Genomic DNA, 72,089 nt, shown 5'->3' on the forward strand with positions numbered 1-72,089 from the left:
AGGTAACTCATCAGATGGATAAAAATAAAATGCTATGAATACGAGTTGACGTGACCGGGTACTTGTACATCCCAACAAATGAGAGTTATTGACAGCTAGTTCAAAGTCACTAACAACTAATACAGAAACATTCAGAGTTCACTTTTCAACTATTTCCCCCAAAATTATCGTGAATTAAAAAAAAGACCTTACCTGTATATGGAACTTCTCTGCAATATTAATAAGATGGTCTGGGCTAACCATCATAACCATTTCTTTGTATATACTAACAGTCATAGTGTAGCTGTTCCACCCTGATCCGTTTTTCGTGGGAGTCCTTAAATGAAAATATGTATTACCACCAAAACTGTTGATTGAAACAATTTTACTTGCCCCAAAAGTTCCTCTGACTCTTAAAACTGCTGTTCCATTGGTGATGGTTGTCGAAACCTGAATTGTTGTTGGTTGATTGTTTTATTTTTAAATGGTTGAGATAACTGACTTTTAAAGCTGTATTTAAATTGGTTTGGGAACATAATCTTTTTTTGTTAGAGTGATTACAAACATTTTCATTGGTGCACTATTATGAATATTTTGGTGGTTACTTCCTTTCAGGTTCTTAACTATTCAAATCTGACTTACATTGGTTGATATCTCTACCAGACAGAGCACTAGTAATATGATTTGATGCATCACACTCGAACCGTTTTGCTGTTGATTTTTTTCATACAAGTAAGAATGCTATTTAAAAAACAAAATGTTGTGTGTTTATAGTAGCTGAGATGATTTCCAATAATTCATACACACCGATGAATATTTAACCCTACCAATTTATCATTAATAAAATACTGTTAACACATACATCGGTTGATTAAACAAGATCTCATCATACGTCATATATTATATATGTATATAGCTCCAATACATCACAAATAGTAACTTCAAAACCATTAGAAATTCAAATAGCTAGTCTATTTAACTGTAGGAATTTTAAACAATTACAAATATTTCTTGTGAAATGCAATCTATTACTAAGTACCAAAAACAATGCCATAATGATGAGTCCAGATGCAGCAGAATTCCAATCATTTTCAATCTTAGGTTACAGAAATTGCGCTCAGGATGGGGGACTTTATACTCACAAGCCATTTAATATTGATAATTGTGTGGAAAAAAATATATGAAAACAACACGTTTAATAATTCTATGCGTCCGAAGCGGCTTTCTTGATTTACCTTCCATCAGGAACGCTCGAAGCCAAACATTTGAAATCCGAAGATGTATATATACCGAAACCGTTGAAGAGCTATATGACAAAAATACCTAAATTAATAGCCGAATTCATCTAAAGTCAACTGGGAACAACCCCACAATTTCGGATCTGGATGGAGGGGAAAGCTTAACTGTTGAATCACCGTCTCAAAATAGAGATCCTCACATTTAATGGATCTCAGATTCTACAACTTGCATGCATCATGATAACTTACCCGGTAAGTGTTTTCTCAGTAGATAAATTAAAAAAATTATCTGAATGATACATTTCATTCTTAAATTATAGCCAAAGCTTTATATTGTTCACAATTGTATCATTTGTTGATAATTATATGATAATAACTCTACGATATAGAGAAAAGAAATTGGATAACATCAGCCTTTAAACCAAGAAAAGAAATAAACTATTTAAAATCCTCTTGAAAAAAAAATCCCTTTCAATTATAATGAAATGGTTTTTGTCTTTTTCTAGAATACCCTGCTGCCATGAGGGCTTCTTCATTCTCAGCCAAAAAAGCAGGTTCAAGTTTAAGACTACCTATTGATGCAGAATTTCTTTTACAAATCTCATTGCTCCGTCATACAATGTTGGTTTGTTTTCATAATTCATGCCTGTGAGGATTAACATTTTTCTTCTTTTGAAATTTTCATATCGCATAGGGGGTCTAATAATAGACAAAATATTAAAATATGTGCTTCCTTGACTATATCATAAAACTTTATATGCAAAATTAAAGGGTTTATACATAAACATTACTTTGAATATGAAGCATTTTAGCACCTTATTTATTGACAGTTATGTGTAAACTTGAAGGCAACTATCAATAAGATTAACCATTGTGACTCGTGGTATAAAATACATTTCAGTTATATACATTTGAAATATTCATTCTTAAAAAATATGCTTTTTGGCACTCTACTAGACTAGAAAAATGACTTGTCATAAAGGGCCAGGCGACCTTAGTCTTAAAAGAAAACTGAAGAACGCTTCAAAACAAAAGAGGGCTTCTTCTATAGTGATGCTGAATATTGCGTACACATATCATTTTAGCCTGTCAAAGCAATTTTGAGTTATCCAATGACGTAGAAAGTGGTAATGGACAGACAGACAGACAGACGGATTCAATATGAAATAAATTTGAGGGGCAATATAATCTGAAAAGTAAATATCCACATTGCATAAAATTTAATGAAATCAGAAAAAACCAATGACACATGAAAAATATTATTTTTACAGCGGAACTAAGGAAAATATATAAAACCAAAATGGATGCGTGATTTTCTTGCTGTGTTGAAGACCCATTGGTGGCCTAAGGCTGTTTTATGGTTGTTGGTCGGCTTGTTGTCATTTTGAGGCATTCCCCATTTCTATTCTCAATTTTATATTGTAAAAAAAATTTTTATTTTAAGTTTTGGTAATTTCTGAAATAGTCTAAGATCAATTGAACCTATCTTGAGGGATAATTTATGGACTATAAAAATCCTTAATGCATAATTCTTGTCATATATATATAAGTCTGAAAATTAAATCCAACAGTGTTAGAATTAGATTTAAATGCTGACAAATTGTTGTCCCTCTAGGGGATTCGAACTCACACCTTTGATACACTGCAGCACCAATCGATTAGCCTCATTTCCAGCGCTCTATATAGATATAGGAAGATGTGGTGTGAGTGCCAATGAGACAACTCTCCATACAAATAACAATTTAAAAAGTAAACCATTATAGGTTAAAGTACGGCCTTCAACACGGAGCCTTAGCTCTAGACCACTAGACCACATCCGCTATATGAAACTATATAGCTTCAATAGTCGTAGTGTTACCTTGTCACGTAAGGCGAATCTAGATATAGACATAAGACAAGTGTTTTAAGCGTGTGAAGATGTTATTTTATTTTTTATACACAATGTATTTTTATTTGTCAGCAATCTAACTCAGCAAATTTTTATATATATATCTACAGTTTAAACATGTTTGTGCAATGAAGATATAAACACAAGTTCCAAAAACATGTGACAACCATTTTATTTTCTTAAATATCTGCTCTTCTTTGAGTGGTAGTCTTTTTTGTTTGAAGCTTAATTATAATTAACCCGTAATTTAAATGAAATAAATCCTAAATGGCTCATCTTATTTAAAGTATATCAGATGTTTTAAAATTTTGTTTTCTTTAGGATCCACTGACTTTTGACATATTATATTGATATGATATAAGGATCTTACGTTGTATTTACGTCTACAAGAGCCCTTTCATGCTCCATAGGAGTACTTGCTCTAAACTGCACTGTAGGTGTACCTGCTGCATAATATCTTTGTTGTTCATTACGTAAGTCCTGTAAATAAAAAAATATACAAATGCTCTAAGAAATCTTTCTTCCAAAAATCATGTTCAAAGTACAGTAATGGAAAGGAAACCACACACAAGAGAAGGTTTAATTATATTGAAATTTAAAGTTAAGATAAAGCATACCTCATCTTCTCTTGGTACTGGTGTCACATCTCTTGGTATTGGTGATAAATCTCTTGGTACTGGTGATAAATCTCTTGGTTCTGGTGACAAATCTCTTTGTAATGGCAAAGTAATATTGGTATCATCCTACAAGTTCGAAAAATACATAACTTTCCAAATGCTACGAAAAGAAATGGTTAAATGGCTGATTTATTCTTCCCAAATACCTAATGTTTGCATACCTGCCAACATTTCAAAATGCCCATGGGGGTTTTATGTGCGAGAAAGCTCTCATAATCATACAAAACCCTTCAAGGGACCTTCAAATTTATTTTGATGTTGTTTTTTGACTTCTTTATAATTTAATCCCCAAGGGTGACTGGGGTATAGAAATATGGTCACTTGGTCTTCTCCCGACCGGCAGTAAAACGCTTGCCGAAGTGGGGCGTCCGTTTGGCTGTGCGGGATGTATCAAGTTCGCAGTCACGACCCTCCTTTTCCGGTGGCAGTCTAAATTTCTCCGACCATCATCCCAGATGGCCTCTATTGTATCAATCCTACCTATTGTATATATTGTAAACTTGTTCTCGTCCTGAATATGCATGAAATATTTGCCACTGGACGTTAAGCAACCAACAATCAATCAATCAATTTATAATTTAACAAACCAAATGTAATGGCAAATTGATTGTTTTGTTTTAAATTGTAGACAAAATTGTCTTTTCAAAATTTCCATTTTGGAGCCTTCATGGGGGAAATCCCCCACAAATAGTGACATTTGGCAGGTATGTGTTTGCCAGATTACTTTAACAATGGCATTGTCTTCATTTTGGAATAGACTAAGAGGAAAGCTTATTAACCAAACTCTATGTAGGGGCGTAACTATAAAAAGGAAGATGTGGTGTAATTGCCAATGAGACAACTCTTAACAAGACACAAAATTAACAACTATAGATCACCGTCCAGCCTTCAGCAATGAGCAAAGCCCATATGGCATAGTCAGCAAAATGACAAATGTAAAACAATTCAAACGAGAACACTTACTGCCTAATAATGTACAAATAAATGAACAATAAACAAATTATGTAACACAGCAACAAACGACAACCACTGAATTACAGGCTCCTGACTTAGGACAGTCACATACATACATAATGTGGCGGGGTAAAACATGTAAGCGGGATCCCAACCCTTCCCGAACCTGTTTTAAAAAGGATTCAACGTTAATTTGCAGAGCAGAGCATGACACAAAAAAATAGAAGAAAAGTCTTGCATTATTTCTTGCAGTTCCTGCTCCTCCCCTTCCACATCTACCTCCTCTTGATCTTTCATTCTGAAAAAGAAACCAAATCTGCATTCATTTACTGTATAAAAATTATTACTAGTTGATGTTGGAATGATGGTCCTGTATTACAGTCCTGAAATCGGTAAGCAACATATTGGACCTTTATCTGAAGTTGCGTAACATATATTACGTGGCTGTGATTTGTAATTACTGAGAAAAGTGTAACAAAAATATTTATTTCTAACAAATTGATTGACAGATGGACATAGGTATTAAAACCAGTATACCTCCTCTCCTTCTGACTGGGGGTATAATAAATTTAAGAGAAATATGTTGTTTTGATCGGTAAAAAAAGTATTGTTTATCACAATGAACAAAACTTAAAGAGGACATGCCCACATCCAACTCATCACTGTTAAGCTGGTGGCCAAGTATGAAATCATTCCAATCATTTTTTTGTGCGAAGAAACATACAATTTAATTTTTTTATCTTCTAAGCATATCATAATTTATCCCATGTAAACCACGTTGTTTATGTACCCCTAGTCTGGTTATAAACATGTTTTCGATAATTCCGTCAAGGAATTCATCAGCTATTTTTGTTTTTCATAATACTTGTGTTTACATCAAATAATCACTTCCTGTAATTTCACTGATTATAAAAAAAAATTGTTTCGTTTATATTAATTGATTGCGGGTCCGTGCTAAATATGTATGCAGCATGCTAGCTGTTCTGTATTGTTTTTTTTTGGTTATATTAAGTTTTTTTATTGTAACTTCATGACTTTGTCCTACATCAGTTTTCTCTCATCTTTATTTCTTTGATTTAATAATAAAGAACTACAAGGTATACATTAATTCATATTTATTGTTTGCTCAATGTAAAACACACGTAAGCAGTGCAGTGTTTAAGAAAGACTTCCAAAGAGTTCTACGTCGAGGAAACAGCTATCACATATTCTGTTTTTTTTTGTGCCTGCATATCGGATTTCGTTAATCATGGTGTTTGAATCTCATGGATTCTTCATCAAGCAAAATATTCAATTATTTAGAGAGAGACGAGTCCGCTATGTGTTGATGCTACCGTTTGTGATTATTTTAATTCAATCCGATATTATTTCTGAATATTTGCTCTTCATACAGTATTTCTGATAATTTTACAGTCGAACTTGCCATAGAAATAAGAACTATAAACCCAATTAATTTAATTATCTGTATAGAAATTTCAGTTGTTGGTACATCTTTTAGTCCTATAGTAGAATTTGTATTGTTACGGGGATGAAAATGATCAACATCTGTCTGCCTAGACGTCAACATTTCTCAATCATGTGAAAAGAATAAAATCTAAATTGTTTGTTGTTTTAATTGCTATTTCCAAATTGATTGATCACATAATGTACACCATCTTAAACAAATGGAATGATGGTTAAAATGTTTCTCTAGTTTAATTTGGAGTTATTCTTCTATAAAACCCGACCAATTTGTTTATTTTCTACAAAAATAATAGTACAAGTTTAATCGTGTAGTTGGAATGAGTTGATGACATACCACACATATTTTTGTAAATACGATGGGAGAAAATCACTTGACACTTGTTTTGTTGCGTTAAATTTGGTTTTATAGAACTGGGGTTCTTTAACCGTTCTAAAGAAAGTTTGAGCACAAGTTGGTTCAGTCTGGGGTTATTTACTGCTGCTTTAGTGTCTTGATATACTTATCTAAGGTAAAATTAAATAAATCAAGAATTCAAAATTGATAGTTAAAGCTGGAAGTGTATTAGTAAAAAAAAAAAATAAGCTAAATATTTTGATAGGTCATGGAGCTACTTTTCGAGATATTTGATTATAAAATATGGCGGGAAAGGGATGACTCTGACTTTAACCGTATCTTTGCATTGGTATTATTTGGGTCTCAAATCAAAAGAATCTGCCTAAATTTTGTCCTTTTATGAGCTTTTAAGTCTTATGTTAAAAGATAAAAAGGTGTTATGGGGCAAAATATTTTACCTTGTATCGTATGGAAAAACACCAAAGAGTCCGAACTTTTAACACTTAATCCAAAACCTCACCTAAGTACATCCTTGAGTCTAACTCCCATAAAGTTACATTATAATCGTCATTCCATCCATTAATCTTTGTGCACGCTTTAAAATTATCCAACCAAATCTTCCTTTATTTCACCTGTAAATGGATCTGGCATAATGACCGGCTTCTTAATCCCAGCGGGTTCTGCGTAGCCAAAGCTTACTATTCTAAATATTGCATAAAAGTTACAAAAAACTACTGTGTTACTGTAACTTTAGTCAATGTCAAATTATATTGTCGAATTAAATATAGTTCGGAGGCAGCACACAAATTGTTTATGCCAACGTCTCTTCAAACTGTTTAGAGTGGAGGCCGTCATGCAAAAATTATTGCACACCACATTTCTTTAACCAGATCTTCGTTTTCTTATACTAACTTTTGAAATTGAATTATGCCACGATATGGTGTAACACCCCTGTATTAACCAGATTGTTTCCGTGAATTTTCAAGTTTTATGTCTGCATTAAGCAAAGTTAGGTCTTTATCTAATTTGGCCTCATCTGCCTATAATTCCTAATCTGATGCACTACGTGTTTCACGTCCACTTATTTTATTACTCCTTGGATTTAATAGAACTCCAATTCATTGAGTTATAAAAATAATAACTGATTCAACTTTTGTCTTTGAATTTATTCTGGTCTTGTTTCTGTGTTTTCTCCTTTTATTCTAAGTGATGAATTTCAATCCTTTTGAAAAAGAACCAATAAATTCGGAAGTTATGTATAATACAAAATTGTTTGCATACATGTAGCAAAAACATGATTTTCAATAAAAAAAAGCTATTTGGTTTGGATTTTACTGATTGTTGAAGGTTGTCCAGTGTCATCAGTTGCCTCTTACATCATTTATTCTCTGGTGGAGAGTTGTCAAAAAAAGCAGTATATCACGTCTTTCTATTATAATATTAGAAGTTTTGAGGGTTATTTATATAGGTTCACCTAAATAAATTGGTTATATACACACAAAACTATTTTTCACGTGCACCTTATGGTGCCTCATGCATGGAGAGTGAAGTCATATAGCACGTGACCTATGCCATTATTAATTTGCAATGGAGTAGTGTGGTCGATTCTATATAGACTAAACTCAATATCATTTCATATTCATATTCATTCATGATTAACTTTATACACAATATTCATATTAACTGGACTATCAATATCATTCCACAATGAGTAGTCGAAAGCGGCCAGCGCGGCACGATCCAAATGATCCAATGCATTGGACCAAAGAACAGTATATTACACACTTGAAAAGTATGGGAATTACAGTAAAATCTACTTGGAGATTAGACATGATTCGACAACTATATTTTGTCATTAAAAAGGACGTTGCAAATTCAACAGAAAGTGGTCCAAATGGTTCTACGGAATCAAATACTAGGAATATTGATGAAGTGACAGTTAATGTCGATGACCAACCTAACGTGGACACTGACCAACCAGTAAACAAAAACAGTACAATGTCACGTACAGCAGAAATGTTAAAGGATTCGACCTCCGCGCTAAAGTCGGCAAATGAAGCTATGTCGGCTATGTCATCTATGGTTGTAGGACTTCTAGCCAATAAAGATGCTTCATCAAGCAGTAGTCTGCCGAATCTAAAGTCAAACTATGACTTTGCCTCGGCATATCAAGCCACATACGGACACATTACCCCAATCTCTTATGTAAATGCTGAACAAACCTTCCACAGACAAATTGACACCTCGAAAGGGATTGTATTTGCAGAGGACTTCAAAAATGGACTACGTGTCTACTTCTTTGAGAAAGCAAATTCTAAAAGGTAAGGATGTTAACCTTTCTCTATTACTGTATCCAAACTAGAGGCTCTTTAGCGGAGTCTCAATGTCTAAGGTACAATGATGACAGGTCAAACACTTTTTCCAGGTGCTTGTGAAATTGCCAGTTTGCCTCGTCGATCGCTCGCGCAACATCATTCCAACTACCTGTCTTGTCTGATGGTGTTACGGGAAAATAGTTCAGGCATGTAGTTCTGATGGCCGATATCTTTTCTGGATTGATCTGTTCTTGTTGCTGGATTTACCTCTGACATTTTTTTGGTACACATCTTGCAGTGAACAAATTTCTCTAAACAAGTCAACAACAAACTTTCTTCTGTCACTACCTGCTTTTAGTTTGGACTTGTGTATTATATTATCTGGAATTCCTTGGTCTGTTGTATTGGAATAGTACATATGTTTAAATTTAAAGCGGATGGCGTAGTTGTTAAAATAGTGCCTAAAGAGAGTTGACAAAATTTGGCATCTGCAACTAAAGGTTTGGCTGGTTTTTCTTTGTTCAATTCTATTTCTGACAGTACAAGTCTTGTAGTGTTGTTGTCAAGGCTGATGAGGTCATTAATTGAGTCGCATAAGGTTGTTGGCGCTATGCTGATAAAGGATGTAGAAAATGGAGCGGACGGAACAAATGCAGTGAAATTGTCTAGATCTGTATTGTTTATTCTGAGTGATGGTTCCTGACTTGTTGGAGGCATTGGAGAAGCTGTTTCAGTGAAACATGTCAAAGGTACATCTTCGGTATTTGTAGCTGGAATTTTGCTGACGTCTGGCAAGGTACTTATTGAAGATGGATGCACAGTTTGTTGTTGTGACTTAACTTCACTGGTACATGCAGAAAGTTGTATTGGTTTGACAGACTGCCATCCAAGCAATATAGTGTGCATATCTTTTACTGTGTTCTCTATGGATAATAATCTACATGAGTCTATCTGCTGTTTTACTATACTGTCCAGCTCTGGGAATGTGAGACTTAAACGGTTCTCTTGATGTTGGTATACTGAAGATTTGCTTGGTGACTGCTTGGCAGGTGACAAGTGATCCTGTGAAGAAGAAGTTGGAAGTGTGATCTGACTGCTTGGCAGGTGACAAGTGATCTGGTGAAGAAGACGTTGAAGCGTATTCCAAGGGTTTGTCAGGTGACAAGTGATCTCGGGAAGAAGTTGATGAGAGATCTGGTGATGAAAATCCTGATGATTTAGGATGTACTTCTGATGGCTGAATGTTGATAGTAGCAATATCTGACTTTGGTGATACGGGTGGAATGTCAATATGTTTGATTGCTGATCTGCTCAATGTGATAACTTTAGTCTGGGTGGCTATAGATCTTTTCATCTGGATGAAGTCATTTACTATACTTTGTGTTTCAACATTTAAATTGTAACTTGATCGTGGAGCTGGTGGGGTCAAAATGCTACTTGCTTTCGGTGGCGAAATTGATGCTATGCATTTGTGCTTTAATGCAGCTTTGGAAGGTTTAGTTGAACTGACAATAGGCTGTACTGCTTCACTTTCTGTAACTGCAATCAAAAAATTAAACAAAAATGTCATATTTGTTTACTTTTTATACTTTTGTATATATATGAAGTGGGCCAATGTTTTTTTTTTCATTAACATTAATCTAACCCTTATATTATGCTTCATAAATATTTGGTTTCAAAATCCATTACAATTATTGAGCATTTTATAAATCTGTTTTTTTTATTATACACTGACTTCCACAATCGTGACAAATTTGTCTATTTTAGTCTAAATAATGTTTACTGTGTGACATTCATTCTTCTTTTGTTCACCATGTTTAACTAAATTTTTACAAAGTTGTAAACATTGCCACATTGCCCATTCTTCAAATGTTTAAAATTTTGATTTAAACCGCTCATTTGGCAAACAATGAACATGTGTACCCTTGTGTACTGTAAATCTATAAATTATTAGGATTTTTTTATTATTGCGAAAAATGTGACAGGTTTATATTGGCAGTAATTTTAACTCACATTTTGATTTTTTTTAAGAAAAAGAAATTCACAAATTGTCCCTCCAAAGTGAGGAAGTCGCAGTGAAACCATTTTTGACATTGCAGAATCGCATTGGCATGAACATACACTTAAATTTAACTTTTTACATCTTTGAGAAACTTTCAGGTATTAAACAATGATTCTTTTCACCATATATGTTGGATTAACTAAAGGAATAAGTAGATTTTGACAAATGATAGAATCATTAATTGTTAATAATCAAGATCAGATTCATGCAAAACCAAATATTGAAAATAACCAAAATCTGCAGAATGAACATCTGAATATTGAGAATATTCAAAATCCACAGATTGAACAACCGAATATAAGGAATAATCTAAAACCACAGAATGAACAAAATTTGAGGCGAAGCTGTAGGAAAATGTATGTTCCTGAGTGATATGGTTATGACGTTTGAGGTTTTTAGGTCATTTGTAGGATTTCAATATATACTTTTAGTTTCATGGCAAATTTTTGTTTCGTAATTCTTGTATTAAGACATGTGCAATGTAAGTGTAAAAGTGCTGCAACTATTTTATGATGCATGATTTTTTTCAAAACATTGGATGCTTTATTTTAGTTACAATTTACAATTAATTCCACACATACTTTTCTTTAAATTTAAGGCTAAGGGAGGTATAGATCTTGCTTAAGACATTTAACTGAATACTGGCCTTATTTCGCGTAAAAAGTCTTATTTAAATTTATTACAGGTTAGGTGTACATACCTGCATCCCAAAGCATGAATAATCATGTGAGGATTTGTTGTCCTTTCCACATGCTTCTTAATCATGGCATTGTTAAGTCCAAAAGACTCTTCTGTATCCTATAGTCAGACCTCCAGATCATTTGATTGGCCAAGTTTTTTGGTGAATGCAGCATTGAGTGGAATATTGAAATTAATATATTGTTCAACGACAGCGAAGTGTCTGAAGTTCATCATACACAACAGATTCGATCTGATGTACAGTAGTTGTCGTTTGTTTATTTAATTTATACGTGTTTCTCGTTTTTTATATAGATTAGACCGTTTGGTTTCCTGTTTGAATGATTTTACACTAGTAATTTTGTAGGCCTTTATAGCTTTTTGTTCGGTGTGAGCCAAGGCTCCGTGTTGAAGGCCGTGCATTGACCTATAATGGTTTACTTTTATAAATTGTTATTTGGATGGAGAGTCGTCTCATTGGCACTCGCACCACATCTTCCAGTATCTATTTAGAACTTTACGACAAACCCAGAAGCACGACAGATCTCTCTCATAACATCAGTTGACCTGTCCTTAGCAATGTCTATATCGGAAAAGTACAACACACATACACACTGTCTGCCGTCTCTTCGACCACGACCACTGTAATTTCCTGCGATTATTGCTTCAAACTACGAGGGCACCCCAATATACAATGTTTTCAACATCAAGTATGTCGACGCCAATAGCAAAAGTCACAGTGGCAAATACCAGACGTAAGTTACTGTCCTGTTTTGGGAATTCAGACAGCATCTGCTCTTTATTTAATTATGATCCGAGACCACAATTGTCGTCTCTTGATTTTCGTTGTTCACAAATATAGTCCCTAGTGTTGACAGTGGGTTACTTGCCATTAACTTATATACCCCTTCCAAAAAGGGGGGGGGAGGGTGAAATTATACTGTAATTTTTTTTTAAAGAAAAGTAGTGATTTGGTCCAGCTGAAAAAGGTAAAAAATTAGCACTTCGGAAGCTGTCAAAAGATTTCAAGACGTCCTAAACATAAAATTGTCCATATTTTGAGTTTTCTATAATTTTGATATAATTTGTCCCAAATTGCCAAAAGTAGTACAACACACTGTAAAAGTTTCTTTGAGAAAGCGCAGGTGGGATTTTTTTTTATTTTCATTCTGTTTTAAAAGAAATAATTGTGGTCTCGGACCTTCTGTCATGGAGCGATGGGACATTGCAATCAGTCTGCTATCAAAATTAAGAGTATCATCAATGTTGATATAAATTGGCCCATGCCGCTATATTTCTGCAATTAATTATTGTTTTCTTTGCATTTTCCTTGTTTTCTAGTAAGTCTGATAGGATCATATGAAGTTCATCTGTTTGTTTTCTTGATTTGTTTCCCACATAAGTAAGATATTTCCTTTCAGGCAATATACATAGCTTGTGTCTCTGATTGGATCATACCAAGGTGTTTAATTATCCTTCTTTTCATTTCTTTGGTTGCAGTGGCTGTCATCGCTATAAAAACTGTATTGTCAGGAACAATAGAACGGAGGTGTGCAAGGTTTCCTTATTCTGGTCTGAAATCATCACTCCTGAAAAAATATATACTAACACCATGAATATTTGTTATGCCAAAATTGAAACTTAAATATATATGTATCATACATTGTACTATGTTAAACAGTGCTTAATCATGTAACCAAATATGTCAGCGGTTTTATACCAACTCAAGCTGTTTTTCTTTAAATTTAAAGGCATATTTCATGTCTATTGTTTTGAATGCATTAACGACATCCATTGCGTTTGTTTATAAATTGCGGACGGAAATTGATTTGGTAGATTTGCGCAGACTCACAATCTGATCGTCGCCGATTGGCTCTCTCTCGCAGAGATCCACTGAAGCGAGCAATGATCACAAAGAGGTTATGCTCTCGCGTGGAAGAAAATTGGCCACCGAGAGGAATTGAATTATTCGAGTTTAACCAAAATAATTCAGTCGTTGTATTCCGCTGATCAACGATGGCTACATTAACTTATGAACGCCTTCTTCGATAAAGTCCATCAACCGGAAATTTTACTTCGCTTTGAAATGTGGGAGTTGAAAACAATTTGGCGGAAAATTAAGGAGCTATCGATGTTTGTATTTATATGTAAATATGTTAAATGGATCATTGTAATCGTTGTTGAGCTTGATGAAGATAAATATCCTGCTATCCACACCATTACAGAAAAATGCCCAACCACGACAAAGAAGATGGCATTACATGCACTCACATCGTTTAAATCAGGGTGCACCCCCAGCGGAAAGAAAAACAAAATTTCGACTCCAAGTAAGGGGGTCAGAAATAGCCAAGACCAAAAGTGAAGGAAAGTAGAGACACAACACTTTACTCAAATGTTCATGAATAATTCTATAAAAATAAATGAATATGTATATAGAAATATATTTGTTTTCATCTTGATCTTAACAACAAAGGAAAAGAGGCGAAACTTGAAAAACGAAATAAAAGAAGTTAATGCAGTAAAACTACAGTAAGACTGTTATGAAATAGATGAAGAACAAATTCGCAATGTTGTTGACTTGAGAGTTGATGATGTTTTAATTTGTAACCAATGTGTTAAAATTTCAAAGGCCGTATTGACGTGTGAAACTAAGTTGAAGAACTTATTGAACAATATTAAGAAAAGTGCTTCACCACAATTCATCGAATTCGCTAATAACTTACAAACAGTTGTTGAACTTGATGAAGATGAATATCCTGCCATCCACACCATTACAGAAAAATGCCCAACCACGACAAAGAAGATAACATTACATGCACTCACATCGTTTAAATCATGGTGCACCCCCAGGGGAAAGAGAAACAGAATTTCGACTCCAAGTAAGGCGTTAGAAATAGCCAAGAGCATTGTGAAGGTAAGTAGAGACACAAAACTTTACTTAAATGTTCATGAATAATTCTATAAAAATAAATGAATATGTATATAGAAATACTCACCGTATGAAAAATTGCACATGTACCCTTTATTTGTTTTAGAAAAATACTGCTCATTTGAATACAAACTCATAAGTATTTCATTATAGTTCACACTTGCATTAATACTGTTGTGTATTTACATTTGTAAGATTATGTAAAAGTATATATTTTCTTTAGAATTGTGTTACATGTAGTAACAAAAAATCCATTCCAAATCATCTATAACATATACGTACATGTAACTTCCAAACAATATTTATCGTATATATTTGATGATCTGTATATGGTTGTTCCTTTATCGTTTTAATTTTCAGACCATTTAATCTATTCTTATCTTTGATATGTTGTCTATTATTTTTTCTGTTCACGAAACCCAGACCTACATACATGTACACTAAAACCCTTGATTTTATATTAAAAAAATGCACAATTTTTGGAATGTGTACATAGACAATAAATCCATTTTATAAAAATGAACTTTTGAAATTCTTTTCAATAGGTCTTCTTTGTTTTTGTAGGTTTAAATAGGTTTCAAGACTAGTTAGCGAAACTCACTCTTACAAGGTCTTGATAAACTTGTGATGAAACAAAACAAAACAGCATTAAATCACCTGCTTCAAATATACAAGGTAAAGAAGGATTTGGCAACCACTATGAAAAAGGCACTTGACGATGAAGCAGAACAAATATATAGATTGCAAAGATCAGTAATCAACATTTCATAATTCACCTGAAGGTCAGCAAAAGAGTACAAGCCAAACAACAATGGATATCTTAAGTGCTTTGATTGGAAATAGTAAAATGGACAAATTAGCGAAGACCCAAAGAATGGTGACCAATATGGGTGTAATACTTCTCAGTAGAAACTGGCAGATGAACACCTTACAAACAATTAATAGTGTCATGATGTACAGAGGACATGTAAGAGCAAGGGTAAGTACAATACATTTAGTATACATGTAGATGTGTATCTACATTTATTATATCAGAGGTAACCTTACAATCTTGTTGTTAACTTCTAAGGTTCATGTACATGTATTGTGTTTGAGGTATTTAGTATTCACTCACAGGAGTAACTGCATGCACAATTTAAGAGTAAATGTATGAAAGTATAGGGGTACAGAAATCTAGCACTATTCAGGTACACAGAAGATGTATATTTCATGTCTCCAAATGACAACAACACAGATAAAAAACTTCATATCAAGGACTGGTGTGCAGTGGTGGAGGCCTATAACAAGATGGGGATTTATAAAAGCGAAGATGACAAAGGCCACTTGCCAGGAATCTGGTAATAAAGAGTGACGAAAGATGGGAGAAGATAGAGAAAGTTCTTGGTAAAATGGCAGAAGATGGTGAAATTGCTCTTGACATTAGGTTTAAGAGCAAAACCAAAATGCATTAATTTTTCAGGACCGGATTTTGGTCAGCGGGTTGCTGATGATTTCAGTAAGTCAGTGCACATAACATAAAAATATTATGACAGACATTGTTGTTAATGATGATTAAGTAAAACATTTATTTCAGGTATGTTGCTAATGATGATTAAGTAAAACATTTATTTCAGTTATGTTGCTAATGATGATTAAGTAAAACATTTATTTCAGGTATGTTGCTAATGATGATTAAGTAAAACATTTATTTCGGGTATGTAGACTATAACAAATAAGCAAGTTACGTACTAGTCCTTGTCATGCAATGTGTAATGGACTTTGTGAAGAGTTCTATTGCGTTTTGAAGAAAATGCTGAAAGCATATGCACGATTTAAGCTACAAACATCGGGTGAATATATACCCTACTTATTATTTGCATAGAGAGAGGTGCCAAATGAGAGCACCAGTTTTAGTGTTTAGTGAAAGAACGTCATCTATATAGCGGAAAGTAGAGTTAAAGGATATTGCTAACTTCTTATCTTTCTTCCTAAGCAGTTCCTGCATGAAGTCAGCCTCATAATAATAAAGAAACAAGTCGGCAAGTAGAGGGGCACAGTTTGTTCCCATTGGGATGCCGACAGTCTGTTGAAAAACATGTCCGCCGAACGTTACAAATATGTTGTCAATCAAGAAATCAAGCATCTTGATAATATCGATTTCAGAGAATTTTTTATTTGAATCAGTGATTCTTTACAAAGTATGATTTATCCCTCCCTAAGACCAGATACTTGTATCTACGTTGGCCATTCTTTTTTATGAAGCAAAGTAATACCAACTCTTTCAATTTGTCTTTTAGTTTGGAATGTGGAATACTTGTGTACAGAGTAGAAAAGTCAAATGTTTTAATACTGTTACAAGATGAAAGAGAGTTAGATTGTATGTACTCTAAAAGGTCTTTGGAATTTTTAAGTATCCACATCTGATTCACGCCACCTCTAAAATAGGCAGTTTCACAATAACGTTGAAGCCCGTCTTTGATTGCTGATAAAATAGATGTTAATAATTTAGAAAGAGGTTTCGTGGAGCACTTGGAAGACCCAGCAATATACCGTTGTTTGTAAGGACACTTATGTAGTTTAGGTATCCAATACAGTGATGGAAGATCCAGTTCTTCATCTTTGGTTGTAATACCAAAGGAACAAAGAACAGACCTATGATTATCCAAGATTTCCTCTTTGGGTCGTGAGGGTATATGTTGAGTTTCCAAGTGAATTGTCTATACCTAATTCGTTTATCAAGCAATTAATGTAGTGACTTTTACAGACAAAAACGATGTTATTTGGGGCTTTGTCTGCGGGGACAACAACATATTTATCATGGAGGTCGGATAAGTGTTTAGCAACATTTGGGTCTTTAAAGATTGACGTAGCATGGGCATTGATGAACCCATTCAGTTTCTTAATTCTGATTTGTATTAACGACCTCACTGCCTTAATCCATTCGAATAGTGTGTCTACGTCTTCCTTTTCACGTTTAGCCCATTGCCTGGCATAATCCTCGACTGAGTCCATCAAAATTTTAAAGTTGTATTTCCAATTGATGGATTTAGGCTCACGGTATTTCGGACCTTTCGATAACACATTTCGTAGAGAAGTGTTATTAACAATGTTGAGGTCACCGGTAATAACGTGGCCAGCAGGATTATATGTGAATTGGGAACTAGCACAAGTGCAATCAGGAGGTTTAGACTTGAAGTCGTCAATATCGAGATTCTGCAAAACGCGTTTGTAATTGAAAATTTTAGTTGCAATAGGTTTGGTATAGGTATAAGAAATTATTGGTACAAACTGGTCTATGAAATAAGGAGGTATTTTCGATAGTGTGCAAAACATCTGAAACTTGAAGGTACATTTCTATGTACACAGAGTGAGAACCTTGTTTACGTCACACAGGTGACAGAAATATAATTTTGTCATTGTAAGTACTTAGTTTTTAAACCTATTTTCATTACTAACAATTGTTAACTTCGAATTTAGTTAATTTACCCTTTACAGAATGGAAACATCACTTAGTGGTACACTCGATTTAATGTTGTTATATCCATTTTTTAATTGTATTGTTATTTCTTTGTATTATTGGAAATAACAGGTAAATAAAAATAATTTTGTCGCTGTTAGTATTATGGTAGTTAAGGTTCATCATAACAAACGGACAAATATGGCTGTATTTACATGCCAAAAATTACTCCGAGTACAGACTTACCTGTGAAGTTGGAAAAGTTTTAATGCCTGGCATCCACTAGATATAATAAAGTTAAATGCATTTTGTGTTTCAGAAAGATAAAATCTCTTTTGGATTTTGATGGGCATTTTTTTTCCCTTCTTGCAAAAGGTTTAAAAATTAACTAAGTTGTGGTACAACTATGAGATGCTCCCTCAGGTAAAAAACCGGTTTGTATTGTTTTGATTGTCCTTGATTGACATGGACAAGAGGTATCTTCACAACTACAGGTGAGTTAAAGAGTTCATCTGAGTCAGTGAGTGGACAGTATCAAAGTAATTCAGGTGTTTGTTTATTTTTACACCTTCTGTAGGCGACAATCTTGTAAAAGACTTAAAGTAGAACACAAAATCACTATAGATAAAATGTCTACATTAATTGTAAAATTAGTTGATCGTATCGAAACACTTGAACACAGTATCATAATGATCATCATTTTCAATCTTGGAAGTATACAAGAACTGGTTTTACCATATGTACGCCATTGTTTACAGCTGAATTCAACACCTTCTGCCAAGGGATTTCTAGGTTTTAATGCTAGATTCATTTTGTATTCTAATACAATATAAATACAGTAATATAGATTAATATCATGTGTTTTTTTATACTTATTATTCTCATAATTTGGAGATATTTTAATTGTTTAAGTTGTAACAATCCTCATTAGGACAACAACGCCACTGCACGAGTTCGCTATGTTTTGGGTTTCTGAATCTCTTTTTTAGTTTCCAGGGCTGACATAATCCGTCCTGCAATTAATACAACCAAACAGCTTTTCACTTGACATTGTAGCAATATAATTCTTGAATTTTTTAGGTGCTTTAACTTTACGTCCTTGGTTGTTCCTCTGGTATCTTTCGCTCATCTTTAGCTATCGTCAAGGTGACTCGTACAAAGCGGAGAAGATGGCTACCGTCTATGGCACGCCGTTATTATATTTATTCAATTTCGAGATATCTTATTTAGTTAAATAAGATATCTTATAAACTAATTGAGATATCTTATATATTAATTGAGATATCTGATTTATTAAATAAGATATCTTATATATTAAATAAGATATCTTATTAAATATATAAGATATCTTATTTAAAATATAAGATATCTCTATTAGTTTATAAGACATCTTATTAACTATATAAGATATCTTTTATATAGTTAATAATATAGATATCTTATTTACTTAATAAGATATCTTATAAATTTAATAAGATATCTCTCTTTTCTTATTTAAGTTGAAATAAAGTATCCCTTATGGTAGAAACAAAATCCACCAATCATATAATCAATAGCAATTCAGTTCGATGTTGCAAATAATCTGGTTACCCTTGCAGTTTAAGTATTAAAAGGAACAGTTTAAAAGTTGGCGCAAATCCAACATGGTAGACCAAAGAGAAACTGACAGACTTTCTGAAGTTGTGGCCATCGGGCTAAATGCCATTGACAACACTGTCTCAGCAGAGAGTAGGCCAGGGGCTATAATGGAGGAGTCGGTGTATGACAGAACACTAAGGACGTTTTCACGTCACCGTTCGGCACCTGGTACTGATCGAATAAAGTAGTCCTCATTTTCCAGTCTTCATTTCATAGGCACTTGTTTCTATCCATGGGAAGATCGACTATCCATATAAATAGAACTATTTATATATGGATAGTCAAGCGACGTATATATAAGTCCTTGGGATAGTCGACCTTCCCATGGGCATGGATAGAAACAAGTGCTTCATTTAACTTGTTGGATATTCCCATTCTGACAAAATGCGCATGACTAAAGAGCATCATTCATAACCTAATTTTGACAAAAAGACTTATTTCCATCACACAGCAATACAGAGTGGAATGCGGATGTCTTATAATTTTGTAAAAACATTATTCATTTATAACGTCAGGGTACCCAAAATCGCCCACCCCCTTTTATTTTGTCAATGTAAATGCTGATTGGAAATTTTCTTGTGCAGATTAGTGAAAAGTTATGTGGCTTTAAAAGGCAGGAAAGAATTTTGTGCACTGAAGTCTCGTTTAGTCTATTCACTACCTGGGCGATTTGGGTTCCCCTCCAAAATCATGGATTCACGCCACCTTTGAGCCATTGTTGGCAAAAATCAATAAATGTATGGACGCCAAATGTATGTGTGAAAAACACCTGTTTAGTCTACTTGTTCCAAAATAAAAATTAACCATGATGTTGCAAGTTTCTTTGCAATCGTCCAAAACCACCCTCCAAACCGGGCGATTTGGGTACCACGACGTTATGTAATTTGATGTACAACAGTAATAACTGTAAAGGAAAGTAAATTAAAATAAACTGAGATTTACCACGATTTCGTTTTTATTTTGAGGTAATTTTATATAAAGAAAGGTGATAGTTCTTTCCATTTTTTAATGAAACAGTCAAAAAGATATGTTTTATCGGATAATAAAATTCTTCACATGTGTATGACATTTAATGTTTATTAAAAGTTTTCCATCGAGTATGTGTAGTTGGAAGTTGTCTTTCTATTACTGTTGAGTGATGTACACCACCATCGATTCTTAATCAAGTTATTACATGCACCACTAGTAGGTGAAGAATTCCTCATGATAACTCAATATCCATTCAAAAATAATTCGTTTCGGTAAAAATAAACTTAAGAAAATGAAATCAACAGTGAGTACTATTTTCAGTTAAATACAAATGTAGCTAATACATTTTTATCCAACCATTTTTTAACTCTTAAATAAGAATAGATTTTTTTGTATGATTTTAATAAAACAAGGAAATTCTTTTACAAAATTTGTATGCTACAAAATTCATGAAATTGTAAAAAGTAAAATTGCAGTACATATTTGTTTGTGTATCTTAATGAAAGCAACTCAAATTAAAAACAAAAATTAATCATAAAGGATTTATATTCTATTACTGAGAGCCCTGCGGAATTAACTGTTCAACAAATATAACATTGATTATAATACAATGAAGTCATCCATTCATAGTTAGTTATTGCACAGATAAACTATGTACTTGTACTATGAAGAAGGTAAATTTCAGCAATTTGATTGGTCAAGAAATTGTTAATATGTTCTAAAGATCCAAAGATTGTAGGATTGAATCCCACAGTATGGTTTATATATATAATTGTGTAATAATCTGATAGATATAGTTGATGTATGTAATAACAAGAATAGAATGTTAAATCTGTTTGACACCTTCATGGGGGTGTCAGATGGAAATGGAGTGTATGAAAAGCAAGACAGTTTTAAAATTTGTTTACCCCCCCCCCCCCCCAAAAAAAAAAGAAGACATGCCCCCATATTTTTATACAGCTCCTTAAAAAAAACATTTTAGAAAGTTTTCTAATCCAGAATTATACATTTTAGGTTGGGTGTTCCATATGAAACTCTTTCCGAATCTCCCACTCTCAGAGATTTTAACCTGCAAAGACTCGCATTCAAGCCTTGCTACAATGTATCATATTTGTTGTTGCCTCTTGTTGCTTCAAATAACAAAATGTTGAATGACTTCTTAAATGACATACTTCTTGTAACAGTTGTTTTATTTAATTTACAGGTCCTTCACAGAGGAAAAAGAGGGGGAAAATTCCAAAAGGACTAACCTTTCGCCTCTTTTTACTTGCTAAAAGCTCAGAATTTCTGCCGCCAACAACAGAGTTAGACAGGCTAACAAGAAATGGACTGGGTGTGTATGATATTTCAGTCTCTTATCCATATTTTCATCTTCCCACACAGCAATACAGAGTGGTGGACAACAACATTAGGGTCTATACTTCTGTGCAATTGGATTATGAGAACTCTTATCATCATGTTTATTTTTTCCTTTATTTAAATTTGGTTATACATATACATGGAGGGGTCATTTTGCCCTTTTCTCAGATCTGTATAACCTGTTTCAGTACATCCATTGTTCAGGGAACCAGTACGCTCTTATATGTCATTAAAGGTAAACTTTTATACCCCAAAAAACAAAGTTTTTTTGGGGGGGTATATAGGAATCACCCTGTCTGTCCGTCCGTCTGTCCATCTTATGTTTCGTAAGCGCTACTCCTCCCTAATGGATGGACCAATATTGATGAAACTTTTCACAGTTGTAGTACACAACCCGAGGATGTGCATGAAGGAAAATATTTCTGGTCAGAATTATTTCAAGGGAGATAATTGAATTGACTTAGTTAAATATAGCAACAAATGGCTACAAGTCTTGCAAGTCCAACTACTCCTAAACAGATTAATTAATATTGATGAAACTTTACACAGTTGTTGTACACAACCTGTAGATGTGCATGAAGGAGGATATTTCTGGTCAGATTTTTTCAAAAGAAATAATTGAAATTACTTAGTTTAAATACCACAATATGTAGCATTAGGTCTTGTAAGCACTTGTAAGCACAACTCCTCCTAAATGACTGTAGCAATAATAATGAAACTTTACAGAATTCAAGTACATGACCAGAGAATGTGCATAAAGGAAGATATTCTTTATCAGAAATATTTAAAGGGAGATAATTAACTTACTTTATATAGATGAAGTTACTTTTTTTTGTTTCCACACACACTTACTTAAAATATGCAAAGGGAGATAACTCTAATCTTTATTCATTTTAACTGTTCTCTAAGTTTAATATAACAATATGTAAATGTATGTGTATTCTTTTTATTAAAAGTCATTAGTAGTAGTAGTTACACATTCATGCTGTGTCAGAAACCTATTCTGTGTTAAATATTTAGTCACAATCCAAATTCAGAGCTGTATCAAGCTTGAATGTATGGTAGTAAATATGCCATAATGGGGGTATCCTTAGTGAGTTGATAATGGGGGTATCCTTAGTGAGTTGACTCAAAGTTTTATGCAATACTATCATAATGCCTAATACTATCCACAGTCATCTGTGTCCACTCTTGTTTTAGCACCAGTCACAAACAGATATTGCTTTGAACTAAGATGAAAGAGCCACAAAGTCCTAAAGTTGACTAATTTAAAATAGAGAGCAAAAAAAGGGGGGGGGTGGGGGTTGATTATTGGTTTGCCACCTATAACCAAAGAAACATGAAAAAATCAAAAATCAAATGAAAATTGGTCTTATTATATGTACATAATCATGTTAAGGTTCATCATAACATTTTTATACAACAATCTTTAGTCGGCAACATGCAGATTGAAATATATGTAAGAAAACTTAGAAGTTTGAAATAGTGTGAAATAATGGCAAAATACCACACAGATGACTAGATCAATTATTTGAAGAAATTAAGAAAGTTTCAAATAGCCAAACATGAAATTTTGACAGTTTTATATTGAAATATGAGAAATTTTCACATGAACAAGCACACCATAACTGTAATATATTTTTTTCAGGTTCTCCAAAGCATGAACTTCCAGGGTTATTGGAAACTGTCACAAAAAAAGACCAGTATTGACTTGTCCAAAACAATCGCAGATTTAGAGGACCTCATCATTTCGTGTTACCAGAGTAAGTAAAGGCATCTTTTTATGATGATGTTTGTTTCTGAGATACTTTTAGCAATAAGTTTATGTATTTCTTGTACAGCCTATATGTTCATCATTTTGACCTCATGTGCATTAATCATTATAAAGTGTGCATTTAATTTAATGCTTGTGGTATAATAATTTTTCTTTTAATTTCAACATGAATTCAATTATGCTCTCTAAAACAGTTAAGACATTTCAGTGTGCCCACTCTTGTGAAATATAACAAGATTCTGCTGATGGGAAGGGTTTCATACTGTACCTCAATGACATGTGTTTCAGAGATTTGCTTGCAATATTAGTTAAACATTTGTTTTATAAGTATTATGAAACTTTTACACAATGCTTACTATCCAAAAGAACAGGTCATGATAGAAATTGGGCAGCATCATTCTTACCTTTCATGAGTTATGCCCTTTATTATAACATTATTTACAAGTGGGGACATCTCTGTTGCATGGACACATTCTTCCATTTTTTTCCCCAGATGTTCCCTTGGAGCAGATTGGTTTTCTGTTAGGAAGAGTTAATGAAGGGAAACGACTGGAGGAGATCAAGCCAGCATTACCTAACTTAAAGGACATTTTGAAGAAAGGAAAGCTTTGGGTGATTCCTAAAAGGGAAATAATCTTACCACTTGCAAGTTCTTAGTTTTAAACATTTATAATATTTTTAGGTCAATTTTGTTAAGTTAATTTAAAGCATATGGCAAAGAATTTAAATATTATACATTTTTAAAGTATGGTTCTTGGAGAACATTCATTTATTTATCAATTTAAAGTTTGTACATAAAAATCTGTTATACATGAATATATACTTAACTTCGCAAATGTTAATACAAAACAGCATATACAATGGACCAACTATAATTTACTTCAACTATGGATGTCTGCCTGTTTAAAGCAGTTACACTTATCATGTTCAGCAGGATCATATTTTTTTCATCAAACTACTCATTGGTGTGTGTTTTGCTACATGTTTAACAAATTCATATTTGTTACTGTTTTTGTATTGGAAACATTGTGAAAAGATTAAACAGTGTTTTGGAGAACACATCAATAAGCAAAGAAAGGTCTTATACAAACTATGATAGGAAACATAAATAAACAGCAATCACCAAAATCTATGACATTTCTTATTACTATCATAATTTTTATTTTTATAGATTTCTTTTTCAAAAATAGTATCACTCACTTGTAAAAATTTCTATTGCCTTCGAAAAATCTAAATCAAAAATCAAAACAAATGAAGGAAAGAGTTCAAAGAACAACTAATTAATTTGGTGTGGCTTTATATAATATTTAGTTTATAAGATATCTCTATTAATCAATAAAGATATCTCTATTAATCAATAAAGATATCTCTATTAACATATAATATATCTCTATTTATAAATAAGATATCTCTATTAATAAATAAGATATCTCTATTAGTAAATAAGATATATCTATTTGTATACAAGATATCTCTTTTAATATATAATATATCACTATTAATATATAAGATATCTCTATTAATATATAATAACATTAACGGTACCAATTTTCCTGCACCAGATACGCATTTCGACAATACATGTCTCTTCAGTGATGCTCGTGGCCAAAATATTTCAAATCTAAAGCTTATATAAAAGATGAAGAGCTATAATCCAAAAGGTCCAAAAAGTATAGCCAAATCCGTGAAAGGAATCAGAGCTTTGCATGAGGGAGATACATTCCTTAATTTATAATAATTTCTAACATTTTGTAACAGCAAATTTTAATAACACAACAAATCCGTATTTTCATGCCAGTACCGAAGTATAAGATATCTTATTTAATATATAAGATATCTTATTTACTTTATAAGATATCTCTATTAATAATTAAGATATCTTATTTAATATATAAGATATCTTTTTTAGTAAATAAGATATTTTAATTTATATATTAGATATCTTATTAACTGCAAACCAAAGGTGAAAGCAGGTCAAGTAATTGCTTGACTCTGTCGGTAATTTGAAAAAAAAACAAGAATGTGTCCTCAGTACACGAATGCCCCACTCGCACTATCATTTTCCATGTTCAGTGGACCGTGAAATTGGGGTAAAAACTCTAATTTGGCATTAAAATTAGAAAGATCATATCATAGGGAACATGTGTACTAAGTTTGAAGTCGATTGGACTTCAACTTCATCAAAAACTACCTTGACCAAAAACTTTAACCTGGAGCGGGACAGACGGACGAACGGACAGACAGACGGACGGACGAACGGACGCACAGACCAGAAAACATAATGCCCCTCTACTATCGTAGGTGGGGCATAAAAATCAAATGGGAGCTTACATAAATAGATAGATACAATTTACCAAAAGTTTTATGGAAATTGGTGATATCGTTTTAGAGTTATTGTCTGAAGTGTTGACAACAGACAGGCAGAAAACGGTATACCATAATACAAAAAATATGTCCCGGTATATAAAAATGATTACATGTTACAACTCAACATGATATAGCTCTAGACCAATTATCAAATCATATCTCATAGAAACCCAGGAAAATTTTTGGGGTACCCAAATCGCCCAAAAAAGTGAATAGACTTCAACAAGTGGTCAATGCACAATTCACCTTTTTAGAAACTAAAAGCCTATGGGTAAAGTGATTCTTCTGAAAAGTTTGGTGTACGAACAATGGATTTATGGCCAATGACGTTACTTTATATTGTTACTAAACCAATCAAAATTTTTTGGTACACACGTTTCACCCACAATGCATTAGATTCTGAAATGGTGAATTTCACCCTGTCTTTAAAAGAAAATTAACTTTTATTTCATCCCAAAATCCTATCAGCATTGACAATAACATAAAATGGGGTGGGCGATCTGGGTACACTGGGTGATTTGGATACCCCGACCCGGGGGTGGGGCGGTTACTTCCTATATTTTGAGTGGTATGAGTATGACGCAAAACCGGGTCCCTTTGTCATGCACTGCTGTTAGAACAGGGTCCCTTTTTCATGTCCTGCTGTTAGAACAGGGTCGCTTTTTTATCATAATGGTCTAGAACAGGACTAGAACTTATGCAGTCTAAATAGTCTAAAACAGGGTATACAGTTTGTGAGTGTGTCGTGAACAGGTTATGTTTTTCAATATTTTCTGTTTAGAACAGGGTATCATTTGGCAAGTGCTATCGGCACAAAATGATGGTCAGAAGCACCCACCCCCACCCCCGGACCCCGACGTACGGTAGTAACAGGAAAATATAGAGAGAAAAAGATTGTTAGTTACTGTACAACGTATATAATATACAACATTAGAAAATTAATATACCAGTTCTTATCAGTGGTGCCTGAAATTTGACAGCCTCCTTTTTCTCTGCAATGTTTACATCTAACTGGCGATGAAGTGCATCTAGACTGGCTTCGATTTCCCGAGCTCTGTTTGCCTCCAATTGATAAACCCCTTTTAACACAGCTAATATGTCTTTGGTGCGTTTAATTTCCAGGACAACCGATTCTGGACAAATATCGTCATTCTTAATACACCTGTCTGCCTTCTGGATAACATCGCGAATATTTAATAGTAACCGATTCTTCTCTGCATCATCTGCCATTTTGGAAAGTGCAATCACATGATCTGTTTACTGCCGTGTAGTTCCGGTAGGAGCGTTCATTGTTTTAATTATTCATATATGTCATTTTAAATAAGATATCTTATAAACTAATAGAGATATCTTCTTAACTTAGAGATATCTTATTTAATTGGTTTTAAAGATATCTTATTTAATATATAAGATATCTCCATAAGTTGATAAGACATATCTCTTAGTTTATAAGATATCTCTATTATTTAATAAGATATCTTATAAAGTATGTATTTAAAAGATATCTTTATTAAGAAGTAAGATATCTTATATACTTTATTAAATATCGTATTAATTAATAGAGATATCTTATTAACCTATAGAGATATCTTATAAACTAATAGAGATATCTTATTTACTTTCAAATTAAATAAGATATCTTATAAAAATTAAAGATAACTTAATACTTAATAAGATATCTTGTTAAATAAATAAGATATCTTCAAATTTGAATAAATATAAAAACGGCGTGCCATAACCGTCAAGCGTTATCGTGTCGTAAGTTTGTCTGATTTACCGAAAAATAACCAGTTAAGTGCTAGCAAACTGAGTTTCAAGTAATTTAGCGAGGGATATATTCACAATGATAAAATGTTGAAACACGCTGAGCAGACATTGAACATCTCAGTGAAATGTCCCAGAAATCAACGAAAACGAGATCAAACACTGTTTTATCTTCCATCTCAAGTTTCAATGGTGTAGCTTTGACATTTAGAGGAGGCTGTCGAACTGTGAATCCATGCGGTTCATTATTGTCATTTATTTATGAATGCACTCAAAAGAGGTTCTCGCGGAGAAGGCTTAAAATTTGGAAATTTAAGTGGCTGTCGAATGAGAGTAGAATCTTGTTTTTTTCTCTCCATTTTTTAGATTAAGTGAAAACATACAGAACCAAGGAACAAATAGTGCAGAAATGAAAGAAGATACAAATGGTAAGTTTAAATAAAAGTATTGATGAATCGACATGATTGACGGTTTTTAATGTCCAGTGGCATATTCATGACATGTAAGACTTGACAATAATGAGATATATTTCAGAAACTGCTTTTAAATAGACTAACAATCTAGCTTGGTTTTGATGTATTACAATTTTTCTTTGAAGAGCCATTTGTATCCTTACTTCTTGTTTTGCATATCTTTACTTAGTATGTGCCAAACGTCCTTTGGTAATTGAGACCAATTTGGTACTGTTTTGTGCGTTCAGCTGTGTCTACAACCTGAGCAACATTATATTCTGCAATTCTCTCTGACTTACATCGCTTTCTTCCAATTCGAGGGCTGCTAGTTCTGCTTTTGTTTGCCCCAGCTGCTTCCTTCTGTTGTGCAATAAGCCCCATGTCTGCCTTTTGACGTGTTACGTTAGCATTATAAACATCTTGCTGTTCCTCCAAAAGAGCACGTTGCTTTAGTATCATAGCTTCCTGTTCAGCATATTTAATTTTTGCTTTGCTGCCTCAACTTCGGCTCGTTTTCTGACAATAACAGAACTCCTTTTTGAATCACTTGAATGATTTGGAGAATGTCTACTTTCTGAACGTCTAGGAGGGGTTTTTAAGCGCGGCAATGCACCGGCAACTACCATCTTGTGTGCCTTCTGTATCGAGAGTTGTGATTCAATCTCCAAATGACTTTCTTGAGTATTTGCACGTCGCAGAAATTCAATGAAAACATGTGATGCGGTGTTGTATTTTTAGTACACATCGATCAATGCATCATGAAGCTATGTCATACCTTGTAAGTTATAAGGTTTATCTACTTCACTGACAGTTTGTTCAACCTGATTCCACATTTTCTGCATCTTGTTTTTATGTGCCCTTATGTTCTCTTGAACTATTTTTTGACCTTTGTCTGTGAAGTTACGAATCCTTTTCTCTTCAATATCTTTAGAGTGTTTGTCTCCTGAATCCGACATTTTGATTTTCCAAAAATACGGCGTAGGCTTGACAAATAGTCCCTTCCTGTACAGTATTCCTGACCTGGATCCTTGTTATAGGTGTACAAGTCTTTTTATTGTACTGTCTGTCACAAAGTCGCTTGCAATAACAGTAAGTTAACCAGTCGAGTTTAAATGCTTTATTCCTCAAACTTTATGCTAAAAAGCTACAAAATATAAAAAGAACCTCATAACAATCAACAATCAATCATCTCTCGTGTTATCACTGAGACATCAGATTTTATTATACAAATGCTGTCAAACACTTTCGTCAAAGATGGGCTCTCAAGTTATTGCATCAGATGATGAGTTTGATTATGAACTACTTATGATTTTTGAAGATGATGAAAATATTATGAAGAGGAGGTTAATTTTTCTCATCAGAAAAAGTATTATAGTTGGTGTCAACCACCTGCTCATCAGCTACAGATCATTCTCTGAAAATTCCATGTCAACATTACTATCTGGTCTTGGTGACTTTTCATTATTCTAACTTAATGTGGATACCAAAGTGTCTAATAAACGGTGACCTACAGTTGTTAATGTCTGTGTCATTTTGGTCTCTTGTGGACAGTCTCATTGGCAAAAAAAAAATGCAGATAATCCCGACACAATGAACGAGGTACTTAATAGTAATTTATCTATTGTCTACACTAGCCGCCTTCTTATCATGCGATTTCTCTCGACTTTTGAGTCTGTATCATAGGCGCCATTGTTTACTTTATTTAAATCTCAAACGCACATGTCACCAAATTGCTTCTCATCTAATTGCGGATGTTATATGAGGTAATAGAATCCTACCGTATCACTTCAACATCTGCCTGACATCTAGGTATTCTAAACTTCATTTGAACCCGATACACTCCTACACTTGATGCTTTTTGAAAAGTAAAATTGAGAATAGAAATGGGGAATGTGTCAAAGAGAACAATCCGACAATAGAGCAGACAACAGCCAAAGGTCACCAATAGGTCTTCAATGCAGCGAGAAACTGCCGTTCCCGGAGGCGTCACTCAGCTTGTCCTTAAACAAATATGTATACTAGTTCGGTGATAATGAATGTCATACTAAACTACGAATTACACACAAGAAACTAAAAATCATACAAGACTTACAAAGGAAAGATGCTCCTGACTTGGGACAGGCGCAAAATTGCGGCGGGGTTGAGTTCTCAACCCTCCCCTATACCTCTAGCCAATGTAGAATACGCTGGCTCTATTTTTTTCTCTAGAGAATTACCAGAAACATTGATAAATTTGTATACTACAATGTTAAACATGAAATTAGACTGTATTCAAATGTATTTCAGATACCAGTCAGTGTTGTGCGGTTATAGATATTGCTGTTCTCTTTTAGAGAGAAAACAGAGAGGATATTATTCTTTGGAGATGACACTGCAGAAGATACTCAGCTTGAGCTCCATGTTAGACAGGGCGTCCTTACAGTGGACAAGGCCTTTTTTAAAGTTAGAGGGTTCTATCTTATTTGAGTGTGACACTTTCCTGGAACTTATTTGTGGCTAAATAGCCACAATTTATGCATTTAATTTGGTGTATCCCAAGGTTTGGGAGAAATCTCTAACATTTATTCAAAATGTAATTCTCGGCCCGAAAGATGGTGATAATGTAGATAAAATAATTGTATCTTACATAAAACAAATTCATGTATATACTTTTCCAGTATAAATCTTATTGAAAAAAAATAAACGAAATGTCTCCTCCGAAACTGAAAAAAACCTGCTGGCTCTATTGTTTTCTCTGAAGAATAACCAGAAACATTGATAAATTCGTATACTGTCAAACTTGTTTTACAATGTTAAACATGAAATTAGACTGTATTCACTTGTATTTCAGATACCAGTCAGTGTTGTGCGGTTCTATGTATTGCTGTTCTTTATAGAGAGAAAACAGAGAGGATACTATTCTTTGGAGATGACACTGCAGAAGAGACTCAGCTGGAACTCCATGTTCGACAGGGGGTTCTTACAGTGGTCAATAAGGCCTTATTTTTAAAGTTGGAGGGTTCCATCTTATTTGAGTGTGACACTTTCCTGGAACTTATTTGTGGCTTAATAGCCACAATTTATGCATTTAATTTGGTGTATCCCAAGGTTTGGGAGAAAACTCTTTAACATTTATTCAAAATGTAATTCTAACAGTTATTCAAAATGTAATTTTCGGCCTGAAAGATGGTGATAACGTAGATAAAAGAATTGTATCTGTTTTGACCGACATAAATAGAGAATCTCAGTCTTTTGAAATAATATCTTTAATTGTCACTATCCATTAGCTATTCAAAGGGCAAGGTGAAATATGCAATATTGATCATTTATCCAATGAACAAGCATGGTGAGAGACTAAACGTGTGGAGGGAACAAAAATCTACCAATAATGCTCAATATAAATATTGTGAATACTAATAATAATACTAAACTACAAAATATATCTGATTAAATTAATTAAATACTGATTGAAATAATTGTTTTTTTATGCACATATAAATTGAGTCTTGTGTTTTGTAAATATTTTTTTATTATCATCAAGAAGTTTGTTCACATTTAACATTTCAATCTTGTTTTGGGAAACTAGTCCTCTCGATTATAACTTTAGAATGCAGTTTAACTAAGTTGTCAAAGTCCTCTCAGACGCAGGTTATATTTCTATAAATAGATATTACACAGGTTGTAAAGTGCGAATCGATAATTACATTTTTGTGTCAATGATGTTTCATTGATTTGTGGTTAATATTGTTTTTATGTATTTTCACTGGGTAAAACAAGATGTTTACAATTTTGGTATAGATAATTTGTTTATTGTTCTCTGGATAACATGCATTTTTGCAATGTTTTGAACTTTTATTTTTCAAGTGAATGACAGTATTTTTCTGTTTTCCTTTCAGTAAATCGTATTCAACCTATCGTATTTGTATTAGAGAACATATTCGTATTGAGGAACGTAATATGGAACGATTATGATGTATTGAACTTTATTAGATTATATTTCGATGATTCACTGTGCTCACTGGATTTAATAAAGATTAATAAACTTTCTATGGAATACGCATTTGCATTTATTTCCACAACCTAGGATTCTAGCCAACACATTAGGAAATTAACTGTAATCATAAATATTAACACAATTTGAACACTTTGTCATTATTTACATATTCTCTTTATCCGTGGGGGATGCTATTTCGTATCAAAAAATCATCCGTAGTTCCTTCTTATATTCTCTCGAAACCTCCTTACGATCTGAAACATATTATAGTTCTGTTTATTTCCTTTTTTTCTTGCTCATGGCTTGACCCATTATTTTAGAGAACTTCGCTTGTAGTACCTGCAGCTAACTGTTAAATATTTATTTTCATAAAAGAACACTGACAATTCGGAAACACTTCCGACTACAAATAGCCGAGGTAGAGGAGGCAAACAAAGGGGAACGGCTAGAGGGAGAGGAGTCCGACGAGGTGGGGCAGTTGGAGAAGTGACAGATGGCCAGTCAAGACCTGTGAGAGGTCGAGGTCATGGTCGAAAGGTTAGAGGTCGAGGAAGTGTGGGAAGTGGCGAGGCGGCACCAAACGTAGCTGATGCAGGACCTACCAGAGAAGCATTAGTGCAAGTAGGAATATAGTGTGCTCTCATAATATAAATTTTAGAAAAATATGTTTCAGATCCAATAGTTCCTTATAGTATAGAAAGTTCCGGCCTAGATTTGATTTCCTTTATATGCATTTTCTAGTGGAACTTATCTTGTATCAACAAGTTTTTAGAACCATATATATCAGAAACTGCCATGACAAGACCGCACTAAAGGCACCTTAGGTTGTAATGAAATGGTGATTGTGATCATCCTTAAATGTAGTCTAATGCCAAAATAATATAAAAATACGATGTAGTATTATCGCCATTGACACAACTCTCCACTAGATACCAATGACGCAGAGGTCAACAACTAAAAAAAATGTTGCCCGTACGGCTTTTAATAGTGAGCAAAACCAATGCTTTATAGTTATCTCATAATTAATAGGCCCTTACTTGACAAATGTTAAACAATTCTAATGAAAAACCTAAGCATATGATTTATGTATAAAACAAATATCATAAACAAGAAACGACTTGCACTTATATGAGTTTCACTGTCCCTCTGGTATCTGTCATCTCTCTGTTTTAACTACAGGTCCTGTATTTGTACAGGCACATACAGAATACGACGGGGTTCAAGGAAATTGCTGGATCCAAGCCATCACTTTCAATAAATCATTGGTTTAACAATACAACAAACAAAGAAATAGCTTTGATAAGTTCTCAGTTTTTCAGTATATTTTGTTTTACCTTTTCTTCTTCAACTGTATTTTTCTAATGCTTAGAAGCATGTTGAATTTCATTTAAATATTTCATTTCACTATTACGTTAAATAACACACTATCAATCAATCATTTTCATTATTTTATGTTGAAGGCCGTGTATCAATGCAGTGTTTTGCTTATATATTTTATATGTATTTCTTGGACAAAAAATATTTGCTAAGAAAATAAGAATATATCAATTATAAGGGTATTTCTTGTATTTTGCTGTGACATTCATTATTAAAAAAAATATGCTTGATCTTTCACTTTAAAACAATCTTTTTTCTAGGAACATCTGAATAACATTTCAAATGATGATTTGAAAAGAATGGTAATGAGGATTTATCATAGGCAACCATCCATTATTTTGGACATTATTGATGTAAGGGACGCTTGAAATGGCAGTCCAGAAATATCACCAAACAATGAAATTGAAAAAGTGTGCTGCAAGCAGACACCAGTCAACTGTCACTCCCAACTAAGGGTTAATGTTTTCACCATAAATAAAATTTTCAAAAATATTCTTATTATTATGATTGAAAGAATATTTTGTGTGGTTATTGAAATAGCTAAGAAAATGTGTTGTTTTTTATGTTTGTCTTGCCTGCCTGGTTGTTGTCCATTTTTTTTTAGACTAGTACAGATCTTAGACAATAGCGGTTAATGTGACCTTTCGTATAAATTGTATATTTCTGACCTTGTGCAAGCATAACAATTTGAAGTACAATTATTGTACTAACAATATTCAACCATCAAAATACTGGATTTGGTGTTTAGATAAATATTCTCTACTTCTCAATAAGAAAAGCTTACTTTTATTCTCCATTTTAATGTATATACAATTATCACGGTCATTCCTTTGTAGGAGTTTAACACCGTGGTGTTAGATGAGCTGGTCCTGGAGGTTGCCAGGCGAATGAGGGAGGACCTGATGATTGATCCTCATGATGACAGTTTCAACAGAGGGAATAGGCATGCTGCATATAGGCATGCTGCATATAGGCAGTATGTCCTATGGATCCATGGTTACCTTGGAGCAGGCAACAGGCGGGTTATACCAAGCTGCGTTGTTTGGAAGATAAGGGAAAAATACCCTGATCCAGTTGGGCAATATGTTGGATTTGAACCTGGTCGACTTGGCTAAAATATTTTTATTTATTTGAATACAATTTTCATTCCTGAATTGCTATTTCTTTACTGAACAATCAAATCATGACAAGAACAATTAAACATGACAGACAATACAATATGGTAAAAATTATTATTACTTATTATTTATCATGGATGTTACAGTTCACAAATACTATAATTAAACACAGATCATTGATGATACAACTATGGCAGGTAAACCATGAACAAAATGTAGTATTGCATTATCTCAAAGATTATAACAAATTGAAAATAAACTGATTTGCTAAGCACAGCTGGATACGTCCTGAAAGGTCCAACCCTGAACAGTTGGGTCGAAAATGGACACAATATTCAAGTTTGATTCTGGTCCTTGTTTGGATTGATATTATATATGTTTAATATGTTTCCCTAAAGTTTCATGGAAATGCTGACAGCATGTTTGAGTTATCAGAAAACTCTGAAATCCCACCTTTTTCAATGAATAAAACTCCATTACTCAGAAATGATGAATTTAAAATTTACAAAATTCTAAAGGGAGCTTACTTCATTAGATATATCAAATTCACCAAATTTTCATAATAACTGCCGAAAACATTTCTTAGTTTTTGTCTGAATAATGGAAAATCACCCTTTTTATGAATAAAACCCTATAATTTGCAAACGTAAAATCTAAAATTTATAAAAAACAAAATGGAGCTCACATCAATAGACATAAAGTGTTATCAGATGAATTCTTAAAGACATCATTTTAATCAATTATTCAAAGGACTGTACATATAGTCAATAGTTTTGTCAGGGTATTCTTTGTTCGACCTTGCTTTTTGTTCAAGGGCAATTTGTTGTGTTGGAGGTGGAGGAATTGGAGCAATGTTCCTCTTAATACTCCTAGGACCATCAGCCTCAAACACAACATTCCTGTTCATCCCAACTTCATCATTCAAGCGTGCAGTTAAAATACTGTGAATAACATCCGAAAGATGTGGATATCTTTTCTTTTCTTTTATCTCCTGAACAGACCATCTTGAAGATTTCTTGTTGAAAACCTCTCCTCCATCTGAAGATAAAATCATTAAATATTATTCCTTATCTCAGTGCAAATTACTACATAAGATTTAACAAGAGTGCACACCTTAAGTGTCTCATTTTCTTTACTAATAATTGATATTATGTTGAAAGTCCTAAATATAAATCTTTACTACAACCAGCACATAAACATGACAATAAAATGAGGTCAAGGTCATACAAACCAAACAAAAAATATGTGTACACCTTATAATCATTCAAAACACTTAATATAGCTGACTTATTGTTTATAGTTTGAGAGAAACAGACTTAACCAAGAAAACTAATCATTGACCAATGAACCATGAAAACATCTACCAATTGGACATTTACACTTTACAGTTCTTCCATACAATGAGTTTACTAGACCTATAGTATCTGAGATATGCACTTGACCAACAAAACTTAATCTTGTTCAATGATCCATGAAATGAGGTTGAGGTCAAGTGAAAATTGTCTTACAAGGATGAGGACCTTGTAAGGTATGTACCTACCAAATACAGTTAATATCATATTACTCATAATAAGACAGAAATTAACATAACAAAAAAGATATTTTTTTGAGTTATCACTGACCATTGATAATGAGGACAATGGACAAGTGTCAGACTAGTAACCTTGTAATGTAAGGCATCTTTATACAAAGTATCCAGGTCTTTCACCTTCTTAAATATAAAGGTACATGCATCTACTTCCAAGACACCAAATTCCATGCTCTTTGGAAGGGAGGTAACTTTACCGCTGCAGGCTGTGATCCCACAGCCACATACTGAAATTCAAGAAAACCGGTCGCCAAATGACTATGTGGCACACCTACAAAATAAATTAAAAGAAAATCATGCATTTGCAAGGAAAGCACTCAAAAAGGTCTCCATACATCAGAAAAAGAGATATGATCTTAACGCCAAGAAAAGAATCTTTAAAAGGGGGAAGCTGTTTGGATTTACGACCCAAAAAGGGAAAAGGGAGCATGCTCAAAACTCACACCTAAATGGGAAAGGAAGCAAATAACGACCAGCAATTGGATAAGCCAGTTGGCTAAATGTTGGAGGAATATTAAAGGTCCTCAGCATTCTGTACCTGTTCATATTTTTATTTTTGGATATACTGCAGTATATATATTTTTATGACATCTGTCGGAGAGCGATTTGGGGGTGGTCTGATCAACCACTAGTCAAATCATTGAGGTGTAGGATAGGGATCCTGACTGACTAAGGAGGAGCCTAGTAGTCGAGTTTATTTTTGGATATGAACAGTTATAGATATTTTTGGAGTTGTTTCGTTAGTATTATTTGCATGGTTTGAGTTGAGTTTACTTGCCTACGGATGTTGGCCTTCCATGAACACAATTATAGAACGGGACGGGGGGAGGATTTTAACTTATTGTATAAACAATACAGGGAATTAATGGCAGTATCCCTTGTATTTCAGAATGAGTTCAGTGGTGTCAACAAAATGCTGGTTATGCCCGGAAACATATGAAAAGAAAAAGGACCTGAAGAGCCATGCCATCTCCGAGCATTCGGTGTGCAGAGTTGTGTGTCCATGGTGTGTAGATAGTGAAAGGACGTTTGGCAGGATGTCGGAGCTCACCAAGCACAGTAAGAGAAAGCACAATGATCTCACCATAGACCTCCTGGAGGGTGATTTCTTTACAGAGCCAAATGGATTTTGGTTAGCCAAGCGGCCAGATGATTATATTAGAATTATAAAGCCCTCAGAATGGACGAGCACCATTGCCATCAGGACCAGGGTAGCACTGTTTGGATGGATGGAAGCCACCAAGAAGGAGGGATCAGACAAGCATAAGAAGTCATGGGAAGAAGGATGGAAGAAGGCACTGGGTCACATCACCATAGAACATGCAAATAAAAAATGTCGGGTAAGTTTTATCATGAAAAACAAACAAAAAACAAAATCTCCCTATGTTAGACAAGATTACATTCGATATCAGTGCACTATGTATTTATTGAAATAATCAATTTATAGAGGTGGTAAAAGGAGGGTCCTGAATACACTCACACATGAAAAAAAAAGCACAGAAACATAACACGAATAAAAGGAAAAAATAAGTATAATCACTAAAATACAGATAGATATATAGTGTTCGGGTATGTCTGTCCGTCTGTTCACCAGAATCAGCTTTCTTTTCAATGAATGATATGTGCTATTATAATGAAACTGGGGATACTTTCATAGCAGGATGGGGACATCATGTCTTTTGTACAGTGTTGTTTTGTAAGATGCATGTATTTTCATTGTATTTTCTAAGTATGAAACATCTGCAACCACAGTGCCTGGAAACAACAAACGAGGCTAAGTACAAATATCAACATATCAGAGCAATAAAAACCATTGTGACTCCATCATAATGTCAGTAAACAACGACATAAGACAGACCTCTGAGCATACTACACCTGTACATAACAGTTCGGCGACAGCGAGGAATGATGATTCCGCCACACCTGTACACGGTAGTACTTTGACAATGTGAAATGATGATTCCGCCACAATGTCAGGAAGCAACGACGGGGACAAAAGACAGACATCCGAATACAAGCATACGACACTTGTGTGTCCGGGTATTTCTACAATTGGGGATTGACATCATGAGGAAACAGAAAAGGTGAAAACCTACCTTGTATGGTTAATTACTATCACTGCCTGTAAGTATAATCAAAGAACTAGGTCGTTCAAGGAAAGTAATAAAATATCAGAGTCACTGTCGCTGGTGACGTCGTCACTATCCGAGATGAGAATGGAATTCATTGAAGATCCCAAACGATTGACCTCATCAACAATGATTAGATTTTCAAAGGAACCCGATTGAAACTCAAAAATCATAATGTCTACTACAACATACACACGGTTTCGTAATAACCACATCAAACAAAAAGTAAAACAATGAACAGATTAACAACGGTATACGATGGTGCCACCATTCAAAAGCGAATGGATCCTTTGGTAAACGTAGGACGGTGACAGTTAACAATTTTGGTGGGGTGACATATGTTCATCCGAGATCACCGAAAAAATATGCTGCGGGGTCGAACATTTACCATATCACTGGTAGAATATAGAGAGCTGGTGAGGATGGCGGGACCAACTACAGTCGCTGCAATAGTGTAGAATTTCGATTTACAGGTAGGCAGGAGACTTAGCTGCTTTACTTCGGTATTATTTTTAATTTTCATTTTTTTTTTTGGATTTTTTATAAACTATGAAATTACAGGATGCATGTGAACCCTCAATTTTCTTCGTTTAAATACGTGTTCAAAAATTGATCCATGAGTATTGCGATAAACTTGTCTAATATATATATATATGCAACCGCCTGTTACTTAAAATGTGTGTTGTTATATTGTAGAATAGGGAGAACCGGAACCAGGAGTTAGCAGCTCTGGAAGCAGCTACGGACGACTCTCACCCAGCCAAGAGGATGGATGTCTGCATCGAGTCAGAAAGGGAGGGGACAAGTCCATCCAGACGAAAGAGAAAAGTTTGCAAGGAGTCGGACAAAGAGGAAGTTTTGAAGGAGAAAAGAACACGGAGGACCGTGATTATCGACTCCGATTGAACATGAGAGTGCTTCTTCTGCAAAAACAATGTATAGACAATATTCATAAACTAATATGTATGGTGCCGGTGTCTTCATCAACTAGGGATGTGTTAGTCAAGCTACCTTCACCGCTACTAAAGAAAGTTTTTAAAACATTCAACATGGACTTGAGCAGTAATGATATTGGGGCGTTGTTCATGTTACATGAGCTGATGACGCAGAGAACTTTTAATGTGGACAATTTGTCTTTGTATTTGTCAATATGTGCCACCTTCATCCGACATTGTGGCATCCTGTCTGCAGATGAAATTTCATTCAACACACGAAAAATGAGTGACGAATGTTTGCGTGACATGTCAAATTTGTTCGTGCATGAACAATGGTGTTTCATTATTTCAAAGGTAATTTGAATTGCCATAAGAGCAACCCCACTAACCCAGCCTGCTTTGTTCCATTATCGTTATGACGTATTTTTTCTTCAAAGAAGAATGTATCCGTACAATCATTTTCTATGTTCAGTGGACCGTGAAAATTAAGTAAAATCTTTAATTTGGCAGTAAAATGAGAAGGATCATATCATAAGGAACACTTGTGTACCAAGTTTCAAGTTAGTTATTTAGTTAGGATATTCAACCCAACAATGTTCTTCACTCGCCGGGATTCGAACCCATACTACTAAGATATCGTGCCACCAAATCGCCTGCACTGTATCTGGCGCGCTACACCACACGACCACCTGTGCTTCAAAAAATTATCCCCCATCACTCATGTGAGAAGCACATTGAGAAGACCTCAAGACCGGTCGTTGTAACAGAACTAAAATATACTGCTAAGCAGATGAGGAAGAAAAAAATAAATATGTAGATTTTACCTCCTTGTATCCATAAACTAATAAATATTCTCGTTATGCTCTGGGTTATCCCACAATTATAACGAGCGATTTTGAAGCGCATTACTTTGGCAACCGTTATCCAAATACTCGAGAAATCATCAAAGAAAATGGAATTGATCGCCTAGTTTTAGAATCAGATGATCCATATATTCAATATAGAGAAACCCATATTCCAAACCCGTAAATCGTAAACTTTGTATACTTATATATTTATATTACTATATTAGATGCAGTTCAGAGGAATAGACGAAGAAGGGAAGAATATGGAGACGGTGGAACAGAAGTTCAATTTGATATTGACGGAATTCGCTTTTAGAGCATACTCGGGCTGCCACGAATCGTTGGCTGAAAAGGGGATGCTTCCCTCTATAATTAATCAAATTTATAAAACCTGGTCCTTAATGGCCAGATTGTTTCACGAGAATAGAATGATGGGGACAATTTTTAGGGATTCGTATAAACCTTTTTTGACAGTTCCCACCATGATGGACTTTTAATTCCCTCTTTAGTTAAGGAAGTAGTTGAAATTGTAGTAGATAGGGCAAGAAACAAGGGTTTCTTTTATTTGCATACACTGAGATTGCAAACGGAAAACCAATTGAGGTATAACAGTGCGATTGTATTCTACCCGGAGTTCATGGCCTAAATTTGGGGAGAAATATGGAATGATCTTGTGTGGTTGTACCGTGAGAGTTAGCGTGTACAGCAACTATTTAAATCATTTTTATGGTTTTATAATGAGACAAGAAAATTATGTATTTTGTTTAATTGTAGGATATGGGACAGACGGCTGCACTTTCACAGCGTTAATACTGTTACCACCTCGAGGTCGAAATGGTTGGTAACATTCATAATTAATTTAAATCCTTTTAAAGGATTTTTGAACAGAATATCCCATGACATGGTAAAATCCTCCGCATTAGCACAAACTGCTTTGAGACGGTATGAACCACCTGGAAAGGAGCATTTTTAAAACACCTTTTCAAATTTGGAACAAAAAATTAACCTTTTTTTAACTCAACATGTAATTCCGCTTTAATTGCGAATTTTAAAACTATTTAAACTAAAAAAAAGGCAAAGCAAGAAATAAAAACTAATTTCCCAAGAATTTTTAATTGATTTTCGAGCTTTATTTTATTAAGTAACTCTTCAAAATATGAATGTAATATCAGACCTTTGAACAAGTATTCAACTTTCTTTTGATGTTACAGATCAAGTAAACGGACGCAGATACACACTTTTGCTCTAGATGAATTGACAAAATTCACATTTACAAATGTATTGTGACATATAGTTGACATACATTTTGGACATAGCTAACGTTACAATTATTAATCAAATTTTATTTAAATAAGAAAGGTAATGATTTTTGTTTATCAATAGGTATAGTGTGGAATGATGCAAACAGTTCTCTGGTCATTTAAAAGTTATTAATTATCACCAAAGTCAGTGATCTCTCCATTATATATGGAACATTTACTTATGCCACATTTTGACCTTATTTAGGACAGTAACCATAGTAGGTATTTTCTAAATAAATAGCGACAAAGAAAACCACGTTGGAATAACATCAATTAAGTGATTGCTATATAAGTAGAAATTCTGCTTTGAGACGTCAAAGTTTTAATTTTGAAACTTATAGGTAAGTCATGATTTAAAAAGTATTAAGATTTAAAGTAAAATATTTTAAATAAGTTTAAATAGAATAAAGATAATAAATAGTAATCATAAATAAAGTTTATCAAATTATTTATTGTTTTCTGTTAGGGAAATAATTGAAAATATCTGTTTTACTTAATTGTAGTTTGTAACTGTTTTGTATCGTTTTTGTTTTTATTTATTTTATTAAAAACTGTTTGAATTTTGAAACTTATTGGTGTCAGTCGATCCCGGCCTGCCTTGACAGCGGCATCTATGTCGGACTAGTTTTCCCCAGCATGTAACAACAAATAACCAACTCTCACAGAGTCCTTCTTCTGTTGAGAGTATGGGTCTACAAAGAAGAAATAACTCTGCAGACAAACAAACTACAACAATAACATCTACAATACGAATATCAGCCAATTAATTTTATTATAACATATGGTGAGGACCTTTTCAAAGCTGACACCAACTTTAACATCTAGACCTTTACAGCATGCAAGGGACTAACACAGTGTTTCGACAATTCGAACCGAAAGATTTACAGTTGAACATTATTTTTTTACCGTTCGGACTATTTAATTCTAAATATTTCCAGTAAATGATTTATTTGTGAATAATCAGAATACACTATTGAACAACGAAACCAGCTGAATATCAAAGAACATATTATTATTCGAGAAAAAACTTTTATCAACATCAGTGACATAAATATTGAATTTATATTATTGTGTATTTATATTTGTAAATATATATTTTCATGAAACTGTTAGTACATCAAAAGCTTATTTTTTATCTGTAAAAATATTTAAAGAATTTAAAAACCCACGAACATGAAAATTTTGCTCAAACCATGAATTTTCACAGTACATCATAACTTTTATATTATAAGAGAACTTGGAAATTTTTGTTTCTGTTTGTACTTTTAAAAAGTTTCTTTTGTGTTATTGTTAATGTATGTTTATTTTTTATATTAATTCTTCATTTTATTGTAGAATGGTAGAGGACAATGTTTAACAATGGAAAGAAACCACTAAAACCAGGGATTGATTGTTGGTTGCTTTACGCCGCATAAGCACAAAAAGGCTATATCGCGGCGAGAGCTAATTCGAATATTTTTACAATTTAAAGCATATTTTTAAATTATGGCAAAAAGTCCTCCAATATACTAAAATTCTAGACTAAAACAAATTGATTATTTACAAATAAAAAAAAAACAGTAAGATAACGTGATAAAAATTAAAAACGATAGAAGCTTATATTATGTAAATATAAGCGTTGTTTATTTAATGACTTATCATAATCTGCATGGGTGTAGCACAGGTTTGGTACTGACAATCCTCTGACTACATGATCACTCCTTATTTGGTTATGAAGTAAGGAGTGATACATTCCATTCTCAAATTTCCCAAGGATGCTAGGTAGTTGGTCATTCTGAGTTTTGCTGCTGACAGGGAAAGTCAAACATTAGCTGTCATAAAGTTACAAAATATCGTTTTTAAACACAATATTAACTAGGTGTTAATATCCGTATATTATTGCAATATTGCGATTGGACATTTGTGTTTATCTTCATATATGTGAGTACGAACTACACTGCTTATTATCTTTCAATATTGGATCGTTGAGATTATTTTACAAAAAGGAACTTAGTGTTTTAAAATTGTTCAAAATTTAACATTCCGTTCACGTACTGTACATCAATTTGAAAGAACTTTCCCGTAAATACAAATATACTGAACATTTCATAATTATGGCTTCCAGACGTAATTCAAGGAATCAGCCGTATTCAAATAGATATTTGGAAATACATAACCCAGACAATTGGACGTCACAACAACTGAGGATAAAACGACAACAGCTGGGGATTGTTGTTCCCAAGAATATTGCTAAAACCGTTCTTATACAATTTTATTTGGAAAATAAAGATCGCCAGAATGGCAATGTTAATATTGCCCAGAACGAGGGAGATGTTAGTGATCCAGAACGCGCCGTACCGAATCCTGTAGCACTTCACTCCGGGATTGCCTCAGCATGTGCCTCAGACAGTACCGCAAATGTGATCGACGGACTGCGTAATCCAATAGCCGATGAAAGTAGTTCGCGGAGCAATGTCAACGAAGCAACCGGAAGTGCACATTTCGATAGCGTCGGTGGCAACAACATGGCTGCAATCATGCAGTTCTTCAGCATTGTGTCGCAGTCCGTTGCACAATGCGCGTCTGGTCTGCAACAGACAGTTAGCCTTATTGATAATCAAAAATGCTCAGAATTCAATTTTTCCAAGAAATTTGATCTCGCCCAGTGGTACCACAACAGAAACGCAGAGGACGTACCACTCATCAGGAATGGAGTCATACAGTTAAGCCGGCAAACACCGGGTACGACAGGTGTGCTGATTCATATTCCAACGTAGATATTGTGGCATCATCGGTACAGAGAAATATAATTGAGGGCAAGGACGTTGATTTAGGTACTTTCCTTATTCCTAGTTTTGAAGCTCCTCTGACCCATTCAATAATTGCCGATTGGTTGCACGTACACATGGCCAACAAACCCGATCCGAGATTAAGTAGGCATCTTTCCATCCAAGAATTCATCCAAGCTTTTGGAAAATTCAAAAGAATAATGTGTAATGCATATCCAGAACGTAGGGAGGAACTAGATGCTTACGAAGCCGACATAATTAACATCCATAATTTCCATGGCCTTAAATTTTATGATTACCATGAAATATTTTCCGCTAAAGCTGCAGCTCTCTTGAGAGAGAAACAGGTTAAAGTTGATTGATTGATTGTTGGTTGATTTACGCCGCATTAGCACAAAAAGGCTATATCGCGGCGAGAGCTAATTCGAATATTTTTATAATTTAAAGCATATTTTTAAAATAAGACAAAAAGTCCTTCAATATACTAAAATTCTTGACTAAAGCAAATTGAGTATATACAAATAAAAATCAACAGTAAAATAACGTGATAAAAATTAAAATCGATTTAAATATAATAACATTTTTATATTCTATGATAAATTCCAATTTCTTTTAAAAAAGCAACAATATTTGTAAATGGAACATTAAAAATATTTTTTCTGCAAGGTCTCAGGTTGAAGTTGTATCAGAGTTAATTAAAAATGAATGCCAAAAATGCTTTGTACATGGACCTTTTCAGTCCTAACCTTTTGAAAATTATAGAGTTAGTCCACTTGGGGTTGCTGAAGGAAAATATTCTGGGAAGAAACGTTTGATTTTAGATCTTTCATCTCCACATGACAATGACAACTTTCTAAGTATTAATGACATGATTGATAAAGAAGAATGTTCCATGTCTTATGTTTAAATTGATGATGCTATAAGAATTATTCTAAAATTAGGTAGAAACAGTACATTTTGTAAATACGACATCTCAGATGCGTTCAAAATTTGTCCTTACTTGCCATCCCAGTGGCCTTTATTTTGCTTCAAATAGCAGTCTTTTTTATTATTATTATGTAAGATTAACTTTTGGCTGTCGGTCTAGTCCTAAAATTTTCGACACCGTATCACATGCAATTTGCCATATTGCAGAGAAAAATTATAAGATTAAAAGCATTTTACGACAAAGATACGACGAATGACTATATTCTTAGGAGTAAGAAAACGGAAAAAGATTTGTCAAAAATCCCAGTAACACCGGTGAAATCAACGATACCGGAATCCATTAACCCTAGTCCGTTATCGGCGGCAAAAACAACCTTGGAAAATGAAGCTTCAGGGGGGACTACACCTGCCAAAAGCACGTCCCTGACTGATAAGAACCGCACATTGACGGAAAGGTTATTTCAGCCGTTGGCACAGCCGCCAAGCCAGTCCACGCCTGACCAAGTGTCTATGAGTCAACAACAAGAGGACCCGAAAAAGCAGCAGTTAAAGTTGCATGTTCAAAACTTGGAAAGGCAGCTTCAACTACAAATGCAGCTTAACCAGTTGCAGCCGCAAGTACCACAGGCGTCCCAGCCTGAATCTCGGGGATCAAAACACATGGGAAATGTGACCCTGCAGAAGTTCGAGGGAAGAGACGAAAATCCAATCAAGTTTTGGAGTCTATTCATGCAATATTGCACTTTGTACAGGTTCACGGAGAGCGAAACAGTTGGCGTGTTCCCACTGTATGTATCCAGCACTGTGCAAGACTGGTTCTATTCGCTGGAGGAAGGCGTTCGTAGGAACCTGTAGCGTCTGAAGGAGGCGTTTTGGAGCGATTCCAGAGACAAAACTTCGAATACAGCCTCCAGCACATCAAGCAAAACAAGTCGGAATCGGTCAATGACTACATAAACAGAATTCTGGCGCAAACTTCCGAAAGCAATGTCCTAGAAGCCATCCTGGTGAGCATGCTAGTTGGAGGATTGAGGCCAGATCTAGCAGCAATAGTTATGCCTCAGGTACGAAAGACCCATCAACAGTTTTTGGCTGCAGCCTCGATTGCGGAGAAAACGGTCCAGATGACGACGGCAAAACCTATCGAAAATCTAACTTTGCAGGTAGCCAACATAGCAAGTATGAAGCACAGACTGTCGGCCATGTTGACGGACAAACTCAGCAGTAGCGTCGCCGAAATGTCAGCCATACAGGCCCACAAAAACAACCAGTCGAATGGACCGTACCAAAGGCAAAACTACCAACAACGACCGAAGACCACTTTTCAGCAACGGAACTACTAACGTCCATCGAGCTCATCTTGTCAATGATATGGTAGTTACTGTTTAAATAGACAATCATGCCCTGCACAAAATTCAATTTGTCGGTTTTGTAAAGTTACAGGTCATTTTGAACAAGTGTGAAGGAAAGCTAAGAGGTACAATCAATATCCACAAAATCAATACAATTAGACAGTTTGAAATATAAAATTTAGTATCAAAATAATGTGTGACATAAGAAGTTAAAACACACGTCAAGTGTTTAAAGTCTTAATGAGTGCTTTTGCATAATTAAAGCCTATTGAGGAGTTGTTTGTGCAGGTGTTGCACTACTAAATCTTCACCCTGTTTACCAATTGGGGCACCAATGCAAGTGTTGCATTTACTGCAAAGTCAGGAAGTCGTAAATTATCCACAAAAACCAATGGAAAAGGGGGGGGGGAGTAATCCATGTATCAACTAGAATCAACTTCAATGTTTTCCCCTTCCCAGGTTAGAGGATAGAAACATACAGGAACTCCCTTTAAAAGGCCGAAAACATCAGCAGCAGATGACCAAGTATGGAGTAAACGATCAAGATTCTCAGAGCAGTATGAAGCCATTACTCCACCACCAGTTTCGTATGAGGACTGTGAAAACATACTTCCAGAAATGTTTGCTCCATATGACTCTGTATATATAACAATTATGAAAGTGATTAAATATGACTTAGTTAATAAGAAAGTGAAGATCAATTTTATTTATTTTTCAATAATTTCACATAAATGAAATTATATCTGACATGGATAGTACATTTAATATAATTTAATAATATTTAGATATTCTTCTTATTCTTGTAGTGTCCAAATGAATCTTTCCAAAACCTTTTATCGTGAAAGAGATTTTCCCCTTCCTCATCTATATATAGTTCATGGTTGCGTGAACGAATGCATTGCATTGAATTTACAGTTTCACTTTCATTGAATAAACAATGTTTATACATATCATGTCCCAAAGATTTTTTAATAACACATTTGGAAACACCCTTTGTCATTTTCTTTTAACTTCACTCCATTTTCTGTTTGTACACTTTTATTATAGATAAGACTATACATTTTCGGACAAAATGCAATGGCATATAAAATTAATAACACATGCAAATTCGTAAAATCAGGTTAACTTAGGAAGAAAGAATCCCTCCAAAAACACAGGTCAAAATTTATATTAACTGGCCCAACCTTACATAGTATGGAATTAATGAGGTATGAAGATTGATGCACTATAAGTAAAAAAATGATCTCTCAAAAATATTTGTAATTACTAGGGCGTTATCCGAATAAAATTCATGATTCCGATATTAGTTCAACTAGCTATTGCAGTGTCATTTTGGCACTGGACATGAATTGTTATACATGTTATCATAACAATCAACACTATGTTATTTACTTTTACAATTTTGTTTGTTGTTTTCATTCGGACTAAAAGCGTAACCAAGACGTATTTAATTGACGACAAGATAGACATAAACCATGTTTAAAAGTTCAAATTCATCTCCCATTACATGTTACATTGAGAAGATTAGTTCAGTTTAAATAAATTCGAGTTTATTAAATATTGTTTTTTAGTTGAGGAGTTGTTTGTGCAGGTGTTGCACTACTAAATCTTCACCCTGTTTACCAATGGGGGCACCAATGCAAGTGTTGCATTTACTGCAAAGTCAGGAAGTCGTAAATTATCCACAAAAAACAATGGAAAAGGGGGGGGGGAGTAATCCATGTATCAATTTCAATGTTTTCCCCTTCCCAGGTTAGAGGATATAAACATACAGGAACTCCCTTTTAAAGGCCGAAAACATCAGCAGGAGATGACCAAGTATGGAGTAAACGATTAAGATTCTCAGAGCAGTATGAAGCCATTACTCCACCACCAGTTTCGTATGAGGACTGTGAAAACATACTTCCAGAAATGTTTGCTCCATATGACTCTGTATATATAACAATTATGAAAGTGATTAAATATGACTTAATTAAAAAGAAAGTGTAGATCAATTTTATTTATTTTTCAATAATTTCACATAAATGAAATTATATCTGACATGGATAGTACATTTTATATACATGTTATCATAACAATCAACACTACGTTATTTACTTTTACAATTTTGTTTGTTGTTTTCATTCGGACTAAAAGCGTAACCAAGACGCATTTAATTGACGACAAGATAGACATAAACCATATTTAAAAGTTCAAATTCATCTCCCATTACATGTTACATTGAGAAGATTAGTTCAGTTTAAATAAATTCGAGTTTATTAAATATTGTTTTTTAGTTGAGGAGTTGTTTGTGCAGGTGTTGCACTACTAAATCTTCACCCTGTTTACCAATGGGGGCACCAATGCAAGTGTTTTATTTACTGCAAAGTCAGGAAGTCGTAAATTATCCACAAAAAACAATGGAAAAGGGGGGAAGGGGGGGGGGGAGTAATCCATGTATCAACTAGAATCAACTTCAATGTTTTCCCCTTCCCAGGTTAGAGGATATAAACATACAGGAACTCCCTTTAAAAGGCCGAAAACATCAGCAGCAGATGACCAAGTATGGAGTAAACGATTAAGATTCTCATAGCAGTATGAAGCCATTACTCCACCACCAGTTTCGTATGAGCACTGTGAAAACATACTTCCAGAAATGTTTGCTCCATATGACTCTGTATATATAACAATTATGAAAGTGATTAAATATGACTTAATTAATAAGAAAGTGTAGATCAATTTTATTTATTTTTCAATAATTTCACATACATGAAACTATATCTGACATGGATAGTACATTTTAAATACATGTTATCATAACAATCAACACTATGTTATTTACTTTTACAATTTTGTTTGTTGTTTTCATTCGGACTAAAAGCGTAACCAAGACGTATTTAATTGACGACAAGATAGACATAAACCATATTTAAAAGTTCAAATTCATCATCTTCCATTACATGTTAGGGACGACATCAAAAGTTCAATGAAGGATAAAAAACTTAATTCATATAGTTTTTTCACTGACCCCCCTACCCCCCTCTTAACTTAATTTGGGAAAAATTGATTGACCCATATGAATATATGTAAAAATCAATGTCGGATAACCAATTCTTGCAGCAGTTCAACCCTCCCCACCCCCAAACTATTTGAATTAAGTTTTTTTTTATCTTACATTGATCTTTTGATGTTGTCCCTTACATTGAGAAGATTAGTTCAGTTTTAATAAATTCGAGTTTATTAAATATTGTTTTTTAGTTGTTTTAATGTTTCATAATAATAAAATATTTACGGATTAAGGCGTAACCTTGTGGATGTGCATGTTGAATATCCATATTTGAAGACATCTTAAGTTTAAAAATGAGCATTTAAAGAGAAACTAAATATTTTAATTTTATTAAATATGAGTATTGTTATTTTTCACCATCTGTCATACATTTGACAGTAACATAATACATGTTTTCCCTGACCATAATATTTATTTGATATGGCATCTGGATATGTAACAATATCCATTATATTTACAATATATTTGCCTCAATTAATTATGAAGGGACACATTGAATATGATATAATAGAATAGAATAGTTTAATGTCTGATCATGATCCCATCGGGGCATACAATAAAGTACAATTATGATTTAATACAGTCTTATGCGGATCAAATTACAAATACATAAATAACAAAATAAAATGAGTACAAGTTGGGTGTGTAAACTTGTAAGAAATCAGATATTGAGAATTCTTGGTTAACTACTTAAGTCATGAAGAGTATCTAAAATGTAACTAAAGTATTGACTGTAAGAGATATTTGTTTAAAGGATATTCTCGAACAATAGCCGTTTTAAAAATATATAAGATGCAGTTCAGAGGAATAGACGAAGAAGGGAAGAATATTGAGACGGTGGAACAGAAGTTACGTATTTTGTTTAATTGTAGGATGTTGGACAGACGGCTGCACTTTCACAAAGTAAATACTGTTACCACCTCGAGGTCGAAATGGTTGGTAACTTTCATAATTAATTTAAAACCTTTTAAAGGATTTTTGAACAGAATATCCCATAACATGGTAAAATCCTCCGAATTAGCACAAAACTGCTTTGAGACGGTATAAATGACATGGAAAGGAGCATTTTTAAAACACCTTTTCAAATTTGGAACAAAAATTTAACCCGTTTTAACTCAACATGTAATTCCGCTTTAAAACCGAATTTTAAAACTATTTAAACTAAAAAAAAGGCAAAGCAAGAAATAAAAGCTAATTTCCCAAGAATTTGTAATTGATTTTCGAGCTTTATTTTATTAAGTTACTCTTCAAAATATGAATGTAATATCAGACCTTTGAACAAGTATTCAACTTACTTTTGATGTTACAGATCAAGTTAACGGACGCAGATACACGCTTTTGACAAAATTCACTTTTACAAATGTATTGTGACAGATATTTGACATACATTTGGGCATAGCTAACGTTACAATTATTAATTAAATTTTATTTAAATAAGAAAGGTAATGATTTTTGTTTACCAATAGGTATAGTGTGGAATAATGCAAACAGTTCTCTGGTCATTTAAAAGTTATTAAAAGTGACCTCTCCATTATATATGAAACATTACACATTTTGACCTTATTTCGGACAGTAACCATAGTAGGTTTTTCTAAATAAATAGCGACAAAAAACCACGTTGGCATAACATCAATTAAGTGATTGCTATATAAGTAGAAATTCTGCTTTGAGACGTCAAAGTTTGAATTTTGAAACTTACAGGTAAGTCATGATTTAAAAAGTATTAAGATGTAAAGTAAAATATTTTAAATAAGTTTAAATAGAATAAAGATAATAAATAGTAATCATAAATAAAGTTTATCAAATTATTTATTGTTTTCTGTTAGGGAAATAATTGATAATATCTGTTCTACTTTATTGTAGTTTGTAACTGTTTTGAATCGTTTTTGTTTTTATTTATTTTATTTAAAAAGTTTGAATTTTGAAACTAATTTGTGTCAGTCGATCCCGGCCTGCCTTGACAGCGGCATCTATGTCGGGCTAGTTTTTCCCGGCATGTAACAACAAATAACCAACTCTCACAGAGTCCTTCTTCTGTTGAGAGTATGGGTCTACAAAGAAGAAATAACTCTGCAGACAAACAAACTACAACAATAACATCTACAATACGAATATCAGCCAATTAATTTTATTATAATATATGGTGAGGACCTTTTCAAAGCTGACACCAACTTTAACATCTAGACCTTTACAGCATGCAAGGGACTAACGCACGTGTTTCGATAATTCGAACCAAAAGATTTACAGTTGAACATTATTTTTTTACCGTTCGGACTATTTTATTATATATATTTCCAGTAAATGATTTATTTGTGAATAATCAGAATACACTATTGAACTACGATACCAGCTGAATATCAAAGAACATATTATTATACGAGAAAAACTTTTATCAACATCAGTGACAAAATATTGAATTTATATTATTGTGTATTTATATTTGTAAACATATATTTTCATGAAACTGTGAGTACATCAAAAGGTTATTTTTTATCTGTAAAAATATTCAAAGAATTTAAAAACCCACGAACATGCAAATTTTGCTCAAACTACGAACCATGAATTTTCACAGTACATCCTAACTTTTATATTATAAGGGAAATGTTTTTTTTTTATTCTGTTTGTACTTTTAAAAAGTGTTTTTTTGTGTTATTGTTAATGTATGTTTATTTATTTTTTTATATAAATATTGTGACAGATATTTGACACACATTTTGGACAGAGCTGAAGTTACAAATATTAATTAAATTTTATTTAAATAAGAAAGGTAATGATTTTGTTAATAACTATGTCTACAGTAGAATAACGCAACCAGTTCTCTGGTCATTTAAAGATTATTCATTATCACTAAAGTCAAATTGACCTCTCTATTATATATGGAACATTTAATTATGCAACATTTTGACCTTATTTCGGACAGTAATCATAGTAGGTATTATGTAAATAAATCGTGACAAAGAAAGCCACGTTGGCATAACATCAGTTAAATGATTGCTATATAAGTAGAAATTCTGCTTTGAGACGTCAAAGTTTGAATTTTTGAAACTTATAGGTGTCAGTCGATCCCGGCCTGCCTCTACATCGGCAACAAAGCCCGGCGGCTTGCCTTTACAGCGGCAGCAATGCCATGTACCATCCAAGGCATTGTCCACGACTAGTTCCCCCACAACATGTAAAGATCCAAGACCAACTCTCACAGAGTCATTCTTCTGTTGAAAGTATTGGTCTTAAAGAACAAATATGAATACTAAATTATGTTTAGAAATAACAACAGGTTTCAATTGTGTTTGTATTCCAATTTATTCCATGCCTCTATGTCCAACATACTGGGATATTCAACTTCCAAACATTATTGATAATTTATCTGTTGTAAATTACATTAGGCCAAAATTACATATGTCTTATCTAAATTTTACAGTTCGAAATAAAAATACTTATCTATCCATTCAGGTACCTGAAATTGTCGATCTGAACATTTTCCAAGCATGCACACTAAGGTCAATACTTAAACATCCTTTCTCTGTTTATGTCATACTACTTCATCATAACATTAAATGTCCTATTAAAAATGACAATAGATTCGCAACAAATAGTGATCCTCCAGGTCAACCAAACAATCGCAACACTAATGTATACCCTTCTACCTTATACTAATATTGTTTTTTTCTATTTTCTCAGATATTGATATGCTAAAAGACGTTACCACCTTTTCGCCGTCCCAGCTCTGGTACAAATTATGTAATAACCATACTGATATATATTATTTAGAAGCCACAAATTATTTAGCTGATATCAATTTTGATCCATTCAATTATTCATCTCTTCAAACTGACTGTTTAGAAATTTTATTTAAAAATGAAGAGTTGGATATACCATATAATGATTTACCCCCTTTATGAGTTTATATATTTCCTATTATGAAATGTTACACAAGCAATACATCAGACAACTTAGATACTTTCGTTAAATTTAAATTCTGTCAATCGATAAGTATATTATATTTACTATTTATTCAAAGTTTCTCATATATTATTTTTTTTTACAATATTGAAACAGAGTATAACATTCATATAGATTCCCCCTTCATTTAAGACTATCCTCAATTTTCCTATCTTCAAGTGCGCGAAAAACTTGTATACCAATAAAATGCAATCATCGCTGTCATTGTGGTATGTGTATAGATTATACAAAAAGAAAAAAATGTCCCTTGTTTAAGCATGAAAGGGAAAATCGTTAACGTCATGGAAAGTTAACTAGATCTTAATTGAATGATATATTATAATGATCATTGTTCCTAAAATAGTCATTTAATTAAGTATCTTTAAGTACATCTGTAAATATTTGAAGGCCTTTTAATCATTGATTTATGTTATATATCCATTTAATTGTATTTTATGTTTTATTTTTTTCATTGTGTATTTTATTGTATTACATATCTATATATATTATAAAAAAAAATTAAAAAAAATATGAAAACAAAACTAAACAAAGAAAAATATTGTTTTATTATTGTTTGTTATTTCATGGTGTTAGTAATTAAGATTGGTGGAACAATCTCCTTTTCAAAGGGAGAGCGATTATTGTAATAGAAAAATGTACTTTATTTGATTTCATATAGTTACTAATTTATACATGTAAAATCTTCTGTGAAAAATATTTTATAGTCAATTATTGTTTAACTGCTATATACTTTAAAGCCAAACTTTCATGTTTAATTGGTGAACATAAGATACAACAAATAGACTTTTGTTTCAAGTAAATGTCACGCTGTTCTAAGTGACTTTCTGAGAGTACAAATGTTACTTAATTTTTTTTGATAAAGGTTAACAAACTAGGTCATAAACTATGGACAATGGTCAATTACATGTAGGCATTATCAATTACAGATAAAGATAAAAGATAACTTAGGGCTCATGACACGCACAAATTAGTATATAAAGTAATCAAGCCGCTATAATGTTAATAGCGAAGTACTTGATATTTTAGTTTGGTTTTTCTTTGCCATTGTTGTCCCGGCCTACTACCTTGAGCCTCCCCCAGATTGCGCCAAAGGGCATTACAATTGTCGGGTTAATATACCACAACACCAAAACACAACAAATCGTAACACAATATAAATTCTTCATATAATTGTAGAATGGTAGAGGACAATGTTTAATAATGGAAAGAAACCACTAAAACCAGGGAAGACACCATCCAGTTATTACCAGGAAATCCAGTGCAAAATTGAGTCGGCATTCGATTATCTAGACCTTTTTACCAAATCAGACAACGGATGTCAGCTTCAAAGCCGATCATCCACCGTCGTATCTAGTTGATAATTGTGATAACGACACCACAATACATTACGTCGAAGACCAGCCTTTCTTCAAGTCATTGCCCATTCATTCAACCAAAAATCACTTTCTTTCATTGTGTACAGGACAACCTACCCTGCCATATAACTCCTTTAAGACCGTAAATTGTACACCGGCCATCCTTTCCATCCACGTTTGCTAAAAGACCGGCATCTGTTACAAATCGACTACAAACTCCACAACATTTTTCATCTCATTATCCTAAGTTACCAATTTCAGCTACAGCTTCTACAACGACACCAATTGCTTCAACTGTGACTGCTATCACATCCACAATAGGATCATCAACAACAGCTGCAGGAATTGTAGCAGGAGTAACAGCAGCTGTGTCAACAACTTTAACAGGTAGGACAATACAACCTCCTACGTACATTTATAACATGTCATCAATTTTAAAAATTGAATAATAAAGGGATACATCACCCTCTTCAGTTATAAGTTACAGTGCACAAAATACCTGTACGTGGATTTGTCAGGTTGGACTGTTCAAGGTTTTAACATCTTTTTTTTTATTTTGATTCCAGAAATCCGGGAAATAATATTACCACAATAGAACAAAATGCGTTTCAAGGATTAACATCTCTATAGACTCTATAGACATTGTAAAACTGATTAAGTATCGATATAATATATTTGAACAATAATAATCGTACAAAAATAAATACGATACCGCAACTAATTTTTGAGAATCAGACGTAAAAACATATTCTATCATATAAACAATTACTATTAGTTCAGATGATAGATATTCTAGAACAATAGATTGTATTTTTTAAATTAAATAAATTATATAATATATTTGAGATACCTGTACATGGATTTGTCAGTCTGGACTGGTGAAGGTTTTAACATTTTTTTATTTTTTTCCCCAAAAATCCGGGAAATAATGAGATTACCTCAATAGAACAAAATGCGTTTGAAGGATTAACATCTCTAAAGACATTGTAAAACTGATACAGTATCAATATATTAGATTTGAACAATAATAATCGTACAAAAATAAATAAGATATCGTAACCAATTTTAGAGAAACAGACTAAAAAACATATTTAATCATATAAACAATTATTACTAGTTCAGATGATAGATGAGGCAATGCCATTGAACCATTTAATTGAAAAAACATACATTCCACACAAAAAACCCACTTTAAATATAGGTTCTGAAATGTCAAAATGTTCTAGAACAATAGACTGTATTTTTAAATTTAAACAAATTATATAATATACCTGTACATGGATTTATATGTCTGGACTGGTGAAAGTTTAAACATTGTTTTTTTGTTAGGTTTCCAAAAAAATCGGGAATTAATGAGATTACCTCAATAGAACAAAATGCGTTTGAAGGATTAACATCGCTATAGACATTGTAAAACTGATACAGTATCGATATAATAGAAACATTTAATTGAAAAACCTACATTCCCATAAAAGATTAAAATTTAAATATATGTTCTGAAATGTCAAAATATTTAAAGGATATTCTAGAACAGTAGACTGTTTTTTTTATCTATGGAATAATGAGTTTACCTCAATAGAACAGAAAGCGTTTTCTGGATTAACATCTCTACAGACATAACCGAGTTAAAAACATTATTCATTTATAAAAACAAAATTAATAAGTTCATCGGCATCCACTTGAGAGTATCCAAAAAGAAAGGAAAGGGATCTTTTTTGTTATAATATTTGGTTGAGGCCCGTCAATAAATGTTGTACGACCTTTACAAGCCGACATCAAACATCAACATCTCGACATTACAACATGCCAAAGACAAAGACAGTGTTTCGACAATTCGAACCGGAATATTAACAGTTGAAAATTATGTTTATACCTTTCGGACTAATCTGTTTCCAGTGAATGATTTATTTGTGACTTTATCAGAATACACAATTGTACATTTATACTACATTATAATGCATTTTTTTTTCTAAGAACCAAGAACTACTATCAACATCAGAGACATTAATTACTCTCTAATAACTAAGTTGCTATTGTTATGTATTTCAATTGTAAACATATATTTTCATAAAACTTGTACATCAAACGCTTATTGATAAAATCTAATTTTTTCAACTTAAAATTTTCAGGTAAGAAACAAAATAGTAGTATATATTGTGTGGCAGCAGCAAATATTTTTGCCACGTTGACAAAAATTTGTTCCCGCTAGCAAAATTGTATAATATATTTGTTGAATAATATCAAAATATTGGATTTTAAAATTTGTAGAAATATAAAAGACTGTTTTGATTTTTTCACACGTTGCATTTTGCAGACGTCAAGAAAATTACATAATATAACTGTTGTATAATATTAAATGAAAATTTTGTTTTTTCACTTATAAAAGAATGTTTTGATTTATTTTCCATCGCATTTAACATATAGACAATTTAAATTGTTAATATTTTGGATAAAGAAGTTAAAAGTAAAACTGAAAAAATAGAAGATTAAATGACTTCGCGTTGAGAGAAGAAATTTTATAAAACTTTTAAGTTTCATTTGTAACAAAAATGAATAAGAATTGAAAATATATTAATTAACCCTAACCCTAGCGTATATTGTAAAAACTATTATTATTATTTATTAAAACAATCCATACTCAAACATTAATTAAACCTTATCCATCTACCACTCTTATCCCAACCATATATCACGGAATTAATTACCCCTAATTTATTCCCTAATTAGACTATTGTTTTTATTTCTCATCCGGGTATTTAATTCCTCAAAATATTTGCAAAATGTCACCCATCAACACCATGTTTATATTCATCATCATTTGTTTCACAATGTCAGCTGTTTCATGCTCGCATGAATTGAGAGATGTATGCACAGTGGAGGGGGATACTCTCCATTGCAGATGGACTGGAGCAGGGCTCTACAACACCAGAATCCGACTAGATGTAAAGAAAGTCGTATTCGAAAGATTTTTTGTTGCCGGACAATTGGACCTTGCAAATAATAGAGACCTGCATTCAATTGAGATCAAACAAGGAAATTCTAAATGCAGCAATGTTTTAGCAGCACCAGAAACAATAACAATTGTTAATGGTATACATTGTGATGTAAGTATATAGGAAATTAGAAAAGAATAACAGAATAATAAGAGCTTTAAAGTAATCACGTAGTATTGTCTCTATATGTAAAGTGACTAGAAACAACCTAAACTATGAGCAGATCTTATATATTATTTATTAATTTTATTGTGTAAAACATTTCTTACATTATGTATATTTTTTTTTTACAGAATGGAGTCATAGCTTCTACAACAACAACAGCAGCAACAAGAGTAACACCAGGATCCACATTGTCAATCGGCACCACTGATAAACAACTGGTAAGCATTTATCTGATATTTTTTTAATTAAAACGTCCGTTTTGTTTTCTATTTTTATTAGGAAATACATGTACATGAACGAGTCAATTTGTATTCTCTATAGTATAGTGCTTAAAAACAAATTAAAATGTGAAGGATAAGATTTTTTAATATCAACATTTTCATGAAATACATGATTTTATTTCTTTATTTCAGAAGTCAACACCACATGCACAGGAGGAAGACAAGGGTCTAGATAATATTAAGATCATTCTTATAATGATTTTTGGTAAGTATCTAAATTTAATTTATTTATTTGATTGACAAACAATATAAAAATAAAATAAATAAATAAAATAAAAATATATACATGTTCTAATAAAAACACTTATTTATAAATAAGAAAAAGATGCGGTATGAGTGCCAATGTATTATAGATCAAAGTATGACCTTCAACACAGAGCAAAAGCTCACACCAAACAGTAAGCTATAAAGACAATTCAAACAGAAAAACCAATGGTCTAATCTATTTATATATATCAATATATTTTATAATTTTTAAAGTAAGTGACATATTCAAATTTATCTTTACAGCATCTCTAGCATGTGTTATGCTCTTGTCGCTGATGTTATTTTGCATCTGCAAAAAGAAGAGAACTGCAAAAACCAATTTCCGCCAACACCAATTCTCCTTCAATGTCGATGCAGATTCACTATCCGAAATAGAAATTGCAGATTTTGTTAATACACCAAAAAAAACTGTTTAAGTTAATATCTATCTCTGTATTTACTACTTTTTAATTTGTAGAATATATCCTCATCGCAATTTATGAAAGGCTTCAAGAAATTATAAATTATTTTTTTCCACCACGTGAAAATAACAGACGAGTAGCCCCAGCACAACAACAACCACCAAGAATATTGAGAAGATCAAACAGGATATCTATTCGGCCACAGAGACTAACCTATGATTAATTTTCTAAACTTTTAAATTTTATGAAATTTTTTAAATTTTTTTTCTAAATTTTATATTTTTTTTATTTTTTTTTTTCTAAATTTTATAATCTTTTTTCTAAATTTTATAAACTTATTTATACACTGTTATCTAAATTTTAATAATCACTGATGAGGATGTATTCTACAAATCTACTTATATTATGAAAAATTATATCACCAAAACTTTTCAATTTTCTTTCATTTGATTTATTTGGATTAGTTACACTTTATTTTAATTAAAGAAAAGATTTTGATTATACTCGCATTTCTCTACTCTCATTTTATTATATTGTAAATAGTAGTATACATGTAGTTTGTTTTTATAAATTCACCTTAGTTTATATGTTTCATGCTCATTCAAACCATAAATTTCATTATAAATCTATTCTTTTCATTAAATAATCTACTTTCTCTGGTATTAAAGTTCATTATTAATCTATTCCTTTCATTAAATTATTCTTTTTAGTTTTCCATTTACATATGTTTAGTTTTGTAATAGAAATAAATTAAATTAAAAAACAAATATGATTGGTATTATTGTATATATGTAAATAATATATATATGTATATAATGTTTGGAGAACTTTTTGTTTTTATGTTTACTTTATCATCATTTTCATCTTTGGAATTTTTTCATATGAGAATTTACAGCATCCAAATTTAATTACAACATATTATCGCATATTTTATCATATTGTGTTTGCTTAAACTTTTTTTCTTTTGTTTTTATTACTTTTTATAGTGCTATATGATTAAGTTAAACCTAGAGATAAATATATAAAAATTCTTGATTTGTAACCGCTGTCATGGTGCTTTCTATAACATGTTTTATGTGAAAAAAAATGGTGCATTACAAATGATGTAAGTTTTTTATAACCAAATTTCATTTGATAGTTCTCTTGTTTATATTATTTACAATTGTTATATAAATAGTGCAGAAAACTTGATTTGTTTTGAAACTTACTATGTTGTTTCATGGAATAAAGTATTTGTATTTGATATGTGTTAATAAATTAGACTTTTCTTAAACTTTTCCCACTGCATTGCTACCCCAATCAATGTGGATGATTACCAGTTGACACCATTTGTATATCATCTAGAAATTTGCAAACAAAAACTTTGCTTAATTAATTTTTATCTACTTTAAATTTATTAATTATAAAAGAAATATGGTTTAATTGCTGATGAGACAACTCTTCAAAGAGGTCAAACCACAAGCTTCAATCTCAAATCTTGTCAAGAAAATGAAATATTTACACAGGAAAAAAGAAGCTAGCTGAAAAAAAAGTCATGAACAAAACAAGATTCACCATTTACAATGATCCAAAGAAAAGAAAAGAGCATATCTAGAAATTTGCAAAACAAAAACTTTGCTTAAAACATTTTTATCAACTATTAATTATAAAAGATGGTAATCCACAAGCTTCAATCTCAAATCTTATCAAATGAAATATTTACACATGGGAAAAATTAGCTAGCTGCAAAAAAGTCATGAGCAAAACAATTAACTACGATCCAAAGAAAAGAAAAGAAAAAAGTAGCATGTAGGGGGAAAAATAGAGAGAGAGAGAAAAAGGAGATATGATCCACCATTGAAAATATGATCCAAAGAAAAGATGATCCAAAGAAAAGAAAAAAGTCGCTTATGTTCTAACGAAGGAAAAAATAGAGAGAGAGAAAAAGGAGATAGGATTCACCATTGAAACTATGATCCAAAGAAAAGAAAAAAGGTGTTTTAACGATGAAAAAAATTAGAGCGAGAGAGAGAGAGAAAAAAAAAGGAGATAGTAATGAGATGTAAAAATAATCGTCAAAATCCAACTCGATTTACCATTTGAAAATATGATCCAAAGAAAAGAAAAGAAAATAGGTTTTGTTTTAATGAAGGAAAAATTATATATAGAGAGAAAAAATAGTAATGAGATGTAAAAAATAACCATCAAAATCCGGTTCGAACAAATCTATAATATATAATTGATCTTAAATAAAAACAATCAAAATTTATTGAGTAATGATCACTTTTCAAATTTGAAAGGTGATAAACACTTTATATTTAAACTGATGAACTAAGATTTAATGTAAACAGAAGGTGTATTATCCAAATACTGCCGCAATATTGGAGATCAATCTGACATGAAAAATCGCGATCGGGACAGATCTACACTGAAATTACATATGAATTAATAAAATGGTGTAACATGGATAATGGAAGGTTGGCGAGCCTTTAGGAGTAAATAAGTGTTGGAAACTATTATTCATAATTTAATGAAACGGAAGCTTTATTCCTTTATTAACGCGGTACACTCAATTCTATCATAAAGCGATAAAAATGATGAACCAGGTTGAGTACATGAGGGGATTTGGTGGAGAAGTAGAGCGGGCTGAGTTGAATTTTGGAAGAAAGAAGAACATTGCGGTTACACCGTACAAGGGATATGTTTATATCCACATAGGCAGTTTAACAAGTAGCAGAAGCATAACTCTTGGGACTGATGAGTTTAAAGAGCTATGCAATCTGAAGCCAGTTCTTTTAAAAGCTGAGGCAGAAATAAAAAAACAGGTTAGTGATTTCTAATATTTAGCAGTAAATATTTACATGAACATATAGCTAAATTATTATCGTTCAGCAGCAAATAGTTGAGCGTGATATATATTTTATTCTCTAAGAAATAGGAGCGATCTACAAAATTATTTTAAAGTAAGATATTGCGAGTGTTTAATAAAAGCACCAGCTGCAGATGTTTCACCTTATATGTTTTTTCGTAAATTTCACTACTGCTAGTAAGTACACATAATTTTCAAAGTTATTGAAAGCGAGTAAAAACTATATGATAAACGTTCTAATTATCCTTCAACAGCAAATAATTGAACATAAATATATACTTTATAGGTTTAATATACAACAAACGTTTTAGTTAAAAGTAAGTTATTGATAGAGAGTATTTACAAGCGGCTTGCGTTCAGCTGCAGATATTTCACTTGTTTCTGGGTTGATTTCACCACTGTTAGTATTAATTTTCAAAGTTATTGATAGCAAGTAAAAAATGTTTTGATAAACGTTCAGTTGCAGATATTTCAACATTTTTGTTTCTAGGTAAATTTCTCAACCGCTAATAAATACGAATTTCTTTCCCACAGCAAACGTTGATTTATATGATTTCTTACACGTTCAATTGTTTTTATTATATATTAATTTTTTTAGCTGCAAAAACCTAGCAGGAAAAAGAAGGTTATAGTTGTTGAAGAGGAAGAAGAAGAAGAAGAAGAAGAAGAAGAAGAAGAAGAAGAAGAAGAAGAAGTAGAAGAAGAAGAAGTAAAAAAAGTTACTTTGAAAAGAAAGGTAAAACAACTTTTGTTTTTTTTTCTATGTAAATCAAAATAAGTAGTTATAATTTTCAAGTTTATGAATTTAAAGTAATTATCCAATTAAATGTACCATAAAAAGAAAAAAAAAAAAAAAAAAAAAAAAAAAAATTGAAAACATTGAAATAACTTTAAAATTTTAAGATGATTTTCTATATTATGATATTCTTATTTTAGAGAAAGGTGATTGCTATCAGCGATAGCGATGAGGAGGCGGGAGTGTCAGAGTCGGACGTCAGAAAGGTGATTGTTGCAGCAGAATCTGGCCCGTTCAAGGGACTAAAGAAGAAAAAGAAAACAGCTGGAGCTGGATTCATACTTTCTGAAGCAGTTGAAGATGGCGAGTGAAGATAACACCAGTAAGTGATCAAATTTTTATTCTGTTTCTAATATGTTCTTATATACAATAGTTAGGATAGAAATCATTTATAACTTAGCAACATTTTTCCAATCAAAGATTGATTTATCAATATGTGAAATACTCGCTTTAAGATAAAACCATTGCCTTTGATTTAAAGCGATCTCATTTCTAAGAGGATCATTTCTCAATAATACAAACAGTTCACTATTCAATATACATGTATTTACAAAAATATCTTCAGATAAAGCAAAAGTGTCCATTTTATTACAAAATAAATCGTTTCCGCTACTGTTTCGTTTAACATCATCAGATATGAATGGAGGATCATTTTCACTGTTTAATGGCCCATTTATTAATATAACTGCTAGAGTTATCGAACAGAATAACAATCCGACAATTTTCATCTTTGCACCAAGCCAGTGCAGTTGTGGAAACTGGTCACTGATTTCAGCTGTATCCATATTGATAAAATTGTAATCATGCTCATCTGTCATTTTAAGTGAATATTCTTCCACATTTGCACTACTCAATTCATCCTTTTCATTTATTTTAGAAATCTCCATTATGAAATCCAATTTCTTAATACAGGTGTCGCACTTTGTTCATTTGTTTTCATGCATGTATCTGTAGATTTATGATGTGAAAACTATTTTACTAGAGTTTATGTATCTTATTTATTTCTTTTAGCCAATCAGAACAGAAAAAGGACAATGGGAGAAGAAGTAGAAAAAAAGACACTGAGTGAAAAACGAAAGCGGTCAGCTCCACCTTCATTAAGAACTTTATCTGTTGCATGTATTTATAATAAATTAACAACAAAATGTGATATTCAAATGAGAGATTTTTTTTGTAAAATTCCCTCACCAATTTTAATTATTTTTATGGATTATGCAGACTTTCAATTTGTTTTAAATCCTGGATTTGTCGAATTAGATGTGTTTAATGCTGCCGAGGAAATTTTTGATCAAAGATATCAATTAAATAAAATGATAAGGGAATGCAGCCATTTCACATCTGAAGAGATATTCATTCATTTAAAGAACGTCCCAGGGTCTGTTTTAAATTCACTCGGACTTTCGTTCAATAGGGAGAACTTTTCCGATATTTTAAGGAAAATATTAAACATGCGATTTTCACGTGTTTAATTTACCAAAGAATATGTCTCATATATTTTAATCTAAAATTTAAGAAATTTATTTGTAATATTTTCATCGTGTTTGAAGGTCTTTTTCCCCATTGCACAATGTATTTCACTGGTGCGTTTGAAGGTGTAATTCCCCATTTTCATAATTGTGTTTAATTTACCAAAGAATATGTCTCTTATATTTTAATCTAAAATTTATTTGTAATATTTTCATCGTGTTTGAAGGTGTTATTCCCCATTGTCCAATGTATTTCACTGGTGTGTTTGAAGGTGTTATTCCCCATTTGAAGGTGTTATTCCCCATTGACATAATGTTTGAAGGTGTTATTCCCCATTGTTCTAATGTTTGAAGGTGCTATTCCCCATTGTTCTAATGTTCGAAGGTGTTATTTCACATTGTCCTATGTTTGAAGGTGTTATTCCCCATTGTCCTATTGCCTTAATGTTTGAAGGTGTTATTCCCCATTGTCCTATTGTCATTATGTTTGAAGTTTGTTTGAAGGTCCATTTGGGTTTTAAAGTTATGTATTTTCATTGGGGTTTTTAAGTTAAAGTCGCCATTTTACCATGCTACTCCCCATTGCCCTATGTATTTCACTTCCCCAGGTTGATAGCAAACGGATAAAACTTAAATATGTTGATATATTTTATTATAAAATCATATATTTATTTACATGAAATAAAATATTATATAATTATTGTACAGTGTGTTTTCTTTTTCTTGAATTTATTACGGATATGGATTTTTTTTTCAATTTACAATTGTATTAATGTTTTTCTTTTAATTTTCTATGAAAATATGCTAGCGAATGCACATTATCATCCAGCAAGTGTCTCTTGTCATCATATGGTGATAGTCCACTTTTCACAACCTTCACCATGTGAATCTGATGGTTGAAACTTCTCAAAGTGTACATATGCGAGAGTAGTGGAGAACAATTGAACAAGGTGTTTTTATATTGTTCGAATCTAACATTTCGGGTTTTAATACCCTTTGCTACTACAGTTTCCTTGTCGTCTGCGGTGATAAAACTATACATTTTTGCTCTTAGTCCGATATATTCCACCATTTGAATGGACTTGCATTCATCTTTGAATAAACCAATAATCGATTTCCTGTCTTTGGTGTAAAGAGGGTGATCAGCTGGATAATTTGAAAAGTCATATAGCTCACTGTTTAACGACATGTCTCTATATATGTCATCAGTTCTCACATGCATAATGAAACTGTCAGTATCTGTGTAACATAATGTTACATTCTCCTTGTATAGTTTTTTCATGTGGTTGTAGTAGTAATCAACCATGTGCGCCTTTGACAGATCGAGAATCATTTGTCCTAGGTAAATTGGTTTGTTGAAGAAAATTTTTGTTTTGGTTTGTAGCACGCCGCACAAGTGGTCGTTGAATATCTTAAAGCTTTTAAATGATGATTTTGCAGTAAGTTTTTGAAACTTATCCCACCTATGACAGAGAGAGAAGTTGATATGTTTCCGCAACGATTCCATTGATTTACCGAAAATAGCATTGTTGCCATTTTTAAAAAGTTTTTGCTCGAAATTGCTAGTAGCCTTTTTCCTCATTTCGGTATTGAAGTCAATATACTGTTTCAACCATGGACGCTGTTCAAATGAAACTATATTGTGAATCTTCTTCAAAACCAAACCTAGTTTGAGGTATAACTTTAGATTCACATAGTGCAAGATGTAATGCTTTTTATCTTTCAAAGTAGCTAGCAATTTGGTGCTCGGTTGGTATTCTTTCCCATCATCATTTGCTTGCTCATACAGATGACGTGAATGAGGTGAAAGCATTTCATTTGTTATCACTCCTTTTTCAACTGCAAGAGGAAAATCATTGTGAAGATCGTGTAAGTTATCTGGGTAATCCAAATCGCATTCAATGACATATCCGATGTCAGCGTTATTGGATACATTTAAGACATTGAAATCGTTTATTTCCTCTTCTGACAACCACTGGAATTTCCCCACAGCTAATGGCATGCTCATGCTTAAACCGTATAAATTGTTCGCATCTACATACATCAAGTATGAAGTTGGTAAAGCTGGATCATAATTGCTCAAGTAGGGATTGTTTGCTTTTGCATGTCTGCAGCTCACCATTGTTAAACCTCCTCGTATACTCTGCTCAAAGAAGAGCCACATTGTAGGATCTGTCAATAGCTCAAGTCTCACACCAGTCATTTTCAATGCAGATTGCCAGGAAAGCCCTGGAAGAGTGTAATAATTTGCAGGGTCGAGGGAATAGTTCGTTATCCACTTCTTCCTGAAAGTTTCAAATACATCAGCTAATAATAGAACGTCAGTTTTTAGATAAAGATCGTGATATTCGCCTATATTCTTAATATTCATTTGATTCCATACCCGTTGCGCATGTTCATACTCGGTTTGACTAATTGTTTTCTCTGATAAATTGCTGTAGAATTTGTCTATAGAGGGTAATTCAGTTTCATTGAACCTTGCTGCATTGTCAATGTATTCGTAAGGATATGTTCCTTTTTTCAACAAAAGAGCAATCCGCTTATCATCATCAAATTCTTTTGTAAAATGTTTAAATGTTTCTTTCGGATTCTCCTTAGACATTGACGATACCAATTCCTCTAGTGAACAATTCAAAAACTGGTATGAATCGATAAAGCGCAGATTGGATAGGTTGAAACTGATGTACTTTTCTGCATTCGTGGCTATGCAGCCAATTTCTTCACTCTTGAAAATACCTATCGAGGAACAGATTAAATGTGCATCAAACTGTTTCAGGTTATGAAATATAACTGGCACGAATGTGTGTTCTTTAAAATTAAGATTGCAATCTCTGCATGAAGCGCCACGAAATTTACCTGAAACATGTGCATGGTCTCGAACGCGGATAGTGGAATCTGTAAATTCTTCCATGCAAATGTGGCAATGTGTACTTGATTGAAAATCTTCCTCATCTTCAACAGTCATGCACAAGGGTTCAGGATTGTTCAAAATAGCCTTTATACGTTTATTTTCGTCAAGAAGACTATGAAGGAAGTGTTCACTAACATTTTCACCTCTATATATTTTAGGTGGTTGAGTGTATCTGTCATCGATGCAAACAACTTGATAACCGTACCCGCATGGTATCAACTTTGTTAATTTCGTTGTGCTGGTTCGATTATCTTCTGGCTCTTCAGTAACCATAGGTTCGCAAAATGTTTCCATGTCAGCATAAATAACAAATGATGTTTGTAACTGTTTGGCGTGATCTTGAAATGTTAGTATATCGTCTACCCCCTTGGTGGGATATGTCACATGTTGAGCTTCAAATTTTGAGCAGTATTTTATATGTTTCTCTAAAGTATGTTCACTGGTGAAACCTGATAAACAGAATCTGCAATACTTATGACTGCGTCCCAAGCATTTTGTTCGATATAAAAGTCTATTGAGATCTGTAATCAAACACCAGTGACTTTTATTCCCACTTTTCAAATACAATAAGTCAACTTCATGATGAGCTTCTCTTAGACCTGTTACATGGAGGGGGAAAAATTCACCCTCTTCAAATCCTAACACCATTACTGAAATGTTATTCTGCCTTTCAAATTTACTCACAAATGATGGTGCAACGGGCAATTGTATACCTTCCATGTTCAATTCATGTTCATATGGGATGTAGTGATGCACTTTAGAAGGGTCACCTGAACACGTAGGATGTATGGATGCTATAATAGCATATACAAAACATTTTTCATCTAAGTTTCTTATGTTGAGTAACGCTCTGGTTGCAGCAAGAGTTCTTGGTAGGGGTATATACGATCCACCGCCTAAAGGTTTATATTTAGCTGTATTAATCTCAATGTGTTTAATATGATCTAATGACCAACCGCTCCCATTTCGTATATACTCATCAAAACTTTTGAATATTTTTTGATATGTCACATTAATATCATGTTCATCATCTATATTTGCTCTATCAACTAGATTCGATGTCTTCGAGATAAAATGTGCATTATTCTTTAAATCATTACCACCTTCACCTCCATTCGGCTTGATCATTTGCACAAGACAATTCATATACCACTTAATATGACCGAGTTCATCACACATCTCTTGTAAATGAGTTTTTACCTCATGCTTAATTCCAGATAAAAATGCTAGAAGATCATACTTTTCCCCATTATCCTCATTCGGATAAATGAAACGAGCTCGTGCTATTCCCAAGAGAGCAGACTTATCCACACTTTTATGTTTGATTGTAGTATGTGAATTTGAATCAGTGTTTCCTGAACCAGTCTGATAAGTTGTATGATCGATGTTGCTATGTTTAAACAAATTTTCCGCTGAATCAAAATGTCTATCACATTGTCGACATGGAAATGTACAACTGTTTCTCTGGTGTCTCTTCAGTTTGGAAGGGTGATCAAACAGAAGTTTACAATAATAACATGAATAGACCTTAACCGTAAGATTTGATCTGTTGTCATTATCAACACTCAATCGATCATTTAACTCTCGCAACTGCTGTTGATATTGAGGGTTACTGTCAGGATAAAGACGCAATAAATCCTCGCAGAAATGATCATCAGCCATGACAATTGTGATATCAATAGCACTTTCAACGTTTTATATATACTACGCGATCGTGGACTAGAACTAATAGGCGAACATATGTTATCTAAATATTTATTTTATTAATTAAATTTAAAGGTACACAGTGTAAATATACAAATAGACAATATATTATATACATATATAAATATAGACAAATTTAAAGAAAAATACAAGTGATTGATTGAAGTCTCCAATAGTTTTAAATAATCCACTTCTTCATTACAAATGAAATGATAACCATTTACTCTTTAATCTTTTGCGATTTTGCGATTTTTCCACATTTCTTAAGAATTTTTCAGGAGACATCTTGATAGCTTTACCCTCTGCTGCACCATCATATTCATCAACATCCATCCTATTTTCCTCTTGATTGTCTGATTTTGATCGATCTACAGTTTCTTTTAAATTTTTCAATTCTGTTTTTTGCAAAACCTGACCACTACCATGTTGTTTGGTTACATCTTCTTCTAGGTTTATTTCTGTTTTTATACTGTCACTATCTTTACCATCATATTCCTTTTCTTTTTCTTTCACATTAACAATTTCACATTGGTTGGACATATTCATCAATCTTTCATATTTCTCCTTGGGTAATAGTATTAACTCCCGAGTCATAGTATTTGAAAAAAGATGATATCAATGTTGGAATAATAACAATTATCTTCAGTAAACGTTTTCTCCTCAACTGAGGTGTTATATTATTAACTACCACAGCACGAATGAACTTTGCAAAAGTTGAAAGATTCCTTTTAACCCTCTCAGACAATGGTATGACGCTTTTTAGACAGTTGAATACTATTTCTACTAATAGTTGTAATTGTCTGTGGTCCGTGCTTTTTATGATTTGAGCAGATTGTTCAGGTGTAGTGTTCGCCAATAATTTAAGGAAGCTTCTACTTGATTCTTTTAAAATCATTTTGGTTGATAAACAATCGTGTCCTCCCCCGGAAAAGGATTTGCGCGCAACTGATATTCAGGGTTTGAACCTGGTGCTATATCCACTATCAAGCAATTGTATGGTCTGCTAATTGCACGTTGGTAAACGTCCATGAAAAAGCGAACTTGACCTGGAAACATTTGTCGAGCTAAAGATTGTATTTGCAGTGAATCTCTACCATTTTTGAAAAGAAAAAAGACGTGAGAATTCAAACTGATTGATCGCATAACCTTCCCCTTCTGATATAAATTTTGTAGTATAAAAATAATTGATGTTAAGGTGTGATGACTTAAAACGCAATAAATCTTCTGCATCAGTTTACAGTCCACTACTTCATCCATTTTATCATCAATGATCCATAATGTGTGTATATCCTTATCAACAAGAAAATCACTTTCATCAGGCAGTTCCAGTTGAAATGAAATGTTGGAGACAGTTTTTTTCAATTCATCGAAGACATCTTGCCATATGCTGTAACAGTAGTATATCTTCTGAGGTGGTATTGTAAACATTTCCTGAGCGTTCTCTAATAATCTTTTAATGTATGTAGTTTTTCCTGAACCCGTTGGACCGACACATATTGAAGTCATGGGTGTTTGAAATTTCACCAAACTCATGATGATCACCTCTTGCTCGAATGATGATTGTTACCATGTGTCTCATCATTTTAAACACTTTTTCATATGCAGTGTGAATAGGTTTTACCAATCACATTGAAAACAAAGATGTCGTTTGCTTGATGATTATCACTGAAAAAATCGTGAATGTTAGTTAGATCATACTCTCTACATAAGAGTGATAAGATGAAAATGCAATATTGACCGCATACTGATGAATTCTCACTCTGTAATCGTTTTTGATTTATTTCCAGAGATATCGCATTGTGTTCAAAGAATTTTAAGAAGTGACGTGAATAATAATCGGGAGAGTGTGCGAAGCTGTCGAAAAATATCCCTCTTCGTTCCTCATTTATGAAAAAGGCGATCCAGTGTGCACCATTCTCAAAATGATTTTCAGTGTTACAAATAAATCCCATGGGTCGATTTCTCACTATCTTAGGTATCTGATCTGCTGCAAATATACCAACAATTTTATCCTTCATTAGTTCATCACAATTAATCATACACTCCAATTGCATAGTGTTCATTCTTGAATTATGATGTCTCGAGTTTGAGTTATTTCAAAATATCCACTAAATTCACTATAAATGATTATAGTTGTTGGTTCAGTGAGGGGAGAATCAAATGTGCATTCCAAATTGACACGTTCATTCCTTTTCAATGTTAAATAATCTAAACCTTCAAAAATTGGTTCCAGTTGAAAGGCATACAAGGCATATCCTTCAGAAAAACTGTCTCTGTTTAATCCATTACCACAGTCTTGCAGAGTTTTCCCAGCAACCTCAAATAGATTGCGAAATGCAACAATGGATGATTCTCCACTTGACGAGTCAAATTTTACTCTGACAGGATTCCCGGAAACTGGCACTCCCTCAACTTTAAGATTTATTTCACTTAGGTGGCAATGTTTGAATGTCCACGGACATAGTGAGTAGTCACCTGCTATGTTTTGACTCCCCGTAAAGGCTATCAATACCTTATTGGGTCTATTATTCTGGAATATGTTGTTGAAGTTAAAACTTATTTGACCAGCTGGAAGTGAAATTGTGCGAACATCATTTTGCACAATGGGATATTTAGCGTTTACTGTCCTGAGTATAGAATCGTGGCCATATACAATGCCGGGGTGAACGTGGATCTTTGCTATTGATAGATACATATCTTCAATCTCAAGGTAATAATCAGCATCTTCATCAACCGACATTAGATAAAATTCTGGTCTCGATCTGTAGAATTTCACAGTAACTCCTACTTGATTTAATATGTAACGATTCATTGAAAACAGGGGATGGAAAATGTTTCCTTCAAGATCAACAGTTTTACCATTTTTTATGTATGCTGTTCTTCTGTAGAGCCCAAGATTTGATCCTGTGTTACAATCTGCATCATCCAATGTTCCTTGATGATCGTCTATCCATAATTGACTTGAGAGCTGCGATTCTTTAGCTTCTTTCCCATATTTCAATAAAGTTTGCATATAAGCTTTGTAAGGGTAAAATCCTGTTGAAGATGTGACAATTTTATTTTGAATTAAAACATCTATTTGATTAAATAATGCATGCAAAACATAGTTCACAGGCCCGCAATTAACGTCACTGCTATCTGCTATGGTTCCATCTCCTCTTTTAAGTCTTAGACGTACATGCATTGTTGATTTACTTAAGTCTAGATACTCTGTTCCACCAGATATGTGAAACTCTATTGGCGATGTCTTTGTAAAAGTTGCAGCTGGTCGAATATGTTCATATGTGATTCTTGTGACTGCAGTTT

General features: G+C 33.1%; 2 protein-coding genes and 1 long non-coding RNA gene across 4 annotated transcripts; all 3 read left to right on the plus strand.

Annotated features, from left to right (window-relative positions):
* The first annotated feature begins 32,536 nt into the window (after window positions 1-32,536).
* Window positions 32,537-34,563, plus strand: LOC143051206 (uncharacterized). Its single transcript, XR_012970645.1, has 3 exons — window positions 32,537-32,871; window positions 33,888-34,082; window positions 34,464-34,563. It is a non-coding gene; the product is annotated as an uncharacterized LOC143051206 (long non-coding RNA).
* Window positions 34,564-57,098: 22,535 nt separating this feature from the next.
* Window positions 57,099-60,301, plus strand: LOC143052334 (uncharacterized). 2 transcript variants are annotated; one of them, XM_076225340.1, is made up of 4 exons: window positions 57,099-58,055; window positions 58,238-58,327; window positions 58,523-58,595; window positions 59,115-60,301. In XM_076225340.1, exons 1-4 carry the CDS (start codon window positions 57,732-57,734, stop codon window positions 59,279-59,281), a joined length of 654 nt encoding a protein of 217 aa, XP_076081455.1. In that variant the 5' UTR covers window positions 57,099-57,731; the 3' UTR covers window positions 59,282-60,301. The 2 variants fall into 2 exon arrangements, with proteins under 2 accessions (XP_076081455.1, XP_076081454.1); XM_076225339.1 differs by having other exon boundaries at window positions 57,101-58,055; window positions 58,901-60,301.
* Window positions 60,302-61,508: 1,207 nt separating this feature from the next.
* LOC143052336 (uncharacterized) lies at window positions 61,509-64,869 on the plus strand. The gene is made up of 4 exons (XM_076225341.1): window positions 61,509-61,862; window positions 62,505-62,642; window positions 62,843-63,024; window positions 63,714-64,869. Exons 1-3 carry the CDS (start codon window positions 61,632-61,634, stop codon window positions 63,011-63,013), a joined length of 540 nt encoding a protein of 179 aa, XP_076081456.1. The 5' UTR covers window positions 61,509-61,631; the 3' UTR covers window positions 63,014-63,024; window positions 63,714-64,869.
* Window positions 64,870-72,089: the final 7,220 nt, after the last annotated feature.

This window comes from Mytilus galloprovincialis, chromosome 11 (assembly GCF_965363235.1).
Source record: "Mytilus galloprovincialis chromosome 11, xbMytGall1.hap1.1, whole genome shotgun sequence".
NCBI classification, from domain to species: Eukaryota; Metazoa; Mollusca; class Bivalvia; order Mytilida; family Mytilidae; genus Mytilus; species Mytilus galloprovincialis.

Coding starts and splice junctions, on each gene's coding strand:
- LOC143052334 (XM_076225339.1), top strand. CDS start 57,732: ATGTCACCCATCAACACCATGTTTATATTCATCATCATTTGTTTCACA. Junction 58,056..58,237: donor TTAATGGTATACATTGTGAT/GTAAGTATATAG, acceptor TTTTTTTTACAG/AATGGAGTCATAGCTTCTAC. Junction 58,328..58,522: donor GCACCACTGATAAACAACTG/GTAAGCATTTAT, acceptor TCTTTATTTCAG/AAGTCAACACCACATGCACA.
- LOC143052336 (XM_076225341.1), top strand. CDS start 61,632: ATGATGAACCAGGTTGAGTACATGAGGGGATTTGGTGGAGAAGTAGAG. Junction 61,863..62,504: donor AGGCAGAAATAAAAAAACAG/GTTAGTGATTTC, acceptor TAATTTTTTTAG/CTGCAAAAACCTAGCAGGAA. Junction 62,643..62,842: donor AAGTTACTTTGAAAAGAAAG/GTAAAACAACTT, acceptor TTCTTATTTTAG/AGAAAGGTGATTGCTATCAG.